At 64.4% G+C, this 65,450-nt stretch overlaps 5 protein-coding genes across 9 annotated transcripts in view; 4 read left to right on the forward strand and 1 right to left on the reverse strand.

Annotated features, from left to right (window-relative positions):
* Nucleotides 1-6,065, forward strand: part of ENTR1 (endosome associated trafficking regulator 1) — a 7,199-nt gene extending 1,134 nt beyond the window's left edge. For 2 of the 4 annotated variants that reach the window (XM_004460651.5, XM_004460653.5), the window contains 8 exons: nt 321-389; nt 1,193-1,308; nt 1,596-2,012; nt 2,618-2,691; nt 3,054-3,165; nt 3,982-4,044; nt 4,548-4,687; nt 5,132-6,065. In XM_004460651.5, the coding sequence (XP_004460708.2) occupies nt 321-389; nt 1,193-1,308; nt 1,596-2,012; nt 2,618-2,691; nt 3,054-3,165; nt 3,982-4,044; nt 4,548-4,687; nt 5,132-5,240 (1,100 nt within the window). In that variant the 3' untranslated portion in view covers nt 5,241-6,065. The remainder of the gene's footprint in view (nt 1-320; nt 390-1,192; nt 1,309-1,595; nt 2,013-2,617; nt 2,692-3,053; nt 3,166-3,981; nt 4,045-4,547; nt 4,688-5,131) is intronic. The other 2 variants (XM_071217117.1, XM_004460654.5) reach the window with 1 other exon arrangement.
* A 9,777-nt stretch (nt 6,066-15,842) lies between these two features.
* On the forward strand, nt 15,843-37,506 carry SNAPC4 (small nuclear RNA activating complex polypeptide 4). The gene is given in 29 exon segments (XM_071216545.1): nt 15,843-15,911; nt 18,001-18,142; nt 18,901-18,947; nt 19,977-20,144; nt 20,285-20,410; nt 20,887-20,965; nt 21,306-21,387; nt 23,187-23,291; nt 23,373-23,445; nt 23,818-23,982; nt 27,272-27,433; nt 27,536-27,559; nt 27,561-27,644; nt 27,801-27,895; nt 30,362-30,456; nt 31,396-31,475; nt 31,711-32,151; nt 32,398-32,616; nt 32,676-32,784; nt 32,866-32,907; nt 32,910-33,005; nt 33,393-33,463; nt 33,947-34,055; nt 34,922-35,457; nt 35,459-36,088; nt 36,090-36,215; nt 36,218-36,277; nt 36,279-36,521; nt 36,949-37,506. Coding segments are annotated over 28 exon segments (4,314 nt in total). The 5' UTR covers nt 15,843-15,911; nt 18,001-18,012; the 3' UTR covers nt 37,066-37,506.
* Nucleotides 36,989-47,051, forward strand: CARD9 (caspase recruitment domain family member 9). 2 transcript variants are annotated; one of them, XM_058302730.2, is made up of 15 exons: nt 36,989-37,069; nt 37,963-38,024; nt 38,944-39,262; nt 40,255-40,445; nt 40,737-40,874; nt 41,320-41,624; nt 41,866-42,045; nt 42,476-42,619; nt 42,809-42,934; nt 44,003-44,194; nt 44,659-44,700; nt 45,000-45,048; nt 46,055-46,131; nt 46,628-46,716; nt 46,800-47,051. In XM_058302730.2, exons 2-15 carry the CDS (start codon nt 38,009-38,011, stop codon nt 46,897-46,899), a joined length of 1,968 nt encoding a protein of 655 aa, XP_058158713.1. In that variant the 5' UTR covers nt 36,989-37,069; nt 37,963-38,008; the 3' UTR covers nt 46,900-47,051. The 2 variants fall into 2 exon arrangements, with proteins under 2 accessions (XP_058158713.1, XP_058158714.1); XM_058302731.2 differs by having other exon boundaries at nt 39,166-39,262.
* A 146-nt stretch (nt 47,052-47,197) lies between these two features.
* Nucleotides 47,198-49,836, forward strand: DNLZ (DNL-type zinc finger). Its single transcript, XM_004459598.5, has 3 exons — nt 47,198-47,560; nt 48,022-48,161; nt 49,562-49,836. The coding sequence occupies exons 1-3, from the start codon at nt 47,327-47,329 to the stop codon at nt 49,725-49,727; spliced, it is 540 nt and encodes a 179-aa protein (XP_004459655.1). The 5' UTR covers nt 47,198-47,326; the 3' UTR covers nt 49,728-49,836.
* A 4,025-nt stretch (nt 49,837-53,861) lies between these two features.
* GPSM1 (G protein signaling modulator 1) overlaps nt 53,862-65,450 on the reverse strand; it is a 22,711-nt gene continuing 11,122 nt past the window's right edge. The window contains exons 9-14 of the mRNA XM_058302732.2: nt 64,868-64,991; nt 59,982-60,052; nt 59,290-59,469; nt 56,796-56,955; nt 56,130-56,338; nt 53,862-55,075 (exon numbers count right to left, since the gene is read on the reverse strand). Coding sequence (XP_058158715.1) covers nt 54,872-55,075; nt 56,130-56,338; nt 56,796-56,955; nt 59,290-59,469; nt 59,982-60,052; nt 64,868-64,991 — 948 coding nt within the window. The 3' untranslated portion in view covers nt 53,862-54,871. The remainder of the gene's footprint in view (nt 55,076-56,129; nt 56,339-56,795; nt 56,956-59,289; nt 59,470-59,981; nt 60,053-64,867; nt 64,992-65,450) is intronic.

Below are 65,450 nucleotides of genomic sequence, written 5' to 3' on the forward strand. Positions count from 1 at the left end.
CATCCACTGGAGAACGTTTTTAAAATTAGGTGCCAGGAAGACAAGCAGACAACAGGCAGAAGAAGAGAACCATCTGGGCGAGAGGTGGGGGGTAAATTAAACAATAACTAAAATGTATTTTTAAAAAGTTAGATGCCAGGGCCCCCCGAGGCCAGTGGAGGTCAGAATCTGCAGGGCCAGGGCCCTGGGCTTCTGTTTTTAAAAAGCTCCCAGGGGGGTGAGAACACTGCAGAAGAGACTCCGCGTCAAGACGGCAAGATGTCCGTTCACGAGTGTGACGGGCCTGGCAGTCACAGTGGGGTGACAATGTCTCTTTGCAGATTGTGGCTATGGAAAGGGGAAATGGACTAAGCAAGGTCCATCAGGAGCTCACGAGACCCGTTTTGGAGGTAGAGTAGTTCGGTAATCCTTTCTTTTTCTCTCTGTCCAAGGCTAGTGTAAGCATATGCTAGGTGCAGGGTGTTGTCTTGATGTGAAATGGGTGGTGTACCAGGAGCCCAGAGGAGCAGGTGGGATCACCCGGAAGAGGCGGTCCTGGCCCCAGGATGGGGGAAAGGAGGAAGTGCAAGGGCAGGAAAATCTGCGGTTTGGGGGGCAGAAAGGAGCCCTGAATGTCAGGTAGGGTGGAGAGTGACGCCCAGGTGGCATGAGGGGACAGTGGGACCAGGGCCAAAGGCACTGGTATAACAGTGCTTGGCCCAAGGTTGATGCTCTGCTACAGTGCGGCTGGTCAGGCATGTGGGGGTGTGGGAGACACCTGGGAAGGCAAGGGAGCAGTGAGACAAGCAGCAGGCGTTACCTAGACAGGAAGGGTGACGGAGCAGTGATCCCCACACGTGGCGTGCCTGAGGCGCCTTTCAGCCGGCGCCCAGGTTGCACCCACGCCGATTAGCGTAGGCCAGGGGAGGCAGCGGCAGCATCCCCGTCCCCAGGTGGTGGAGCGTGCAGCCCGGTGGGCACCGAGGAGGTCGAGGGAGGGAAGGAGTGGAACTGAGGAGGCGGGATGGCGCTGCGGGATTGCCCGCCTGCTGCCCGGCCCCTCGTGTCTGGTGTCGCCTGCGTTACTGTGCGTGGGGCAGCGTGCTCCAGGTTCCAGGCGTGCTTGAGCTCCAGGAAGAGGCTAACAGGAAGGCCCCTTGAACCAACGGCACAGGCCAGACGATTGCTTTACCCCGCGTTTTCATCGTTTCAGATGATAAACTTGAAGATCTGGAAGAGGCAAACCCATTCTCCTTTAAAGAGTTTCTGAAAAGCAAGAATCTCCACTTGTCAAAAGAGGACACCAGCAACAACAGGGTTTATGCCAAGGTAGGTCTCGAGGTGTTTCCTGCCTGCAGACAGAAAAGGCCATCGGAGAACGCCTTTTTTCTGGCTGGCGGTGCCCTTTGGGGGAGGCGGTGCCCGTGTCAAGAGGCGCAGCCGAGGCGTTAGTGCCTGTAGGGTGCTGTGGCGCTGAGCAAAGCTGTCTGGTCCCTCCTGGGTTCCTCTTTCCAGTGGACAAGGCGAAGCCCTGATTTGTGTCTCGACGTTGAACACGTAAGCCGGTGCCGCCTTGCCACTTAGTGAGAGGCTCTGCATCCCCCCTTTTTCTTTAGGAAGCCACGAGGCACTCCCTGGGGCTCGAACACAGCTCCCCCGCCACCCAGACCGTGGGGTATGGCCTGGAGTACCCGCAGCCATTTTTCAAAGACCCAACAGGAGCCGGCGACCTCCTGGACGAGGATGAGGACGAGGACGATGGGTGGCACGGGGCCTACTTGCCCTCAGCCGTGGAGCAGACGCACTCCCTGCGGGCCGCAGCCAGCACCTCGCCCTGCAGCACGTACATGTCCTTCTTCTCCAGCCCGTCAGAGCTGGCGGGGCCCGAGTCCCTCCCTGCGTGGACTCTGAGCGACACCGAGGCACAGGCTTCTCCAGGGTCTCCAGCCAGCAGCCCCGACGCAGAGTCCACAGCCCACGGAGAGTCTGTGGGAGACAGGCACCTCCGGACGCTGCAGATAAGTTACGAAGCAGTAAGTGAGGGCAGGGTGTGTGTCGCCTCCTTGTAACTGCTCCCGATAAATGGCACGTGTCGGAGCAGCTCATCTCAGAGGAAGCACTTCCTAGACGGCCGAGGGTTTTGACAGGAAGGACAAGAGCATCTGTGGTCTTGAAGTCTCTTGTAGAATTTTCCTGCGGAGAGCTCGCCTCCCAGGTTGACTTCAGTTATACCCACGAACGTAACTGGGTGAAAAGTACTGGGCAGACTTCTTGGGTGTGGTGCTTCTCAGGCACGATGGGAGCAAAGTTGAGAGAAAGGGTCAGTAGAGCCATCTGCTCTGGGCCTTCTTAGGAAATGTTGAGTGGAAAAAAAAAAACAACTTTTAATTATAATCACCTGGAAAAGGAAACAAGTGACAGGGTGTGGGTATAAGTGGGGTCTGCGAGCACGGGCCCTCAGGACTCAGGCAGAGGCTGCTGTTTTCACAGCCCTTCCTGGGGAGCGTGCTGTAGGCTGTCTGCTCGTTGGCGCGGTGCCTTCCGTTTGTCACCCACAGGTGTAGAGCAGAACCAGCAATGCAGGCCCCTTCTGAGCGAGGCATTCCAAGTTTCTAATAAGGATTTTCTTTCTCTACAGCTGAAAGATGAAAATTCTAAGCTAAGAAGAAAGCTGAATGAGGTTCAGAGCTTCTCTGAAACTCAAACAGAAATGTATGTAAGACTTTAGTGAGGGATGCAGTTGGGAAAACCTGGCACTCGAAGGAGCTGGTCTCTAAACAGCGGTGGTGTAGCCCGAGCCCTGCCGAGTCAAGCCTCCGCAGCCAGCACCTTTCTCTGTTCTGGGTGAAAGTTCACGTCAAACTTAGACCCACATCACCCAGACTTTGCGTTAGTGCTAGAAAGCTGCGGGCAGCGTCCCCTTGTGCCCTACGTTGAGCGCGGCCGCCCCGCCTCTGTCTGTCACGTGCACTCGGCCGACGTCTAAGTAGCCACAGCGCTTTCTGGAAGTGCTCTCGGGCCTGGTTCTCAGGCCTGGTCCCCAGATCGCTCACCGCCGTTTCTCCTTTCCCGAGGGTGAGGACGCTGGAGCGGAAACTAGAAGCAAAGATGCTGAAGGAGGAGCGCGACTACCGGGACCTGGAGTCGGTGGTCCAGCAGGTGGAGCAGAACCTCGAGCTGATGACCGTACGAAGGGCGTTTTTTTTTGTTTTGTTTTGTTTTGTTTTTTAATTTTTTTTTTTTTAAGATTTCTTTATTTATTTAATTCCCCCCTCTCCCCCGGTAGTCTGTTCTCTGTATCTGTTTGCTGCGTCTTGTTTCTTTGTCCGCTTCTGATGTCGTCAGCGGCACAGAAGTGTGGGCAGCACCATTCCTGGGCAGGCTGCAATTTCTTTGGCGCTGGGCGGCTCTCCTTATGGGGTGCACTCCTTGCGCGTGGGGCTCCCCTACACGGGGGACACCCCTGCATGGCAGGGCACTTCTTGCACACATCAGCACTGCGCGTGGGCCAGCTCCACACGGTCAAGGAGGCCCGGGGTTTGAACCGCGGACCTCCCATGTGGTAGACGGACGCCCTAACCACTGGGCCAAGTCCGTTTCCCCGAAGGACGTTTTTATGTCTCATCAGAGCCATGGCGGCCTGAGGGAGTGGGGCTGGCAAGAAGCCCTCCGCCGGCCAGGTGGGGGCAGCCTGGCGCTGCTGTGGCACCTCAGTGCGCACTGCTCGAGCAAGGGCTGATGGCGGCCTGTCTGTGAGCTAGCCTATCACCGGGTGGGGTTTCCTCCCACTCCCGAGGTCTGGGGGGGTCCGAGAGTCCTCGTGCGCAGAGGGGCCAGAGCTCCTGCCTTTGGAGGGCGAGCAGCAGAGCCAGGGGAGGGAGAAGGGACCTGGGCAGGTGCAGAGCACCCGGGTCGTCTCCCTCTCCACAGCGTCATGGGAGTGTCCTGGGTTGATGTTACCCTGTCAGTGATCCTTCTTGGTTTTATTTTTTGGGGTAACAGAAACGGGCTGTGAAGGCGGAAAATCACGTCCTGAAACTGAAACAGGAAATAAGCTTGCTCCAGGTAATCCGCAGGAAAAGGTCTTCAGTGTTTTCCTTTGGCTTGTGTAGTCAGAAACGTGGCTAGAAGGGAGTCCGGGAAGAGCTGGGGGGAGCAAGCCGCAGCGGGCTGGCGGGTGTCCCGACCCCCCTAGCTCCTCGCAGGCGGGGCCCTCGAAGTCAGGACCGCGGGAGCGCTCCATGAGGAGCGGCTCGGCTTGTACGAGCTCCCGGGTTCGATCCCCAGAACCTCCTTTAAAAAGAAACCACCAAAGACCTTAGCCTGTTCCTTTTCCTTAACAAGTGGGGGGGTCGATGGCCTAGAGTGGGGTCCGCCTGCGGGGCTGCCCCGGCCTGCAGCTCCAGGTGCCGAGCCTGGCGAGCGTGGCGGAGCTCGGAAGGTGGAAGCGGGAGGCCCCCTCTCCTCGCTCCTCCCTTCCTCCCCCTCGCTCCCCTTCCATGAAAACGTGCACGCCGAGGCCAGGGGTGTCCCTGCTCTGACGGGCGCCCCCCCCCCGCCCTCCCCAGGCGCAGATCTCTAACGTCCAGCAAGAGAACGAGGCCCTGCGGTCGGGGCAGGGGGCCAGCCTGACGGTGGTGAGGCAGAACACAGACGCGGCCTTGCAGAACCTCCACGTCGTCATGAACAGCGCGCACGCGTCCATCAGGTGAGCTGCAGGGGAGCGGCAGGCGGCCCTCGGGCAGCTGGGGTGGGTGGCTGGGCTGCTGGTGCCAGGGCAGCGTCCCCCTCGGACCGCACTGGCCCTGGCTCTCCTGGGCAGTGTGCACACCAGCAGGCTTTCCTGCCCTCTGCTGGGGCCGTTATCCTTACCTGGGAGGTGTGGGCTTGAACGCGGGCAGATTCGAACCCCAACTCCGTACAAGACACCTAAGTTCTGAATTAAGAGGAACTGTGTTTCCTGTCTTGAAAAGCATGTTCTAGAAGGCAGTTAGTCCAGTGATGGGCACAGAAGGCGATGCCAGCCTCCGAGGGGCGGGCCCGCTCTGCCCTCGGGGCCCAGGAGCGCCCGTGGAGGGAGCCTGCACGCCCCTGGCGGCCTTGCTTGGCGCTCGTGCCTCTGCAGCTCCTAACATCTGTGTCTTCATTTCAGGCAGCTGGTTTCTGGAGCAGAAACGTTGAATCTCGTCGTTGAAATCCTCAAGTCTATAGACAGAATTTCTGAAATTAAAGAGGAGGAGGAGGAAGAGGAGGAGTCTTGAGATCCCTGAAATGCTCCAGCCTAAAACTGTTTACACCCTGGAAACACTACTTCCTTTGTTTGAAAACGCAGTTGTGTTTTTAAACACACGATCTTCCCCTGTAGTAAAGGTATTTATCATGAGATACTAATTTCATGACCCAAAACAGTATTGTTAGCCAGTTGCGACCTGGGGCAGCCACGTATGGGAGCTGCTATTTTATGGACTGTAATAAGCTCTTGAAAGAAATTTTATAAAGGCCAGTGATTTTTTAAAAATTACTGAACATGAAAATAGCAATTCCAAATAAGTGCTTTCCATTATTTTGATAAGTGGACACAAACAGTAAGTGAGCAGTAACCCAAAGAACCGGCCCACGCGGGGGATGCCTTTTCCCGCCCGCTTGGCGTCTCTGGCTGCCAGCCGCCTCCCGGCCTTCCAGGCGTGGCGCCCGCAGGCTGCAGCTCGGGGGGCTTGAGGCCCATGGCGTCTGCTGCTACCCTCTTCCCCGTGGGGGCCAGGTCACAAGGGATCCACGCTGTGAAGCTGCTTAAGCGTACCTCTGTAGAGGTTTTCATAGTCAAGAATCTTCTTTTGGCTGGGGAGGACTGATCAGGTCTTCAAGTGGCGTTTTGTGCAGTGACAGTTAGAACTTAGGAATTCAGCGTCAGCCCTTCCCGGTCAGCTCGAGGCCTGCGGGCACCTGTGCCTTTCTGAGCGCGCTGATGGCCTGGCAAGGCGGACCACGCGCTGCGCACCTTCACTGGTTCCACTGTGTCCCTACGCAACTGTCTGCTTCCTCCTGTTGAGTCAACAGTTGTCTTAATAAATTCTAACATTCATGTACACTGTCCCCTTTGTCTTTTCTTTGTGCTTGAGAACCGTGCTGCTGTCCTCAGGCGCCAGGGCGTGCCTCTTGCCACACCCGGGGCTTAGTGCTGGCCGCTGAGCCCCGTCCTGTGGGGTCAGGTGCAGGGTGGCCCCTGCCCGGGGCTGGGCCATGGCAGCCAGCACGCTGGGCAGCACGGCAGTTGCAGGTGCACGTTTTGGACTTGGGCAGGTTGAATTCTAGCCTGGGAGCCTTGTCTGACATGTTGCGTTTTTAATTTTTTTACTTTTTTTTTTTTAATTGAATTTGCATACTATGAAATTTACCATATAAAAGTACAAGTCAGTGGTATTTCATGGGTATTATGTGGTGTAATTGGCACCACTATCTAATTACAGATCTAATTTTTATCACCCCCAAAAGAAACCCTGCGTCCATTAAACAGCCATCCCCCACTGCCCCTCACCGCAGCCCCTGGCTGCTGCCAGTCTGCAGTGTCTCCGTAGATTCCCTATTCTAGACATTTCCTGGAAATGGAATCGTCCAATACGGAGCTCCTGTGTCTGGTTTCCTTCTTTTGGTGCAATGTTTTCAAGGTAGCAACTATCAGTCCTCGGCGCTTTCTATGACTGAACAGTATTCTGTTGTACGCACACGCCATGTCCATTCACCTGTTGATGGGCAGGTGGGTTGCTTCCACCTTGACTCATGAGAAGCACTGCTAGGAACATGGGTGTACACAAATCCGTCCAAGGCCCCACTCAACAGTTCTCTCGGTGCGTACCTACAAGTGGGAATGCAGGGTCATATGGTAGTCCTGTGTTAACTTTTCAGAGGAACAGCCAAACTCTCCCACTGGCTGCACCATTTTACATTCCAACCAACAATGTGCAAGGCTCCCTATCTCCCTGCATCCTTGCCGGCCCTGGTTATTTTCTGTTTTTCAGTAAAGGGATCTCGCTGTAGGTTTGGTTTGGTTTTGCTAAGGTCCTGGGGCCGGGCATTGAACCCGGGACCTCGTACGTGGGGAGCCAGCGCTCAGGCACTGAGCCCCAGCAGCTCCCAAGGTAGCTTTTCTCATTTGTTTCGTTTGCTTGTTTTTGGATTTTTCTTTGGCACGAGGAACCAGACCCAGGACCTCCCCTGTGGGGAGCCAGCGTTAACCACTTGAGCCACGTTGCTCCCCTCGTGGTTTTGAGCCGCGTGTCCAGTGAGTAACACGCCCAGCAGCTCTCCGGTGCTCTGGCCGTCTGCACATCTTGTTTGGAGAAACGTCTCTGCAGGTTCTTTGCCCAGTTTTTCATTGGGTTGTCTTTTTTGTTGAGCCGTAGATTTCTTTAGGTATTTTGGGTAGTAAACCTGTAGAAATATATTTGCAAACATTTTCTCCCATTCTGTGGATCATTTCTTCACTATTTTGATACTCTTTTGATATGCAAGTTTTTAGTTTCTATGAAATTTAATTAATTGTTTTCCTTTGGTTCCTGTGCTTTTGGCATTATACTTAAACCATTGCCAAGTCTGAGGTCATATAGGTATTCCTCTATTCTTCTGACAGTTGCACGGGTTTAGCCCTTATATTTAGGCATTGATCCATTTTTATTTAATTCTTTTTTTTTTTTTTTTTTAAAGATTTATTTATTTATTTAATTTCCCCCCCTCCCCTGGTTGTCTGTTCTTGGTGTCTATTTGCTGCGTCTTGTTTCTTTGTCCGCTTCTGTTGTCGTCAGCAGCACGGGAAGTGTGGGCGGCGCCATTCCTGGGCAGGCTGCACTTTCTTTTCACGCTGGGCGGCTTTCCTCACGGGCGCACTCCTTGCGCGTGGGGCTCCCCTACGCGGGGGACACCCCTGCGTGGCAGGGCACTCCTTGCGCGCATCAGCACTGCGCATGGCCAGCTCCACACGGGTCAAGGAGGCCCGGGGTTTGAACCGCGGACCTCCCATATGGTAGAGGGACGCCCTAACCACTGGGCCAAAGTCCGTTTCCCTTTATTTAATTCTTGTATGTCGTAAAAGATAAAGGTCCATCTTTGTTTTTTGCATGTGGATACCCAGTTGCCCAGGACCCTTTGTGGAAGACTTTCCCTATTGAATGGACTTTGCACACTAGTTTGAAATCAGTTCACCATTTTTGGGCTTTCTAGTTCAGCCCATTGGCCTATGTGTCTGTTCCTGTGCCAGTGCCACACTTTTTTTTTAAAGATTTATTTATTCATTCCCCGTCCCCGCCCCCCCTTGTTTGTACTTTCTGTGTGTTTGTCTTCCTTTTAGGAGGAACCAGGAACTGAACCTAGGACCTCCCATATGGGAGGGAGGTGCCTAAGCACTCGAGCCACCTCCACTCCCTGCTTTGTTGTATCTTTCCTTATGTTTTCTTCCTTGTGTCTCTTCTTGCGTCAGCTCACTGTGCCAGCCCATCACGTGAGCTCACTGTCTTGCTCATCTTCAGGAGGTGCCAGGCCAAACTGGAACCTCCTGGGTGGTATGCAGGAGCTCAGTCACGCGAGCCATACCCGCTTCCCAGCGCCACGCTCTTGATTACTGTAGCTTTATAGTGAGTTTCTGATGTCCAGGAAGTGTGAGTCCTTCAGCTCTGCTCTCTATCAAGATCACTGAGGCCGTACAGAGTCCCTTGAAATTCCATGTAAATCTGAGCACCTGCTTTTCCATTTCTAAAAACGGAAAAAAAGTCACTGGGATTTTGATAGGGATTGCATTGAATACATTTATCACTTTGAGTAGTGTTGTCATCTTAACAGTAAGTTTTCCCACCCATGAAAATATATGTCTTTCCATTTATTTAGGTCTAATTTTTTTCAGCAATATTTTGCAGTTTTCATTGTACAGATTTTTCATGTCCTTGGTTAAATTTGTTTCTAGATATTCTATTCTTTTGGATGCTATTGTAAATGGAATTGTTTTCTTAATTTCCTTTTCAGATTTTTCTTTGCCAATGTATAGAAATACAACTTATTTTTGCACGTTAATTTGGTATCCTACGACTTTGCTACGTTTATTTATTTGCCCTAACAGAGTTTTTTTGTGGAGTCTTAGGATTTTCTCCATATAAATTATGTCATCTGGAAACAGATAATTCTACTTCTTTTCCAATTTGGATGTTTTTTAAATTTCTTTTTCTTGCCTGATTGCTCTGACTAGAACTTCTATTACTGTGTGGAAGAGAAGTGACAGTGGCATCCTCGTCTCATTCCTGATCTTGTGGGAAAAGTTTTTGGTTTTCACCATTGTGTATGACGTTAGGTGTGGGTTTTTGATGTATACCACTTATTAAGGAAGTCCCCTTCTACTCTTAGTTTATTGAATGTTTTTATCATGAAAAGGGTGTTGCCCGGGGATGAGCCTCCCTGGCACCGAGGGATCACTACCACATACCAGCTGAAGAAGCAACTAGAAAATGACCTTGAATTAAAGATTCAATGCGGAACAGCAGAATATACCTGTCTACATATAATAACATGACTTCGGGAAGCGGTTTGACCTAATGTAAGGGGGAAATGGAAAGGAGAAATGAGATTATAAGGCTGTGAGTCTCTAAAAAAGAGTCTGGAGGTTGTCAGAAGGAATACCCCTATGTACAACTGAACAGAGTCTAAGAGACAGATAAGGTAGATACAACCCCAGGTATTGGTTCTTTTGAGGGATAAAGAGACCCACGGGTTCTATGGTCATGGCAGAAGGGGTTCACTGCCATGACAGATGGCCCTTCTTTGGAGCTGGTGTTTCTGCGTGATGGAAATGGACTCAGAGGGGATCTCTTTTCACAAGACTTGCATGCTACTTTATTGGAATTGTAGTTGGTGCTGAGTTTAAGATATATGTAGGGGATTTGAATCTCTGGACTGATAATATGACACCCAGGCCCAGAGCCTCAACAGACTTCAGCTCCTACACTTTGACTTATTGGACTTACTCCACTCAGCTAACATGGAGTTGAAGGTCAACCACCACAACATGGAGCCTAGAGTGTCTACAACTAGAAGCGGGAAGAGTGCATCCAGTACCCATGTGGAATCTAAGCCCTCACTTGACATAGGTGTGCAATGGACACAACCAATCCAATGTCCACAGAGGAAATGTGAAATGGGTGTGGGAACAGTAGCCATGGGGGCTGCTGGGTGTGGGGAACGGGAGGAAGAGATGAGATGTGGAGGCGTTTTCGGGACGTGGAGTTGTCCTGGATAGTGCTTCACGGACAATTACGGGACACTGTAGATCCCCCCAGGGCCCACTGGATGGAACGTGAGAGAGTCTGGGCTATGATGTGGACCATTGACTATGGGGTGCAGTGATGCTCAGAGATGAACTTACCAGGTGCAATGGATGTATCACGATGATGGGAGAGAGTGTTGCTGTGGGGGGAGTGGGGGGCGGGGGCGGTGGGGTTGAATGGGACCTCATATTTTTTTTTTAATGTAATTAAAAAATAATAATAAATATTTTTTTTAAAAAAAGGGTGTTGGATTTTTGTCAAACGCCTTTTCTGCATCAATTGAGATAATCATGTGTGGGCTTTTTTATTCTTTATTCTATTTATCTAGTGTAGTATGTTGATTGATTTTCAGTATGTTGAACCACCCTTGAATTCCAGGGATATTTCCTACTTGGTCATGGTGTATAATCCTTTCACCATGCTACTGACTTCAGTTTGTTACTATGCAGTTGTGGGTTTTTGCATCTATATTCAAAAGGGATACTGACTTGTAGTTTTTTCTTGTGGTATCTTTGTCCGACCTTGGTATCAGGGTAAAGCTTGCCTCATAGTATGAGTTTGGAAATAATCCCTCCTCTTCCGTGTTTTGAAGGAGTTTGAGAAGGACTAGTGTTGAGTCTTCTTAAATGTTTGGTGGAACTGAGCAGTGAAGCCATCTGGTCTTGGACTTCTCTTGGTTGAGAAGTTTTTGATGACTGGCTCACTCTCCTGGTTACAGGTCTGCGGTGATTCCCTGGTTACTTGAGTCAGTGTAGGTGGTTTGTGTGCTTCTAGGAGTTTGCCCATCTTTTAGTTTCCTAGGCTGCTCAAAGCACTTCCCTTGAAATGGGTCGGGTTGAACAGCAGGAACGTATTCGCTCATGGTTTTGAGGCTGGGAAAATGTACAGCTCCAGACGTCATCAGGGTAGTGCTTTCTTCCCCAAGACCAGCTGTCGGCAATCCTTAGCACCCGTCACGTGGTCAGGCACATGGGCGGCCGCACCTGCTGGCCTCTCGCTCCTCTTCTGGGTTTTGTTGATTTCTGCTTCTTGCTTCTGTGGCTTTCTCTCATTTGTCTGAATTTCGTTCCTTTATAAGGGAAGAGGACTCTTAATAGGATTCAGTCCCGTCCTGAATAAAGTACTATCATCAAAAGGCCCTACTTGCAGTACAGGGGGTCACACCCGCAGGGGTGGATTAGATTTCAGAACCTGTTTTTCTGGGGTGCGCACAGCTAGCTTCAGGCCACCACCCCTGCTCTGCCTGGTTACCCAGTGTGTTGGCAGACAATACACCATAGTAGGGTTTTGTTTTTTTTAATTTCTGTGAGGTTGGGAGTGATGCCCCCACTTATATTTCTGATTTTAGTGATTTGAGTCTCCTCTTTTTCTGTCGGTCTAGCTAAAAATTTGTCAATTTTGTTGATCTTTTCAGAGAATCAACTTTTATTTTTCTTGATTTTCTGTTCTCTTTCCTTTATCTCCATTCTGATTTTTCCTTCCCTCTGCCAGCTTTGGGTTTATTTGTTTTTCTTGATCCTGTAAGTATAAAGTTAGGTTATTGTTTAGAGATTTTTTTTCCTTTTTTTAAATTTTTTGAGATACTTTGATTACATAAATGTTACAGAAATATATAGGGGATTCCCATATGCCCCACTCCCCACACCTCCCACGTTTTCCCACATTAGCAACATCTTCCATCATTGCAGTAGGTAAACGCATTTGGGAGCATTGCAACTAAGCATGGATTATGGTTTACAGTGCAGTTTACACTCTCTCCCATTCGACTCTGTAGGTTATGGCCCGATATATAATGTCCTGTAATTGTCATTGTGGTGTCACTCAGGATGATTCCCAAGTCCTGAAAATGCCCCCCTATTATACCTGTTTTCCCTAACCCCAGAACATCCATGGATCACTGTCTCCACAAGGCTGTTTCTTCCTTTGCTGGAATCACAAGTCCGTGTTAGAATGCTAGCAAGTTTACTTCAGTCCATAGTTCATTTCCCAATCCTGAGGACTCTGGGATGGTGATGCCCACTGCACCATTAACTATCTTTTTTGAAAAAATGTCTATTCAAGTCCTTTGTCCAGTTTTGTGAAGTTGCTTATGTTTTTGTTGTTGAGCTGTAGGAGTTCTTTATATATCCTAGATATTAAATTCTTATCAGAGATAGGGTTTTCAAATTTTCTCCCATTCCATAGGATTTGTCACTTCCTTGATAACATTCTTAGAAGCATGGAAGTGTTTAATTGATGAAGTCCATTTTATCTATTTTTTTTCTTTTGTTGCTTATGCTGTTGGTGTAAAGTGTAAGAATCTATTTCCTAGTACAAGGTCCTGAAGATGTTTCCATTTTCTTGCAAAAGTTTTATAGTTTTAGCTCTTACAATTAGGTCATTGGTACATTTTTTAGTTAATTTTTGGTATATTGTGTGAGGTAGACCTCCACGTGCAGTCTCTAGCATGTGGAGCCAGTTTTCCCGGCACCGTCTGTTGAAGAAGTTGTTCTTTCCCAATTTAGTGGACTTGGCTTTCTTGAAAACTCATTTGGCCACTCGTTTGGGTTTATCTCTGCACTCTCAGTTCTATTCCATTGGTCTTTATGCTTGTCCTAGTGCCAGTACCACACAGGTTTGATTACTGTAGCTTTGTGTATTAGTCAGCCAAAGGGGTGCGGATGCAAAATACCGAAATTGGCTAGTTTTTATAAAGGGCATTTATTTGGGGTAGGCGCTTACAGATACCAGGCCATAAAGCATAAGTTACTTCCCTCCCCAAAGTCAATTGTCACGTGTTGGAGCAAGATGGCTGCCGAGATCTGCGAGGGTTCAGGCTTCCCGGGTTCCTCCCTTCTGGGGTCTTGCTTCTTTCTGGGCTCAGGGTTCCTCTCCCCAGGGTTCCAGCTTAAGGCTTCAGCATCAAACTCCAACATCAAAACTCCAACATTAAGAACCCTCCACTCTGTCTTTGCCCTGCCTTTTATCTGTGAGTCCCACCCACCAAGGGGTGGGGGCAACACTTTCCTGGTACAAAAGGTGTACGTGATTACTTAATTACGCAAACTGCTGAATCCAATAAAATCTAATAAACTCAGAGGAAAAGACCAGTTTGCAAACAATCCAGTATTTCTTTTTGGAATTCATCGATAATATGAAAACTACAAAGCCTAAGACTGGAGACCATCCAAATGGCCACCAAAAGAAGACTGGATAACGAAACCATGATCTCATCATGAAAACGAACCACAGCAGCACAACACGGGGAAATCTCGGGAACCCCATGACCGAAAACATCATATGTAGTAGAGAAAAAGCTCTACGATTTCATTAAAATAAATTTCAGAAACGTCATTTGAGAGACCACAACTTCCCACCCAACAGGATGGCAATTAAAGGGGGAAAAAAACTAGAAAATACCATGGGATTAGCACAGGACCCAGCAATTCCGCTCTGGGTAATAAACTCGGGGGTACTTGTGCACCATGTTCACCGTCCATTCTGGAACGGGTAACAAACAGGTGGACACAACCCACATGCCTTCGGCTGATGAGTGGAGAAACAGCGTGTGTACCATCCCTGCAGTGGAACATTATTTGGCCATAAAAAGGAATGCAGTTCCGGACAAACCTCGAAGACGCCATGTTGAGCGAAAGAAGCCAGACACAAAAGGGCAAAGCCTGCATGTGGCATTCCCACAGGTGCAGAGCAGGCAGAGCCATGGAGGCGCAAGGCAAATCAGTGTTGCCAGAGCTGGGGGCGGGGAGTGGCTGCTGTGTGGGTGCAGTTTCCATTTGGAGTGGTGGCAATGTTCAGGAATTAGACGGAGGTGGCAGCTGTGTGATACTGCCAATGTAGTAAAAGCTGCTGAATGGTAAACTTAAAAAAATAAAGGCAGACAAGCTACGCTGCTTTGTCAGAGGTCAGGACGGGACCCCTCGGGTGGATATGGCCTGAGGGGCAGGAGGGGCCTCCGGGGCTTCGGTCTGGGACTGACCACAGCACGTGCTGTGCGGTCACTGGTTTCTGTCCAATGACGAGCTGGCATTGGGAGTCAGGGACGTGGGGTGGGTCCAGGGGAAACAGGCGGGATGTGGGCTGGATAGAGGAAAGGTCACCCCGCTAGGCTGTACGCGGAAGCATTCCGCAGTAGGAAGCCTACAGGAGCAGTGCACGGGGATGATGTTTGTGTAACGTTAACAGAGCCTGTGCGTGAATCCAAAATTGTATCCAAGTGTACCTAGTCTCTAGAAACCCAAATAAGTAATATAGGCCCTTCAGGCTTTGAATGTTCAAAAAAGATGTAAGACTGAATGTATATTCAAAGTTGCATCCGGACAGAATGTGGAGGAGATTTTAATTCAAGCTCACCTGAAATGGGGGGGTACTTTAACTCAAAACCTATCTGGTACTCAGACAAACACTTAACAAGGAAAGTTGTTTTCTTTCAAAAAAGCACCATTTAACTCCCAACCCTTATATCTTTTCTGCATAAAAGGGAACCCAAAATTCAATTTGGGGCTCGGTTTTTATTAGGACAGGAGCCCACCGAGTCCGCCCGGTCAAAATAAATCAACTTCCTTCTCAGAGTTCTCCTGTCCTGGCCCTCGATACCACGCACACCTGACTTCTCTACTACCACATCTCTCTGCCTCTGGACTTCCAACCCCACGTTGGCAGTTCCGTGGCCAGGTGCTGGGGACAAGAACGCACTCCAAGAAGGGAGTGCCCTACGGTCCATCATTTCGCCATTCAGATCTCCCCAGAGCTCAGCCTCTCGCTGCGTTAGCTCTTTGCACCCAAAGCCCAGCTCCTCGGCTTGCTGGCGTGCCGGCCCCTCTCTGTTTTGCACGGTGGTCTCCCCACTATGGGCCTGGGAGGAGGGGTACGAGAAGGCTCTAGGGCCAGGCTGCCTGCACGGAACCGGCTCCCCACCTGTAAAATGGGATGAGGTTTGTGCTTCACAGGTTTGCCCCAAGGCTTGGACGGATCTGACAAAGGCACAGCGCTGGGAACCGCGGGCTAAACGGGCCTTAGCGCCGGTGACTCAGAATATTCCAGATCTCTTCCTCAGCTTCCACGAGAAGGCCCAAGCTTCACTGCAGCTGCCCTCCTCACCCACCACCCCTGTGGCTCTCAGAAGGCAGGAACTGTAGCGCGTGCCCGGCCCTCCGGAGTCAGCCCCCACGGGTGAATGCCCAATCAGGGCAGGGCCCTGGGGCAGCCGTCCAGGGTCCCGGGCTGGAGGCCCTCATAGGTGTGGCCAGGCAGGTGGTTCCGGGGGCCGCCTGCAAGGCTTCACTCGCAGCCTCGTCCGCGGTCCCTGGCTGCCCCGAGCGCCCGGGGGCAGGCGCCTGCGCGGGCTGCTCCCCCGAGACCCGAGGAGACCACCAGGGGCCCCAGAGAGCGCGGGCGGCGGGCCGGGAGGGGCGCTGACCACTGCGCGGCCCGGTCGCCCGAGAGGCAATCCCGCGGGCGGCCGTGCGGGGGCAGCACCGGCCGGATCGCCTGGCTCTGGCTTCCGCCCGGCCGCGGCCGTCCTTCCCGGCGTGCCCCGCGCAGGGGGCGGAACTTCCGGGCTCGGCGCTCGTGTGGCGCCGCCGGAAGTTCGGGTCTGGGTCGCCAGGGCGACGGCGGCGGCGGGCTAGGCCGGTGAGCGCGACCGGGCTGGGGAGCGCGACGGCGCGGGTGAGGGCGGCGGGGGCCCGGGAGGGCGGCGCGCGGGGTGCCCCGGCCGCGGGCGCTGTGCGGGCGAGGGCTCCTTGGGCTTCGCGGCCTGGCCCGGAGAGGAGGCGCGGGACGGACTCCCGGGAGCCGGGTGAGTGGGGCGCTCTGCCCGCCGTCCAGGGCCGCTTCTCTGCGGATGCTGCCCTTTGGGGGTGGCCCCTTTTGCTCCCCGCGCTCGGGGTTGGGGGGCAGGTTGGTGTGCGCAGGGCTGCCTGCGGCGTCGACCGGCAGGAGGGGCATCGCCGAGGGCAATCGCCTGTGATTTGTGACCAGGGAGCAGCCTTGACTCAGGACTTGAACTCGTGACTCTGACCTCTTTTCTGCTGTCGCGTGTCCACATGGTAGACGGTGGGGAGCAACGCTCTCTTCAAAACACAAGTTGCCTTTTCTCTTAAGAGCTGGCCTTCCAAAGGAAAGCCCCTCGTCTCTGTCCCTGGTGGAAAGGGCGTCTTTGAGCCTGCCAATAGTTTGTTGGTAGAGCTGCTGGTCTGGGTGACTGTGGGCTGAGATTGGTTTATAAACATTTCGAATATCAACAAAGCACCTCCGCTAAGAACGAGGAGCACTGTGACGCAGACTGCCCGGGTGTCCTAGTGCTGCTGTGACAGCAGCACAAACTCACTGCCTTAAAATCCCAGAAGCCAGGGCCTGGAGGGAGAACAACAAGCCTTCCCTGTCCAGCCTCTGGTAGTGGCCAGCAGTATTTGGTTCCTTAGCTTGTAAGTGCGTCACTCCTTTGCCACGCAGCTTTCTCCCCTACGGACACGGTCTGGTCTTCCCTTATAGGGACACCAGCTGTAATGGATTGGGGACCCCTACTCTGTCAGTCCTCCTCTTAGCTAATCTCTTCTGCAGCAACCCTATTTCCACATTTTAAGGCTGCATTCTGAGGTCCTGTACTTTAGCATGGGGAGACAGAGTTCCCATAGCACTGTTAGACCCGAAGGGTCCCTCTCAGCGGGTGCCTTTGTCTTGTTCGATGGGCAGCCCCCAGAGTGGCAGGAGTCTGGGAACAACCCCCGTGGGTTTAGGCACATCCCTGTCCCCTCCCCGAAGGCCCTGCGCTCAAGCCTCTGCTTGTAGCTTGCCGCCGCGCGCCGCGGGCCCTGGGTGGTATTCCCAGTGCCCCTTTTGCAGCCCTTGGCCTTGGGCAGCTGTAAGAGCCAGAGTCCAGAATGGAGCTGGGGGGCGGGGGGGGGGGGCTAGCATTTTGCTTTGATTTTTTTTAAGCTCCTGTGTTTCTTTGGAATTTTCCCTGCCAATATTTTATTCTCCTACCCTACTCCCTTCCCAGCTTCTCACCCCTTGGATTTCCAAGAGCAGTCTCTAAGAAAAAAAAAAAGGTTTCTATTCCTTCAACACCTATTTGTCTAATGTCAGCCACTGTCACGTGCCAAATGCTGGAGGGATAGCAGAGACAGACGGAAGCCCTGTCTGTCCACAGGGAGCACGATGCCATGCCATCAGCGCTTGTCAGCGGTCAGCCTGTATCTGGGGGTCCAGCTCTCCTGAGGGAGGGCAAGCTGGCCTGAGGCTGTGGTCAAAGCTTGGGTTTCCCACTGCCCATGGCCTCGTCCTTGTCTCTGGAGAATTTGCCACCCTCCTCTGTTTTTTATGCCCAGATGACCACTCACCAGTGGCTGGGTCATGGAAGGGCAGAGATCAGGACCATTTCGCGTCGGTCCCCTTCCCTGCCTGTACTGGGCGTGGCTCCGGAGCAGGCATACGGTCATGTGGCCACAGCCCCTCCCCCACCCCCACCCCCAGCAGGGCAAAGAGAGGCGCTTATGGCCATAGGAGAGCTTATGGCCATGGGAGAGCGTCAGGCAGCAGCCTGGGAGCTCCCCTGAGGGCCTGGGCCTCAAGCTCCGGGTCAGGAGCCCCAGGCCTGCCACCTGGTGGTGGGCTTGCGCCTTTGGGGTGGGCTTCCCAGTCTCCCCCAGGCACGTGCTGTCTCTGAAGGAGGATGGCATTCCCGCATGCTCTTTGTTTCCAACGTCTTGTGCTTTGGCAGCAGGTGGAAGCCATGAATGTAGATGCTGAGAGAGAGAAAATAGCAAAGGAGATCGAGGAGCTAGAAAGGATCTTGGATCCCAGCTCCTTGAGCATCAATGGGGAAGTGTCGGAATCAAGCCTCGAGTCGGATTCTGAAGCAGGTAAGTTCTCATGCCACACGAGCTCTGTAGATATGGGTAAGAACAGCTGGCGTCTGCCCTCGGGGCCCGTCCGGCCTTGCCGGGCTGCCACTGTGCTGCTGGGAGCAGGCCCACCTCCCGCCAGCCAGATCTCCCTGCCTTCCGCCTGCCCCTTCCTTGGCCTTGAGACCTGCCGGCTGGCAGCACAAGGGAAGCACTTGCCCTCCCGCTCCGCACTCCTCCCACACCACCTCCACGCTCCCCTGGCCCCAGGGGGCCGCCCCTGCCGCGATGGCTGGGCTTCACGGCCTGCCGACCCTCCTGCCTGCGGCCGACCCCGGCCTTGCCACCCACCTCGTCCAGGCCCAGAGCTTGTCCCTGAGGCCGAATCTCTCGGGTGCCCGCCCGCACCTGCACCTCTCCTCCTCCGCCCGTTCTCTTGGCCTCTCACTTGCCCGCCCCCCTCCCCTCTCCATGGGGCCTCCCCTCCTCGCGGCCGCTGCCTGCCCTGTGGACAGCTGGCATCGGATGACGTGACTCGCTATCCGTGCAGCCTGTCCCAGTGGTCCAGGGCGCGCGGCCCGTGCTATTGGGGGTGGGGCTTCCATGCGGTGCTCTGGCCCCTCAGAAGATGGTGGCCCCCACAGGCAGGCGCGTGCCCCCGAGTCCAGAGGCCTCTGGTCGGGCCTTCTCTGTGGCCACCCATGACCATAGCCGCTCGGTCCCCCTGGCATCTTTCTCCATCATCTGCCACTAACACTGTGCTCACCTTCCCACAGATTCGCTGCTTGACGAGGACTCTGACCCTCCTGGACCCCCAGCCTTGGTAACTAGGGCCCAGCCTGGCGGAGCCGCTGCCAGCTCTCCATCCCCGTCCCTCCAGGGCCTGGGCGGCCGGTCTGGGCCTCACCCCACAGTGGCTCCTCTTCATTATAAGCCATGCGGGTTTCCATTAAAGCCACAGGCATCACAGACATCCTCATCGAGGTGGACGCTTGCCCCAGAAACGAGCTCGTTCGTAGCTCGGCGGCCAAGCCTCCCAGTGTGCCCTGAGCATGCGCCCTACGCACATGTCTCTCATGTGTGACATTGCACTTGAAAGGCTGCCCGGGTCCCGCCCTCCTCTGCCTCAGTCGCCCAGTCTGCACAGTGGGGGCAATTTCTGCACCTCCCGGTAGGGCCACCATAACAAGATGCCGATGCAGGACCCCAGGTGGCACCTGGCAGAAGTGCATCGCCACGCTGGTCACTGGGAACCGCGTTTCTGTCTGTCCAGAGTTTTTTTTGAAAACCTGTAGCTGACTTTCACTTCCCCTCTGGGCAGCAGGTGTGGGGAGGCCTGCCCTGGCGTGCACCGGCGCGTAGCTTGCTTGGCTTTTCACCTCTGGCCATGCGTGAGGGTTATTCCCACGTTTGGTCTTTGTGGACGGCGCGGTGCTGCTAGTCCTCAGCCATGCATTCTCGTTCCCTGTCGTTCTGCCAGTGACGAGTGACGCATGCTCCTTGTGAACGCTCAGACGTAACGGGGTGTCTTCCGGGCCTGGGGAAGGCGACTGGCTCCTGCATAGCCTCCCCCACCCCAAGTGGTCTTGTGGGAGTCCCCTGGAAAGTGGTGGGGTCCACTCAGACCTCGCGCCCTCTGGCCCCTCCCTGGCGGGTCAGGTCTCGGCCCCGTTGGGGGGGGTGTAGTCTTGCTGGTACCTGCTGTGTTTCCCAAAGGCCTAGCAGGTGTCAGGCCCCTGGGCGGGCCGGGGAGGGGAGGCTTCCTGAAGGGTGCTCAGTGGTGCAGCCCGGCCTGGGGCCGCAGGCGGCGTGGCCATCCCCTCTGCTCACGTGGGCTTCTGGCTGTGACCAGGAAGGAGGAAGGTGGGGTGACGCCAGCAACGAAGAAGATGACACCAAGGACAGAAACCTCCCCGAGGACCCGGAGACCTGCCTGCAGCTGAACATGGTCTACCAGGAGGTGATCCGGGAGAAGATCGCGGAGGTCAGCGTGCTGTTGGCCCAGAACCGGGAGCAGCAGGTAGGGCAGGCGTCCCACCCCAAGAGGGCCCAGGCTCGCCTGACCAGGCCTCCCCGGGAGGGGCAGTGGCCGGGGTCCTGCGTCTCCGCAGTGTGGCCCACCTACAGCTGGCCAGAACGCTCCCTTTGTGTCTGTCCCAGGAGGAGATCACGTGGGACCTGGCTGGTGCCAAAGGCCCCAAGGCGAAGGGCGGCAAGGGCCTGCCTGCCAACGTGTACATAGGGCACTTCATGAAACCCTACTTCAAGGACAAGGTCACCGGAGTGGTGAGTGGGGGCCTATTTGCCACGGGAGGGTTTGGTCCCCCCAGCCTGCTGCCGGAGGTCGTGAATTTGTTTGGGTTCTGCAGAATAATATCTCACTTCCTTAAAACTCTCTTTCTCACCCCGTGGTGAAAGTCAAGGCTTCCCTCGAATGGGGCAGAGCTGCCTTCTGCTCTAGGGATGGCCTCCCTGGCACGTGCTTCCCTTGTGGAGTAGACAGGGAGGTAGGAAGGGTCCGCATTTGCTAAGGCAGCCCGTGCCTTCCTCTCGGGCCAACGTGGAGTTGGGCGCACCCTCAGCTGGGCTGGGCAGTGCTCAGAGCAGCCCCCGTGACGTGGCAGCGAGCCAGAGGGTTAGTGTCCGCCCTTGCCCGTGGACGCGTGTCCAGGGAGGCCAGGGGCCAGGGCTCTGCTCCCTAGCCTGGACCCCTGAGGTACGCACGCTTCTGTCCACGCCTTAATACCTGTGTTCTCTGGCAGGGGCCTCCCGCCAACGAGGACACCCGGGAGAAGGCGGCGCAGGGCATTAAGTCCTTTGAGCAGCTCCTGGTGACCAAATGTAAGAGCCCAGGCCGCAGCGTCTGCTGGGCCCCGGGGCCGTGCTCTTGCCCACTGCCCCTGCCCCTTCCCCAGGGAGGCTGCTCTCTCTCCTGTGGGCTCCTGTGAGCGTGGGACGGCCCGGGGGGATTGGCTTGGCCGGGGTGGAGGAGCAGCACGTGGCCAAGAGGCGCTGGTGGCAGAGCCACCTGCTCCTGTGGGCCTAGAGAAGTTGCTTAGCCCTCGGCTTCCTCCCCGGAAGCTGGAGCTAGCACTCCTGCCTGGGGACCGTGAGGCTGTGCCGTGGAACACGCCGCGTGGCCCCTGACCCCGACCGCGGCACGCCCGTTGTCTCTCATTAGGGAAGAACTGGGAGAAGACCTTGCTCCGGAAGTCGGTGATGAGCGACCGCCTGCAGCGCTTGCTGCAGCCCAAGCTCCTGAAGTAAGCTGACCATGAACAGCCAGCCTCCCCGGGCAGTGGGAAAAGCTTAGCCGGTTTGGGGGAGCGGGGGTTCTGTGGATCCTCCTCCCTTACCCGGCAGCGGGAGACCCGTCTCTGCACTTTCCCTTTTTCCGAGGAGGTGGAGTTTGCAGGTCCGCGGGAAAGTGCTGGGCCCGGTGGGGCAGCCATGGTGGAGCTGTGTGAGTTGGGTGGAGTCTTGTTACCTCTTGGCCTCAGTTGCCGCCTCTGAAAGCACGGGCAGTGAGGCCCACTTTCGGTGTTTGCTGATCGAGTCACATCACACATCCAGAGCCCCCTGCCTGCCACCGCCACCGCCACATCGTAAATGCTGGCTGGGGGCGTTGTGTCGATCCACTGTCCTTAGAGACCAAAGTCCCCGAGCCAGGGTGGCAGGGTCTCGCGGAGCCCTGGAGGGGCAGCAGCAGGGCTGGGGGTTGTGGCCCTGAGCGTCTGATTTGGGCCTGGCTACATGGTGCAATGACGCAGGCCCCTGTCCCCGACCTGGGTGTCCCCACCTGCTGCTGCCGCTGCGGGGGTGTCTAGAGGCAGAGGTGAGTGTTTCCCGGCCATCAGGACAGGAACAGCCGGGGAAGGTGGCCGTGTTCATCTGTTTACTTTATTTGAGGAATTACTCCTAAGGTACAGATTCAGCACTCACTTGGATCACGGTTTATTTTGGAGTTATCGTAATCAGTTTCGTAAGTTCCATGCGGAACTCGAACTTGTTGGTTGCAAAGCTTTTTCAAGGACAGTATTTAATTATGAATTTTCTCTGACACAACAAGCCTATCTGGGGGTAGATTTTAATTAATTTTTGCAGGTGCCTGGTTTGGGTTTGGCGGAAGCAGCAGTAGTGTATTCAGAACCAATGAAGTCCCGTGAGATACTTATTGCAAAGAAGCCTACTGAGTGCCAGGCTCTGAGTGGCAAGTGGGGGGCTCGCACGTGACAGATGCCAAGCAGGAGGAAAGCTTTCAGCTGGCTCAGTTGTCTGGGAGCGCAAGCTCGTTTTCCTGGGGGAGAAAGAAAGGGGTCCTTGGGGCTACCTGCTGCTTCGTAGCTTGAAGGGCATGATCAGGAGGTGCTTCTCTCAGGCCAGGGGATCTGGGGGCCCTGCGGGGATGTGGGGTTCTCAGGCTGGGGGAAAAGTTAGGGTTCGTGGTGTCATGGGGCTCCTCCTCCCTGGCTGGTGGCAGCCTGGGGACACTGGCGATGTGGGCTCCCTTTTCTTGAGTCGGGGGGAGCTAGGATCATACAGTGATTTTGGGCCCCTCCTCCCAAGCTGGGGTGCACCGTGGTGGTGTGGGGTCTCTTCTGGGCCAGCAAAGAGCTGGGTTTGCCCGCCGCCTATTCTGGGCAGCAGTTTCGCCGAAGGGACAGTGCAGCCGAAGGAGTGGTCTCTGGCCATGAGCTGGGCGCGGGAGGGCAGGAAGCCTGGAAACCGCCTCCGCCCGGAGTGGGCTGGGGCTGGGCCTGGTGGGTGAGGTGTGGCCGAGCCGGGGCGGGCACGCAGGGTTCGTCGTGTGTGTCAGCAGACAGTGCAGCCCTCACCATGCCAGGCGCGTCGGCCCGGGCAGGGCAGGCGGGTGCCGCGGGGGAGCCGAGACACCCAGGCTGAGGAGCTCGTCCGTGTGGGTCGTGGTCGGGCCTGGAGCGCACTGCCATGATCCCTGCTCCTGTGCGCAGTGCTGCGCAGAGCAGCCACCTGGTGCTGCCGCTGCCCCCGCCAGGGCCTGCCGTCCGTATCTGTGACCCACTGCACCTTCTCTGCCCTCCAGGCTCGAGTACCTACAGCAGAAACAGAGCAAGGCTGCCAGCGAGCCGGAGAGGCAGGCCCTGGAGAAGCAGATCCGGGAGGCAGGGAAGGACATCCAGGAGATCAAGTGAGGCAGCTGCGGGGGACGAGGCGGTGGGAGCAGAGGCCGAGCAGGGCCAGGCTGACGGTGCCCCATCCCTTCCCCCAGCCAGCTTCCGGAAGAAGCCTTGTTGGGGAACCGGCAGGACAGCCACGACTGGGAGAAGATCTCCAATGTCAACGTGAGCCGAGGGCAGGACAGGGAGTCCCGCCAGGCAGGGTCTTGGCCAGCAAGGTCATCTCTGGGTGGCCAGATGTGCTCTCCAGGGCTCCTGGAGCTGACATGACCCCTTCAGTCACACGTGTGTCTGGCAGTGGGGCCCGGGCCAGCTGCCTCTTGTGAAGTGGGTGGCCACGAAGGCTTTGCGTCGGGGCCACAGTGCATTTGGGCTGTGCAAAGCCTAGGGGCCAGACAGTGCCCCTCCCCTTCCTCACGTACCGACGTGCCGATAGCAGGCTGAGGGCAGTAGCTCCGCCTGCACCTGCGCCCGTTTTGGGCCCAGGGTGGGCCTGGGTCTCAGTCCCCAGAGGGCTGGGTGTCTTTCTTGGTGCAGTTCGAAGGTGGCCGCAGCGCAGAGGAGATCCGGAAGTTCTGGCAGAACTGTGAGCACCCCAGCATCAACAAGCAGGAGTGGAGCCGTGAGGAGATTGCACTGCTGAAGGAGGTCTCAGCCCGGCACGGCCACCTGGGGTGGCAGCAGACAGCGGAGGAGCTGGGGGTGAGGACCGCGCCGCGCCTGCCGGGAGATGGGCCGCGCCACGGGTTCCGCCCCACCGCTCCTCCCCCAGCGCAGAGGGGCTGCGGCCTCTGGCCAGGGCCGACCCCTCCACCAGCGGCCCGTGCCAGCCTCTTGCCACACTCTGCCTCTCCTCCCTCGTTCCTGGGTGCTCTCCTCCCGTCAGCGCCAGGAGCTTCTCCTGTGGCTGGTGCAGGAAAGCACTTCCCGTCTGCCCTGGGCATTGCCTTCCAAGACCAGGGCCGAGGGCCTGTGCTGGCCTCGGGGCCACTGAGGGAGCCGCTCCCAACCGGGCTTTTTCTGCCGCAGCTTTTGTGTTCCGGAATTTGGTGTGATTCTTTTTTTTCCCCAAATTTCTAGAGTATCTGTAATTTCAGTTTTGTTTGCCTCTTTGAATCCAAGTTTATTTAGGAACGTGTTTCTTCGTTTTTAATTTTAAGTAGGTGTCTTGGAACCCTTTCTGTTGTTTCTTTAGGTCTAATTTTACTGGATTGTGTGACTGGAGAACACAATCTATAGATGCTCTGTTTTTTAAATTATCACTTTTTTTAATGGTCAGGCACATGGTTGTAGCAAACGAGACCAAACTTGCCATTTCAAAAAAAAGATGCTCTTTCTGCTGGGTGTGGAGTCGGCATAAGCCTGATGAGCCCTGAACGGGGGTGCTTGGCTGTGGGTCGTACTAGTCTTGTTCTCTGCATGGGCCCAGTTCTGATAGTTATCTGGCTGGAACCTTGATATAATCTGACAGAACAACACTTAAAAATCTTTTCCTCTTTACAGCTTTAACAGCTTACTTTTTATGGTAATTGCTTCATAGTTTGTGATATATAATTTAAATTTTTGTCATCTTATGAAAAAAATCGCTTTAGCTCTTTATTCTTTGTATTTTTAAGTTGAAATTCTGTCTTATCTGATACAGATTCTGCAACTCCTCTTCTTGTTTTTTTAAGATTAATTTATTCCCCCCTTTCTGTTCTTTGTCCACTCCCTGTGTGTTCTTCTGTGTCTGCTTGCATTCTTGTCAGTGGCACTGGGAAACTGCGTCTCTCTTGTTGCATCATCTGCTCCATCAGTTTTCTGTGTGTGCAGCACCACTCTTGGGCAGACTGCGCTTTTCACACAGGGTGGCTCTCCTTGTGGGGCGCACTCCTTGTGCATGGGACATCCCTATGCGGGGACACCCCTGCGTGGCAGGGCACTCCTCGCACGCATCAGCACTGCACATGGGCCAGCTCCACTCGGGCCAGGAGCCTGGGTTTGACCCTGGACCTCCCATGTGGTAGGCGGGCGCTCTGTCAGTTGAGCCACGTCCGCTTCCCCCTGTTTTTATTATTTGCGTTTACCTGCCATTCTTTTACAGACCTTCTTTTTTGGGGGAGGAGGGGTGTACCGGGATTGATCCCAGGACCTCATACATGGACAGCAGGTGCTCAGCCACTGAGCCACATCTGCTCCCAATGAGTTGGTTTTTTTTGTTTGTTTTTAGGAGGTACTGGGGATCGAACCGAGACTTTGTACATGGGAAGCAGGTGTTCAACCTCTTGAGCTGCAGCTGCTAACCTGCCCATCCTTCCTGCCCCCACCCTGATAGGGCCCTTGTCTGTCTGCTTGCTTGTCTGCTCACTGTCTCTTCATCTTCTTTAGGAGGCACCAGGAACCAAACTCGGGACCTCCCATGTGGGAGGTGGGCACCCAACCACTTGAGCCACATCCTCTTCTGGCTCACTGCATCTGCTCGTTGTGTCTGCCCATCCTCTTTAGGAAGCACTGGGAACTGAACCCAGGACCTCCATGTGGGAGGTGGGCACCCAACTGTTTAAGCCATGTCTGCTCCCTGCCACCCCTTTTTTAATTGCCTTTTTCAGGTGTTTTCAGGAAAGCAGTGTGTGGCTGGCTTTTGTTTGCTAACCCGCTCTGCCAGGCTGGCTCTCAGTGGGCGGGTGTGGCCATCGGTGCTCAGTGGTGCTGTGGACGTTGTTGGCTGTCACCCTGTGGTTACTGCACGCTCCCTGGCGATCTTACTTCCCTCCTTCCTCTCTTTCCTTTCACTTCCCTTTGCTGTTTTGATCAAGTTCTGAGACCAGTTTTTATCCCGACTAACATGGGAAATCCAGCAGTACATTTCCTTTCCACCGGCAGTTGTATCTCTTTCCTAGAGCAAATAATTCAGCTGCATTTCTCTAATAATACTTGAAAAAAGGAGACCAGAGATTCCCCCCAGGACGTTTCTCCTTCCTTCCTAAGCATTGTTTTTAGTGCCTGTTGCAGCCAGTCCAGAGCCTTGCAGACTCCTCCAGCCTCTTGGAGAATCACTGCTCCCAGACAGCCCCGGGCGTCCTGAGGCTGCCTCCAAGCCCCTGTTGCAGCCACCCAGGGGCGTCCTGGGGCTGGTTTTTATCTCAGAGCGGTGCAGTCAGCTCTGCTGCGTGGTGGGGCTCCCCGGGTCTGGGCCCATGTGCAGAAAGCCTCGTGGTTTTTGCTGGCCCGGGAGATGCCCTCCCTCTGCCCTGGGGCGAGGAGAGCACAGGCTCCGTCAGCGTGGTGCTGGGCGTGCGAGCAGGAAACACCCCGCCGGCGAGCAGCCGTGTCGGCAGGTGCCTGAGTGAGGAGGGTCCGTCCTTGGCAGATGGCCGTTCAGAGGGCGGGGTTAGGACCACTCTGTGGGGCCCCGGGGGGCTCGGAGGATGCCCAGGAGCGGGCCCACGCGCGGCCGCCCCCGTGTTCTCTTCACCTCAAGCCCTGGCTTTGGGAAAATTCAGGCTCAAAGAACGTTCATCAGCCCTTGGGAGACTCTTTCCGTAAGATGAGTTGGCAGAGCTGGGGGGCCCAGGTCTGTTGGCTGAAGCGCTGTGGGTCTGGGCCAGGAAGCCCCTTGGGAACCCTCTGTTCTGAGGACAGTGCCCAAGATGTGGACACTAGCCCAGCAGCCGCCCAGCACCGCCCTGGACAGGCCTGGGAGGTTCCTGGGAGCTCGAACCCAGCAAGAGGACGGGCAGGCACCGAGTTCAGAGGGCTGGGGCGTTCTGGGCGCTGCTCTCCCATCGGCTTGCCAGCTGAGTGTCCAGCAGATGACTGTGCCTGCGGTCAGGGGAGGTCCTGTGGCTGGGACCTGGCATGTCCCCCAGGCGGTGCGCTCCAGCACCCTGCGGGCGGCTCAGGAGCGGGCGGCAGAGGCGCGGGGCTCGCGGCGCAGTATGTCTGCCCCAAGGCCTCGCGGGCGGGGCGGCTGCATGGTGACCCTGTCGTCTTGTCTGGGCCTTTCGAGAAGACCGGTCGCAGCGCCTTCCAGTGCCTGCAGAAGTTCCAGCAGCACAACAAGGGCCTGAAGCGCAGGGAGTGGACGGAGGAGGAGGACCGCTTGCTCTCCCAGCTTGTGCAGGAGATGCGCGTGGGGAGCCACATCCCTTACCGGAGAAGTAAGCAGAGGCCTGTCCGGCCGTGGGCGCCGGGAGGGAGGCCAGGCCCTCTCCTTGGGGATCAGCGGGGCTGCTCTGTCGGCTTCTCGCCGTCCCATGAGGCCCTGTGCCCCCAGGTTGTCTACTACATGGAGGGGAGAGGACTCCATGCAGCTCATCTACCGCTGGACCAAGAGCCTGGACCCCAGCCTGAAGAAGGGCTGCTGGGCCCCCGAGGAAGACGCTGTAAGTTCCTGCAGGGCAGGGCCTCGTCCTCTTGTCTGCGGCTGCTCCCTCCCCCGGGCCCTCCCGATGCTCCCTCCCAAGGCTGGCTGGCTGGGGGTGGGCACGTGGCGACCGTCCTGCCCCAGGGGAGCCGTGGGGCCGCTGTCCTTCCTGCAGAAGTTACTTCAAGCCGTGGCCAAGTATGGGGAGCACGACTGGTTTAAGATCCGGGCAGAGGTGCCAGGTAGGAGTGATGCCCAGTGCCGAGACCGGTGAGTCGGACAGCGCTTGAGCCGGGGGCCGCGCCGCAGCGAGGGAGGGGGCAGCGGCGGGGGGGCAGGGGGCAGGCTCTCGCTGGGTTGGCCTGGTCACGCAGCGCCGTGCCATGGTTTCCAAGGCAGTCGTCACGAGGCTTGTCCTCCAGGAGCGCGCCTCACTGCTGCTGGCACTGTCCTGGTGCACGCAGCCTCGTGCCTCCTTCCTACAGGTGGCTTGGGTCTTTTTTGGGACCTTATTGAGGCATAAGTCACTCCTGTACCGCTCACTTCAGCATAAAATTCAGTGGCTTTTCGTTTACTCAGAGGTGTGTGATCGTTACCCTAACGAACTTTAGGACATTCTGTTACCCCCAAAAAGAAGCCCTGTGTGTATTAGCATCGCTCATCCACCCCCTTGCCCCCCTCCGCTTTCTGGGGAAGCCCCACACTGTTTTCCAGAGTGGCTGCACCGTTTTTCGTCCCCTGCGACATGCAACTCCAGTGTCCCACGTCCGCGTCTGCACGTCGTCGTCTGACGTGGTGTGAAGGGGGTCTCGCCGTGGTTAGACTGGCATCTCCCTCGTGGCTAATGATGTGAGGGTTTCCCATGTGCCCGTTGGCCAGTTGTACGTCCCTCCTTGGAGAAACGTCTGTTCAGCTCCCGCCCGTTTGTGGGCCAGGTTGTCTTTATTTTACAGAGTGGCGAGAGCTCTCTGTCTGATCTGGATCAAGTCCCCTTAGCAGATAGAAGACCCACGAGGATCTTCTCCTGGTTTGTGGTCGTCTTCTCAACTTCCTTGGCGGTAGCCTTTGAAGCCCAGATGTTTTCAGCTCTGATGAAGTCCAGCTTCTCTTGGTTCCTTTTTTTTTTTTTAAAGGAGCTTCCAGGCCTTGAACCCAGGGCCCCATATGTGGGGTGTGGGTGCTCGACCACCGAGCCCCACCCGCTCCCCCTTTTGCTGTCTTCTGTTGCTTTTGCCTCTGTGCCGCACCTGAGAGGACTGACCCCCCACCCCAGCCCGGGGCAGGAAGGTACCCTGTGCTGCGTCCCAGGATCCGTGTCTCAGCCCTCGGGCTTAGGTCCTGGGGGGAGGCGGGGTCCACCCTCAGCCCTTGGCACGTGGATTTCCCACAGCCCGAGCGCCACTTGTCGAGACTGTTGTTGCCATCGGGGGGCTCGGCGCCGGTGTTGGACGCCCACTGCGGTCAGCAGGGCCTCGCTTCCTTCCTGTCGGTCTCTGCGTTTGGTCCTTGTGCTGGACCACGGCGACCTGACGGCTCGCTGGGCAGCGCGTCTGGAGGGGGAAGTGCTTGGGTGGCCCCTCCTTGCCGGGCCGGGTTCCTGGCCGCTCCGCAGCGCACCTGACTGCAGGGTGCGCCATTGCCCTCCTGAGCTGATGCCACACAAGCAGCACTGAGCGCCGTGGTCGGTCATTTCCCTTTGCCCAGTACCCCAGCTGGTGGCCCACCTGGCCAGGTCTGGGGGGGCGGTCCGGCTAAGGAGCCGTCTTCGTGGGTCACCCCATTCCTTGGTTCCTGTGCTCTCGGGGTCCCGAGAGGCACCCTGGCTTTCGTGCCTGGGGCTGCTTCTCAGGCCGGCTCTTCCTGCTCCGAGAACATGAGCAGCGCTGACTGGTGGGCTCTGAGGGCCGCAGCACCCAGTCCCCCTCTCCTGCTGCCCGGAGGTCCCCACGCAGTACCTGAGGCCTTTGGCTGGGACTCGCTCTGCTCTGAGCCTCGTTCCCCTCGGGACCAGGGCCATGCCCCCGCTGCACCTGGGCCTCGCGTCGCTGTCGGCGCTGGCGCTCCTTTCCCCGTGGGTTGGAGTGGCAGAGCAGACTGTGGGATGGTCTAGGTAGAAGGACTGGGTCACCTTGAAGGCCGTTGAGGGGGACACCACCCAGACACTGTGCAGCATGCTCCTCTCAACTCCCTAACACGCTGGGGCGCGCAGCGCCAGCCGGGCCTGGGTGGACTCAGTCCTGCTCACCAGGACCTTTGGCTCGGGCCCTGCTGCTGTCCTCCATCACTGTGCGGCGGCAGCTCAGACGGGCACCTGAGCGCTGTACTTGGTGGGGAGTCCAGTTCCTGATGGGTGTGAGCGCACAGGCCCTGCTCGCATGGGTCGTTTCTCTCTGCAGCTGTTTCTTGGGTTCCGAGCAGGGTGAGCGGCTGTGGAGGGGAGTGGGTGGCTGAGCACAGGAGTCCTGTGCAGGCCGGCGGGGCTACTCGCCCTTGTGTGTCTCCTGGCGGCGGTTAGCCCATCCGTCCCTTCTGGAATGCGGCACTGTGGTAGTGAGAGCGCACGCTCAGTGCCTCAGGCTGTGTCGTCCTTGAACGCTGCAGCCTGGGAGGTCATTCCCCAAGTGGTCCCCACCAGGGAGCCCAGGCCCCCAGGACCCCGGCCCCACTGCGGCTGGTGCAGGGACAGCAGTGGGCGGCCAGCCCAGTGGCTAAAACATGCGTTTGTTTCATCTTCAGGTATGTCAGAAGGTTACATTTCAGCTTAAAAAAGGGGCGATGGAATTCAAAAGAAGAAGAAAAGTTAATCGAATTAATAGAAAAACACGGCGTTGGTAAGCTCTGGTTGGCGTGTGCTGCTTGTTTGTAGCTGCTGCGAGTTCATTAAGGTTTGCAGAAGCCGCTGGCGGAGTGCGGGCCTCACCTGCCTGCGCCTCGGCCTGCATCCTGCCACTCACCATCTCGGCAGGAGCGACGGACCGCCTTATCACAGACTAACAGACCTTTGCCAGAAAGTTTACCTATAATGGAGGGTACCGAAAAAATAAGGTTGACGCGATTAACTTTATCGCTTGGCGATAACCACTGCTGGCGGGTGTGCGGCTGAGTGTCCTTTTTGAGGAACGTGCTGATGGTTTTCCCCTCAGCCTGTTGGAGCCGCTGCTTGCCCCTTGTCCTGCTGACTCCTGAGCGTCCTGGGCTGTGTCTTCTCCCCGGCTGTTGGTACTAGCCTGGTCAGGCCACCCCTCTGCTGGGGGGCCGCTCTGGCCCCTGGCGAAGCGAGCGGAGCTTTCACTTCTCTGTGGTCTCTCCTCGGAACAGGCCCCAACTGTCCTGGAGGGCTTGCGCAGCTTGCGCTGCCAGTGAGGCCCCCGCCACGTGCCAACAAGTTGCCTGTGGGAACGGTGTGCCAGTCTGCGCTCGTGCCTGTGCGCCATGGAAAAAGTCCATCTAAGAGCCTGATGTCTGGCTCAGGGCACCTGGCGTGGCAGACTCGGGGGGCCACATTCACGTAAACGTGGGGCACGCTGGTGTTTCTTCCCTCTCGGTCGTGCGTTGCCCGTCCTCGCTGTGGCTGACGGTCCACCCAGCCTCTGAGGCTGCTGCAGCAGCGCAGGCGCAGCCCCCGTTGGCCCCCAGCAGCTCTGAGCCTCTCGGATAGGCAGAGGGCAGGAGGGTGGGTTCTCAGAGACCCCGCTGTGTTCCGGGGGACACTGACTCCTTGAGTTGTCAGCCTTGGCGTGAAGGGGTTTCTGTCTTGTCTGGTTTCGCAGGTCACTGGGCGAAAATAGCTTCTGAGCTGCCGCATCGGACGGGCTCCCAGTGTCTGAGCAAGTGGAAGGTCCTGGCGGGGGTGAGGCTGCTGCACCCGCCCTCGGCCCATCACTGGGGGTGTCGGGGGGGGGGCAGGTGGGGAGGCCAGGACCGTGCATGGTCGGTTGCCGCTCACCTCGGAGCGGTCGCAGGGCCACCCCTGCCTCTTGGGAGGCCTTCCTGGGGGCCTCCCCCGGTGCCTGGCCGCCTGCCCGTGGCCCTTACAGTGGACCCCAGGGGAGTGGGGCCTCTCAGCCGCCCTTTCCTCTCTGCAGAAGAGGCAGAGTCAGCAGCGCAGGCGGCGGAGGCCCCAGCGGAGCGCCCGCTGGAGTTCCAGCAGCAGCAGCGGCGGCAGCGGGGGCAGCGGCGGCAGCGGGGAGAGCAGCAGCAGCAGCAGCAGCGAGGACTCGGGGGCAGAGCTGGAGGAAGGCCCTGGGGTCCCGGGGCAGGGCGGGGCGCTGCCGCCGGCCGCCTACGTGGTGCCCAGCATGGACCTGTGGGTCCCTGCCAGGCAGGGCGCCCGTGAGCTGTGGGTGGGACGCTCTGCCAGCTCTGCCCTCCCTCCCAAGGCAGCTCCTGGCTCCGCTCTGGCCCCCGGGGAGGACGCAGGCCTGGCACAGGCCCCCTCCAGGGCCTGCAGCGCCGTCCTCAGGGGCCCCCGGGACCCACGCTCCCCGGATGTGCACCCCGCTCGCTCAGAGGAGCTGGAGGACGAGGTGGGTACGGGCCCAGCTCATCCCCGGGAGGTCCACGGGGAGGAGGAGCCCCTGCCTGGGGACACCAGGCTTTAGAGCGGTTCCCACGGGCGTGGGGCTGTGTAGCCCCTCCCAGGTAGCTGGTGGGGGGTGGGGAAAGCACCCTGAGTGCTCGAGGCAGCAGCCCACGGTCAGAGGGCATCAGGTCAGGGGGGTCAGGTCAGGGGTGTTGGACGCGCCTCCAGCCTTGCCCGTTCTTTCTGTCAGGATGGGAGGCGCCCCGCCGGAGGTGCCGCTGGAGACGGTGCTGCAGGTGCTCAGGACCAACACGGCCGCCTGGCGCGGAGGCTGGTGAGGGCCAGGGCCGGGCCAGGTACCCAGACGCGCTGTCGCCGCCCCGCCCCCAGCAGCCCCCGTCAGCCACTGCCTTCTCATCCGAGTGCTTTCTCCCTGCCCTGGTGCAGTGGACAGAGGCGCTGGCGGGCATGAGGGCGATGTGGTGGACCCCTTCCTGCCTGCTCCTGTGCCCGTCTCCCTGCTGGCAGCGGTCACGACCAGGCCAGGTCCACCCCCAGAGGAGACGAGCCCTGGCCGAGAGCCCCAAGGGCCCGTTCTACCTGCAGAAGGAGAAGCTGAGGCCGTCTCACCTGCCCAGCGCGGCCCTGGCTTCCGGGTGCAGATGGCAGCTCGGCCGGGCCCCACCTGCTGCGCTCGCGGGCCCCCCCGGATCCTAAGAAGGCATCGGCGCCAGAGGACACGCCCTGCGGCGGAGGCTGCTGGACGCAGGCTGCTGATGGCCATGAGCCCGTGGGTGGGCGACGTCAGCCTGCCCCAGGCGCCGGCCTCCAGGAGGACCGCCATGGCACAGACTCGGGGTACAGCCCTGGGGGCGGGGGCAGGAAGGCGGGCCTGGGAAGGGGAGCAGGAGGGACGGTTCATGGGCCGTCGGACCCCAGAGTGGCACCTGCCTGCGGGAGCACCTGGGGCCCGCTGCTTCTGTCCCGCTTGGCACGCGTGGCCAGGAAGGTGGGCTGCCACGCTGGGCCTGGGGCCTCTCCTGGGACTCTCCACGTGTGCCTGCACACGCGGGTGCTTTGGGGAGCTGGGGGAGAACGTTAGAAACTCTTCTCCCAGAAGGTTCCGGCGAGGGGCCAGATAAGGGCCGGTGTCCCCTCGTGTACGGGGGCAGCTGCGTTTGGGGCCCTTCGCGGGGGGAGAAGAGCCCGAGGCCTGTCGTGCCAGCCCTGCCCCTTTGTCCGCAGCCGACAGCATCAGGACGCAGCTGCAGGGCGCACGCCTGGCCAGCACCCCGGCCTTCGCGCTCTTCACACAGGTGAGGGCCTGGTCTCCGGCGGCGTCCTGAAGGCGGCGGTGGGCGCGTCTCAGCCTGCCCTCGAAGGCTTTCGATCCTTCAAAGTGACCTTTCTTTGGTCTCCCGCCTTGATGGGCAGCACGGGGAGGGGCAGCAGGTGGTCAGCGCTCACTGAGCCGTCACAGCCAGGCTGCGCCGCGGGGTGGGAGGAGCCTCGGCGCCTAATAGCAAACGAGGGAGAGGCGCGGAGCAGGGCGCGGGGCAGGGCGCGGTGGGCTCAGCGTGGGGGCCAGGCGGCCAGTCAGGGAGGCGCTCCTGAGGCAGGTCGCAGCCTCACCAGAGACCCCCTGCTTCTTGCAGGCAGGACAGGCCTGCGCTCACCCCAGAGCCCGCACGCCCGCCCGCCTGCCTCTGTCGGGAGGTGCTGGCCAGCAGCGTCTCTGGGGTCTTGGGGGTGGGGGGGCAGCGGCCGGGCAGGGCTGTCACCCACCCCCGGGGCCTTAGCTGTTCCAGATCGACACGGAAGGCTGCATGGAGGTCATTCGAGAGAGGAGGGCCCAGCCCCCCGCGGCGCTCCAGGCGGGCTGCAGGGGACCCAGCGCTGCCTCTTCAGGTAGCCGGCACACGGGCCCCCAACTCCTGTCACCGCCCCCTCCCCATCCCCAAGCATGGCTTCCACGGAGTGCAGGGGAGCTCCTGAGAGCAGCGTGCAGCCCCCCTCGGGGGTGCCAAGGGTGCATTGGAGTGCCCACCGTGTTTCCAACTTCCAGGGAGCCTAGCCTGTATTGCAGGGCGTGCAGACAAGGGGCTGGGGAGCACTGGGGAGGGCTTGGCGTGGGGCATTCGGGATTGCGGGCCTAGCCCGTCCTGCCCCTCTGTGGCACCCAGTCCCTTGCTGAGGCCAGTGGTCCCCAGTGCACGTGCCAGGTGGCGGTGACAAGGTGGGGACAGCTGAGGGCTCTGGCCTGCAGGGACCCCCACAGGTGCCAGCTGCTCTCCTCCTCTTCCAGGTGCCCTCAAGTGCCCAGCACACCCCAGGTACTGCCCAACGCCCCGTGCTGCTGCCCTCTTCTTGGCTGTTTTGTCTAGCGGGAAAAGGCCGTCGGTGTTCATTTTCTGGGTACCCGGCCCACGGCCATGGGGTGGGGGTCTCCTTCAACCCCAGCAGGAGTGGGGCCTGGGCACTCGGAGCCCCTTGGTCCTCCCCTTCTAGGCAGACGTGGCCCCAAGGCGCCCCCAGTGTGGACGGCCCGGCTCCAGGCAGACAGGACTCCCTCTCCGGGCCCCTCGAGGGGCCTCCCGCGCAGCCAGCAGGCAGAGCGAGGACGGGGGGTCCCAGGACACGAGGCTCTTTGTGGGAGTGGGGGGAGTGGGAGGCCTGGCAGTCTGTCTTGAAGCTGCCTGGGGGTTAGGGGTGAGGGGGCCTCTGAGTCCAGGGCCCAGCTACATGCAGACCTTCTCGTCGTCTCATCCCTGCAGGTTGTGTCCTGAGGGTGCCAGCCCGAGAGGCCGCAAAGAAGGGCGCCAGCCGCAAAGGGGGCGGGGGGCTGGGCCCTGCCGCCGAGGCAGCGCCCAGGGCCCCCCTGACGGCTCCCGCTGGGCCCCGGCCCAAGCCCAAGACCGTGTCGGAGCTGCTGCGGGAGAAGCGGCTGCGGGAGGCCCGGGCCAGGAAGGCCGCCGCAGGCGCGTGTGGTCCTGGCCCCCCCCGGTGCTGCTCTCCTCCCCGCTGATCCTGCCGGCTCCGCTGCTGGCGGCACCGCAAGGCCCCCCAGCCACGGGGGCTCCCCGGACCTGGGTCCCCCACCCCAGCCCACCCCAGCTCTGCCAGCTCCTCGCAGGAGGCCGAGACCCCTGCCAAGGAAGGGAGCCCCCCTGCCCCACCAGCACTGGCTCCCACCAAGGCCTCGGCCCCGAGCACCTCCAGAGACACGGCTGTGGGCCCCGAGAGCCGTGGGCCGGACCGCACGGGACATTGTCAGGCCCCCACCGCGCCCCGGAAGCAGGGCCTGCCCGAAGGCACCGGCGTTGCTGCCGGCAGCCCCCAGCCCCCGCCAGCTGCCTGTGCAGCCCCTCCGTCTGGTGCAGGCGTTGGGCCAGCACAGGGGCGCGGCCCTCGTCACGGCCCCTGCCCCCCTGCCCGTCACGTGGGTGCTGACGGCCCAGGGCCTGCTCCCCGTATCGGGGCCGGCCATAGGGGGCCCTCCCAGACCAGAGCAGCCGGCTGGGGCCCCCAGGGTGGGCCCGAGTGCCTGTGCCCGCACACCGTGCCCTCGGGAGCCCCCTGCAGACTTGGTGCCAGTACCGCCCTCCAAGACAGACCCCGCCGACAGCCCTACAGAGGTGGACCGTGACGCGGCCTCTGCCCCTGGGGGGCCCTCCCCCCCCAGAGAGGCCACCGCGCCCCCTCCCCAGCCCAGCACGCCCTCCCAGGCCCGGCCCCCCGATGGCCGTCCTGTAGAGCCTCCTCTCCACAGCGGAGCTGGCCCAGGCGGGGCCCCTGGCCCCCTCGCAGGGGCAGGACAGCCGGGGGGGCCCCTCGTCCTGGGGAGCCCCCCCAAGCCTGGGCCCGAGAGGCGTGCCCCGGACCTGAGCCTCATCTCGCCAGAGAGCGCGGCGGCCGCCCAGGAGTGGCTGAGGGGGCGGCGGGGGGGCGTGTGTGCCCCCCCTGGGGAGCAGGCTGCCCTACCAGCCCCCCACCCTGGGCAGCCTGAGGACCCTGGCCGGCCTCCTTTTGCTCAAGAAGGACCTGGAGCTCCAGGCCGCGGCCCTGGCCGGGCCCCGGGGGAGGCGGCCAGCCCCGAGGGGGCGCTGCAGGCCGCACTCGGCCTGGTGCGGGGGGCGCCTGCGGGACAGCACGGCCTACCTGCTGCTCCAGGCACGCTTCCTGGCCGCCTTCACGCTCCCCGCGCTGCTGGCCACCCTGCCCCCACGCGGCGTCCCCACCACCCTGTCGGCCGCCAGCGGGGATCCTGGCAGTGAGGACGAGGACTCTCCCGGGGAGCTGGAGGCCCCCAACGGGGCCGCCCGCCAGCGCGGGCCGCCTAGCGGCGCAGGGAGCCCTGCCCTCCCGGGAGTGCAGGTGAGGCCACCGGGCAGGGCTGGTGTAGGAGACCCCCAAGAGGGTGCGCCTCCGCAGCAGGCCCTTCCATGGGGGCCGAGGCGGGGCCGGCCGGGGGGGGGGCGAGGGGTCTGCCCGGGCTGCTGTGCCGCACTCGGTCCCGCCCGCGCAGCTGCCCTTTTGCGGCTCCAGCCGGTGGCACCGCCGTCCTCGTCCCTGCCCTGGGGGTGCCGGGGGGGGGGGGCGAGGCACATACATTTGTCCTGGGGGAGCGGTGGTAGGGTCAGCGGGGACTGGGTCCCGCCTGCATCTCTCACCCAGTCGGGGTGTCCCCGGGAGGCTTGGCCTTGGGGGCGCCCCTTGCCCACCTGAGGAGCAGCGCAGCCAGGCCCCGGCCCGCTCACCTAGGCCTGAGTGACCCATTCCTCCCCTGCCCGGGCGGTTTCAGGGGGCCCTGGATGCTGGTGCGGGCTTCGCCGCCACCTGCCTGGAAGCTTCCGACGACCTGGACGTGCTCCAAACCAGGCGCTCCCGGCACGCCCGCAAGCGGAGGCGGCTGGAGTGAGCGGGTGCGCCGCGGGGGTGCAGCACTGCGCGACTGGGGTTTGTTTTCTGTCCCTGCGCCTTCGTGCGGCGCCTCCTGTGTGGACCCTTGGGTGGGCAGTGGCCAAGCTGGCGAGCAGTGAGCCGCGCCCTGCAGCGCACGTTGCCTCCGGAGCTGAGGGCCTCTCCCTGCCGCCAGGTGCCCCTGGAGGAGCCTCCTGGCCTGAAGCATCCGCTGCTGCTCAGGGAGGCAGGACCACCCTGAGAGGCCCCCGACCCCGGGGCCCTGAGAGGCCCCCGACCCCCGGGAGGACATGGATCCCACGACTCACGCCCCCAGCACCCTCGGCCCAGGCCTCTGCCGGGATGCGTGTCCCCAGGACTCGCCCTTCCCCGGGCACAGAAGGAACACTTGAAGGAATAAGACGAATGTTCTATTTTCTTAATTAAAAAGCAAACCCCAGGCTCTTGTGCTTTCTTGTGCGGGGACCCCTGCGCCGGGCCAGATGCTTCCTCAGTGGCCCCAGGCACCTCGGCTCCTCAGCTCCGGGGTGGCCGGGGCTGGGCAGGCCTGGTGGCAGACAGAGCCAGCCGCTCCGGACAGGCAGCCCAGCACCCAGGCCCCGCCTTCCGTGGCCCACGTGGCCCCGTTAGTGCCATCTGGCATCCTGACTTGCCCTAGTGGAAAGTCCAGAGAGAGCGCAGGCCTTGGCCCCCACTGCCCCAGCAGTGGCCACGGAGGCCCCAGCCCGGGCTCCACGTGGCTCTGTGCCCGTTGGCCCAGTGCCCAAAGCTTACGTGTGCGCGTGCATGCGCGTGTGTTCTCGCTTTGTGCCCGGGCCCCGCTGGGTGATTTTTGGTTTTCTCCTGGTTTCTTCTCGTCTTCGTGTCATCTGGGGGTTTGTTGTTTGGTTTTCAGGCAGGGCTCGTCCAGGTGTCGCCGTCCTGTTTTCTGTTTAATTCTGATGCGACCAAGAGCAGGTCAGTCCACCATGGGTGTCTTCCCACACGCCCAGCCGTAGCCTTGCCTTCCAGGGCAGGAGGTGTCACCCACCCAGCCCGAGGCAGGGCCCCCTAGTGCTCGGCCACCTGCCCCAGGCCGCAAGGCCAGGCACGGGCACATGTCCCCAGGAGGCCCCAACTGGACGGCCCGGGCACACGAAACCCGGGCCCAGGGTGATGGCAGATCCAGAGGGGGCGAGGGGAGCTCGCCTCCAAGGAGGGGGCCACTGCCCAGGCTCGGCCCTCCCTGGACACAGCCCTACTCGGCAGCTGTTGTGTCCTGCTGGCCAGCAGCGCTCGGTTAGACCAGCTCTGCTGGTGAGAGGGGGGGTCCTGGGAGGGCGCGGCCGGGAGAGGCCTCCGGCTCCCCGAGATCCAGGCCCAGCTGCTCCCCCAGGATGTGGCTCTGTCCCCAGGGCCCCAGCCAGGCCCACTTCTGCCCATCCTCCACAGTCGCCGGCCCATGTGTCCAGCTGGAGGGAGCTGCCCTCTGGGGCTGGGGCCCGGGGAGGAGGTCAGGGGTGGACAGGCTGGGAAGCGAGGCCCAGCCTGGCTCTGGGCAGCCCCTTGAACGTGGCTGGCTGCCATGACCCCGTGCGACCTGGGGTGGCCGGGCTGCCGGCTCCTACGTGACCAGAGGCCCCAGCTTCCCTGGTGGCATGTGCGGGCCTGGCAGTGCAGGTGCTGCCCACTGGGCAGCCAGAGCCAGGCTGAGGTCTCTCAGGGTCCCTGCCGCACCCTGACCCTGACCCTGACCCCCGGACCGCCGGGGAAGGGGAAGGCGCTGGGTGCGGAGCCCCCGCCCGCCGGGGAAGTGTGCGTCCAGCCCAGAGCAGGCTGGACAGCGATTGGCCTCGTGCCACCTCAGCAGGGCCTCCTCTCCCGCTTCCACCGCCAGGCCAGGCCAGGCAGGGGGCCCGGGCGCCTTCTTCCCCAGCTTTCCTCGGCAAGGACGACGACTTCCACTTCCCCCTGCCCCGCCCCCAGGCCGGGCTGGCTGGGCGAATCAGACGGGTCACAGGGGAACTGGCCTGGCGCGAGGCCCCCAGCCACCGTGGACCCAACCAGAACCACCCAGGAAGCGCGGCAGCTCCCGCCCTCCCACCCCACCCTCCCGCAGGCCGCCAGGCTGCCGGCAGCATCTCCGCTGCCCAGAGGCAAAGACGGCTGGCGCACCGCAGCGGGGACCGCGTCCTGCAGCCGTGCGGTGACCCAAGGTATGTGGCTGGGCGCCCCTTCCCCAGGGTGCTGGGGAGACGCGCTGTCCACCCCTGGCCAGAGACAGGGTCCTGAGCAGACAGCCCGCGGCACTGAGCTTCTGGGAGGCGCCAGCCGCCTCCCCTGCCCTCGGGCTCCCGGGGGCCTGGGCCCTCGCCCGTCCACGTCCTCACATCCACAGCGGGGAGTTGGGCACGATTGGGGGGATGCAAAGCCAGGAAATGAGCCAGGGGCCCACACAGCCGCCACGAGTGCGGAACAGGACAGCGTGGGGCCTGCCGGCCTCCACCATCCACCCAGCGCTCCAGACCTGCGGGGGGCTCCGACCTGCTGCCAGGCTGGCAGGAGGTGCTCTGGCCTCGCCGTCCAGTGACCTGCCGGGTGGGAGAGGGGCCCGGAGATGGCCGAGCCTCGCACCCAGGGCCGGGGGGCATCATGGCCGGCCTCTTCCCGCCGGCTGGGCCCTGGCGGGGCCAGGGGTGACGGAGCCACGCGCGCCCGGGCACGGGTGAGCCCCGGGGGCTGCTGGATTCCATTGCATCACCCGCACCAGACGGAAGGAGAGAGGGAGAGGGAGGGAAGGGCAGGGACGGGCGTGCGCGGGCGCCCACCGGGAACGAGGAAGTGCCCGCTCGGCCCGGCCCCACCCCCACCCTGCCCCACGGCCCCCGCCCGGGCCCCCCTGCCAGGCCGCCGCCCCCGCCCTCACCTGCGGGGCAGCACAGGCGCCTCTCCCCCTGCCCGCGGCTGCTGCGGCTGCTCCCGGCGCCTGTGGTGTCTGCGGGGCCCCCTGGGGTAGCGGAGAGTGTTGTCCCCTTGGCACGTGCCCGGGCGACGGGGAGGGAGAGCCTGCGGCGGGCAGAGGGAGGGCGCCCGCACTCGGGGAAGGCGGGCAGGGGCCGCCCTGCGGGGTCAGCGGGTGCCCCCAGGCAGGGGGCCTGGGGGAGGGGGGCAGGGGGCAGGGGCGACTGAGCGCCCCCGGCCCCACCAGCCCCACCATGTCTGACTACGAGAACGAGGACGAGTGCTGGAGCGCCCTGGAGGGCTTCCGGGTCAAGCTCATCTCCATCATCGACCCCTCGCGCATCACGCCGTACCTGCGGCAGTGCAAGGTTCTGCACCCCGACGACGAGGAGCAGGTGCTCAGCGACCCCAGCCTGGTCCTCCGCAGGCGCAAAGTCGGTCAGTGCTGCCCAATGCCCCGGCCTGGCACCACCCACCGGGCGCCCGGCCCCAGCCCAGCAGCCGCTGCCCAGCGCCCCCGCCAGGCACCCCCCGCCTGGTGCCCCCGGCCCCAGCCCAGCAGCCCCAGCCCGGCACCCCCCACCTCCCCGGCCCGGCGCCCCCCCGGCCCGGCGCCCGCCACCCAGAGCCCTGGCCCCAGCCCAGCAGCCGCCGCCCAGCGCCCCAGCCCGGCGCTCCCCGCCCCGCGACCTGGTCCGGCCCCCGGCCCCAGCCCCCCTCTGGCCGCAGGTGTGCTCCTGGACATCCTGCAGCGCACGGGCCACAAGGGCTACGTGGCCTTCCTCGAGAGCTTGGAGCTCTACTACCCGCAGCTCTACAGGAAGGTCACGGGCAAGGAGCCCACGCGGGTCTTCTCCATGATCATAGGTGGGCGGGGGCCGGGGGGACAGCGTGGAGGAAACACAGGGGCGCGAGCCGCCCCCAGGGCAGGGAGGGGCAGAGGCGGCAGGAAGGGGCGCCATCCTGGGGGGCAGCAGGAGGAGCGGGTGGGGGCCCTGGGGTGCGCCGGCCTCTCCCGCAGCCAGGGGGTGGGGCAGGGTGGGCCTGGCCTCTCTGCTCCCTGCCGCGGCGACCGCGGACGCCCGTGCCAAGCCGAGCTCGCCTCAGCCTGGAGAAGCTGCAAAAGGGAACTGAAAGGCCAGGGGCCCCCACGAGGCCCCGCTTGGCCATCAGGACGCTCAGGGCTGGAGCCAGCATGGAGCCAGCTCATCCCAGGACCGCCCTGTGGGCAGACGGCGGGGGCAGGGCCAGGGGTGGGCGGGGCGGGTGGAGGGGGCAGCACCCTTGGGGCCCTGACCCCGGCCCACCACAGATGCCTCGGGGGAGTCGGGCCTGACGCAGCTGCTGATGGCGGAGGTGACGAAGCTGCAGAAGAAGGTGCAGGACCTGACAGCGCTGCTGAGCTCCAAGGAGGACCTCATCAAGGAGCTGCGCGTGAAGGACAGCCTGCTGCGCAAGCAGCAGGAGCGCGGGCAGCGCCTCAAGGAGGAGGCCGAGGCTGGCGCGCGTGAGCTGAAGCGCTGCAAGGACGAGAACTACGAGCTGGCGCTGCGCCTGGCGCGCCTGAGCGAGGACAAGGGCGCTGCGCTCATGCGCAACCGCGACCTGCAGTTGGAGGTGCCTGCGCCCCGCCCCCACCTGCCGCCCCTGTGGGGGGGGGCCACGCCCTGGCCCCTCCTGCCGGGCGGCGTCCATCCCTGAGCCTCCCAGATGGCGACAGGGGTTCCCTGCTCCTCCTGCCAGGGGGAGGCCTGGGTCCCCGGGGGAGCTGCCGAGCCCCCGCGCCGCAGCCGGCCTCCGGGAGTGTCCAGGCGGTGGGGGTCCGGGGTGGGGGGCCCGGCTGACAGTGCGTCCGCAGATCGACCGGCTGAAGCACAGCCTCATGAAGGCCGAGGACGACTGCAAGGTGGAGCGCAAGCACACGCTGAAGCTCAGGCACGCCATGGAGCAGCGGCCCAGCCAGGAGCTGCTGTGGGAGCTGCAGCAGGAGAAGGCGCTGCTGCAGGCGCGCGTGCAGGAGCTGGAGGCCTCCATCCAGGTGGGGCAGGCGGGGCAGGCCGGGCGGGTGCAGGGCTGGAGGCTGCATCCAGGTGGGGCAGGCAGGGCAGGTGCAGGGCTGGAGGCCTCAGTCCAGGTGGGGCAGGCGGGGTAGGTGCAGGGCTGGAGGCCCCATCCAGGTGGGGCAGGCGGGGCGGGTGCGGGGCTGGAGGCCTCCGTCCAGGTGGGGCAGGTGGGGCAGGCCGGGAGGGTGCAGGGCTGGAGGCCTCGGTCCAGGTGGGGCAGGCGGGGTGGGTGCAGGGCTGGAGGCCTCGGTCCAGGTGGGGCAGGCGGGGCGGGTGCAGGGCTGGAGGCCCCATCCAGGTGGGGCAGGCGGGGCGGGTGCAGGGCTGGAGGCCTCCGTCCAGGTGGGGCCTTGTATCCAGGTGGGGCCTCGTAGCCAGGCACTCCTCTCCCCGTGCTGCTTGCAGGTGGGGAAGCGAGACAAGAACAGCCCCTACATCCAGGTGCTGGAGGAGGACTGGCGGCGGGCGCTGCGGGAGCACCAGGAGCAGGCCAGTGCCATCTTCTCCCTGCGCAAAGACCTGCGCCTGGGCGAGGCCCTGCGTGCCCGGGTAAGCGGGCTCAGGTAGGGGCTGGGTGGGCACCGGGCCCGGGAGGGGAGGTGCTTGGCCCTCAGTGCGGCATCCCCCCTTCACCCCTCCCTGGAGGCACAGGGGCCCGGCCCTCCAGCTCCCCCAGAACCAGCAATGGGGGCCCATGCCCGAGGGGCCGGTGGGGCTGCTGAGCGGCCGTCCCCACAGTGCCTGGAGGAGAAGGAGCTGTTCGAGCTGCAGTGCCTGGCGCTGCGCAAAGACTCCAAGATGTACAAGGAGCGCACAGAGACCATCCTGCAGCAGATGGAGGAGGTGGCCCTCGAGCGGGACCAGGTAGGGCCTCGCGCTTTCCCAGGGCCCCGCAGGGCAGGGACGCCAGGGGAGGCTTCCCCACCCGCCTGGGCACACAGGGGCCTTGCAGGGGCTTTTCAAATGGCACTCAGGCCACGTGCTCGTTTAGGGACCATAAACCAACGCACAGTGGCATATGAAAAGCCGGCGCTCGGCCACTCCTGTCCCGCCCCATCCACGGCCAGGGGGCCCCCGGTCCACCTCCCAGCTGCCCTTCAGACTTCCTTTTCAAAGTATTACTTTTGGCTTGTTCTGCAAACACGGGACCTGCCTATCTGTCTTGTCTGGAAGTAGCTTTGGTGATTTTAGATCTGGGCCCCCCCATGGGGCACCTCTCCTGCACCGTTACCCTGACATGGTTGTGGGGGCTCGTCTGACTTCTCCCCGCTACAGACGAAACTCGGCAGGGTAATTTGGCCTGACATTGTAGACCCTTTGCAAACCAGCAGAGCCACTGCTAGAAACCTGCTGTGTGGACGTAAGCAGTGGTGCAAAGAAAGTGTGGTCTGGGCGTGTCAACTGCAAGGTCACGTTCGAGACCGCAAGCTGGAAACTGCACCAGCGAACTCCAGGGGGGCGAGCCTAGTGAAGCGTGCTGTGCTCACTTTCAGGGCCATCGCACAGCCCTAAACAAGCACGAGCTCCATGTAGAACTAGGTCCAGAATTTCTAAAACACGGACCTGTGGCACAAGCACACAAGGGTCCACGTGGGGAGGTCAGGGGGAAGTCAGGGGCTGGCACGGGCTCTTTCTGTGGCCGAGACCCTGGCGACTTCCCCTTCTTCATTTTTCTCTGCACGTTGTTCACTTTCTGTTACACGCCTCGGTGGCTTTTGCAGTCCCCCAGACACTCAGCAATGCCCGCTAGATCAAGGGGTCTGTCCCGGGTGTGCCCCGCCTGCCCCGCGGCCCTGCCCGTTGCTAGAAGTTGAGCAGGGAACTTTGCTAGAAGGCCGAGGAGCCTGCCGTGAAGTGAGAGGGCAGGAGAGAGAAATGAAAGCGTTGCCTGGCGCCCGGGGATGCTCAGCTCTGCCCTGCCCATCCCTGCAGGCCATCGCGACGCGGGAGGAGCTGCACGTGCAGTGCGCCCGGGGCCTGCAGGAGAAGGACGGGCTTCGAAAGCAGGTCCGGGAGCTGGGCGAGAAGGCGGATGAGCTGCAGCTGCAGCTGTTCCAGCGCGAGGGCCAGCTCCTGGCGGCGGAGGGCAGGCTCAAGCGGCAGCAGCTGGAGACGCTCGTCCTGGTGGGCGCGGGGGCCGGGGTGCGGGGACCCTGGGGCAGGCTAAGCTCAGACCCTTGGGGGCCAGTGCTGCGCTGGGGGCTCTGCAGGACTCAGGGGCCCCAGGGACTGCTCCCCAGAGGCCAGAGCCCAAGGGAGGAGGGAGAGGCTGGGAGGGGGGCCTGGGAGTCCCCGGCTCTTGTGAGCCCCCTCCTAGCACAGGGCCCACGGGCTGGAAGTGGGGCCGCTGGACAGGGGCCACGACGAAGGTGACACCCGTCCAGCGGGCCCCAGCCGTCTGCTTCGGAAGCAGCGAGGATGCTGCAGGGCCGTTCCAGGGCAGGGGACAGGGCCGGACCTGGCCGAGGACGCTCATGCTCTCTGAGGATGGCGGCCTGGGCCCCCTCCCCTCACCCTAGCCCACGCCATCCTGGGGGCAGCTCGGAGCCCCCCCAGCCTGCTGACCAGCCCCCTTCTTATGACCCCAGAGCTCCGACCTGGAGGACAGCTCGCCCAGGAACTCCCAGGAGGTGAGCGTTAGCCCAGGGTGGCACGGGGCCAGCCTCCCCGCAACCTGGGCCCCCATACCCCTCGCCAAGGCCAGAGGCCGCCATGTGCCCAGGGGCACAACGTGGCACGGACAGCGCCCACCGCCTGGCCTCCCTGTGGCGTGGGCCTTCCTGCCGGGCCCCCACCCTGCCCCCAGCCCAGCTGAGCAGCAGAAGACCCGGGAAGCTCTGTGGAAGGGGCAGTGCCGCCTGCACAGCTGGGGGCTCGGTAGGGGCACGGCGGGGGCACAGGTGCCAGCGGGATGGTCTGTCTCTGCTAGCTCTCGCTCCCGAGGGGCCTGGAGGAGGACGCCCAGCTCTTGGACAAAGGTGAGGAGGCGAGCCTGGGGTGTGGGCGTGGGGGTGGCCGGGGCCCGCGACCTGGGCCCACGCCTCGTCCCACCCGGTGGGCAGACAGGGGCTCAGAGCAGCCGGGCAGCCACCCAGCCTCCGCCAGCAGATGAGGCTCGAGCCTGGGGGCCTGGGGGCCAGGACATGAGCAGCAGGTGTGCCATGCTGGGGTGCGAGGACAAGAAGCGGGGGAGGAAGGGGGCAACGGGGCTGCTGGGGGCCAGCGGGGGCCTCCATCTGACTTGCGGTTTAAAGGTCCCCCGCCGTGGGTGGAGCTGGGGGCAGAGTTGGGTGGAGGCAGCCACCGTGTCCCCAGGAGAGGGGCCGCGTGAGGAGCGGGGCACTGGGTAGTAGGGCTGGGGAGGGGTCCAGGCGACTTCCTCAGCGCCCGACCCCGACTTCTAAAGGGAAAGGACGGCAGCGAAATGGAGAAGTGGAGGTGGCGTGGGGGTGGGGTGGGTCAGGCACGAACTGGAGGCCGTGGAGCCCCTGCGGGGGACAGGGGGCCTTCAGCTCTGGCAGGTCCCAACCCAGGGTGCCGTGGGGGTCAGAGGGCAAGGGGAGGGGCTGTCACAGCCCCTTTGGGGATCCAGGCACATCAGCCCACCCCCAGGCCCCCTGGCCCTGGCCCGTCATAGGCTTCCTACAGCCTGGACTGTTCTGCTCCTGACTCCTGCTCAGCCACCCCCGAGGCCACCCCCAGCCCCCCGCTAATGCTACCCTGAGGTGCCGCCCAGAAGCTGCCCTCGGTCCCCGGTGGCAGTCGGCTTGGAGCAGCTGGCGTCCACAGCAGGGCCTTCCAGCAGCCTCTGCCCTGCCCGGGGCCTCCCCAGGGAGCGAGGAGTGGGCCTCGGTTTCCACGCCGGTGAAGTGGGATGTCGTCACTGGGTCTGTGGGAGGGTCCCACGAGGCCTTGTAAGATGGCCCTGTGACATCGGGCGCGGGGCAGGCAGGCAGGGCTGGTGGGCACAATCCTTCCTTGCAGGAGGTGCGGCTGAAGGCGCGAGCCTGGAGCAGCCCTGCGTGGCCCCGCAGCAGGACCGGCCCGGCCTGGCCCCCAACGTAAGGCTGGAGCAGGTCCCTCCACCCTGGCTCGCCGGCCCCGGGTTGTGGGAGGTTGATTCCTTGGGCCGGGTTCACCCTGTGGCCCTGGACGGCTCTGCGTGGTGACTGCAAAAGTCTGTGCACAGCCCCTGGGGGGCCAGAGGAGGACATGCCCCGCGGGAGGCGCCTGCTCCTGGGCCCGGAGCCAGGCGGTTTCAGGGGCCTGTGAGGGCAGGAGAGGAGCCTGTTGGGAACCTCACCTGCTGTCCCGTGCCAGGTCGGCCCAGCCCACGAGCCCCCCTCTGCCACCACGTTGCAGCCCAGCCCAAACTGGCTACCAGGGCTTGGAGAGGCCCTTGACCTCCTGGCCTCTGTCCTGTCCACGGGAGGCAGCAGCACAGCCCCGCTGGCTCACGGGGCGCATGGCACAACCCAGGGCCCAGATGGGGGCTTCCGTCCCGCCGCCCCCCCCCCCCCCCCGCAGCCCCAGGAGCTCGATTCCCTCCTCCTCCAGGACGCAGGCCTGGGCAGCCGGGATCCCGCGGAGAAGGAGAAGGAGAAAGAGCGGAGGCGCCTCAAGGAGAGCTTTGAGAACTACCGCAGGTGCGGGCGGCGGCGGCCCCCAGGCTCCCGCGGTGTCGGCCAGGGGGCGGCCGCCGGGTCCCTGCAACGTGTGCCCCCCACAGGAAACGGGCGCTCAGGAAGGTGCAGGCCAGCGCGCGGCAGGGGGAGGTGGACTGGGAGAACACGACGGGCAGCGACAACACGGACACCGAGGGCCCCTAGCCGCCGCCGCCGCGCCCCTCCGGCGCCCCGACTGCGCGGACCTCGCCCCTGGCACGAGCGTGCCCCGTCCCCGAGGGCCCCGCGTGCTTCCAGCGGAGCCGTTCCCCTCTGTCCGCGACATCGGTGTCAGTAAAAAGGCTTCTCCTGGTTTCCTACGTCATCCACATTCACTGGGACAAATGCCAACGGGGTCCCCCGGGGGCTCCGGGGCTCGGGGGTCATAGCGCGCGCTCCCGCGAGTCCTTCCGCGCGCCACTAGCGCGCCCCGCCGCGGCCGCCAGAGGGCAGCAGAGCGCAGGCCCGCCCCCGCTCGGCGCCGGCAGCCGCGGGCGTCACTTCCGTCCCCACTTGCCCGCTCCCAAGATGGCGGCGGCGGGGCCTCAGCGGCGGAGGGCGGGCTCGGGGGCGGGGCGAGGGTGACAGCAGGATGCTGCGGGCCGCGCTAGGGCGCACGCCGGTGCTGCTGAGCCGCGCGCGGCCCCGGGGACCCGGCCTGAGGTGGCTGTGGGGGCGCGGGGCCCCTCCGGAGGCTGCGGCGAGGCGGCGGGCCTGGGCCTGGGGCTGGCGGCGCTGGAGCTCGGAGCTGGGACCGGAGCCGGGGCCCGGGGCGGTGCTGGGGCGCGTGGAGGCGGCGCACTACCAGCTGGTCTACACCTGCAAGGTGGGCGCGCGGCGGCGGGCGCGGCTAGGCCTGGGGATGGCGGGTGTTCTGCGAGGGGGCGGGCTCTCACCTAGGAGGGGCGTGGCTTTTCTGGGGGCGTGGCTATCACTTGAGAAGATGGCGCTAATCCGGAAGGACGCGCCTTCTGGGCGGGGCTAAGGCGGACAGGGGCACTTCTTAGGGGGCGGGACTAAACCGTGGACGGGATTTCCTGGGTGGGCGTGGCTAAGCCTGGAGGGGGTGGACCTCCTGGGAGGGGCGGCCTCTTAGGGTGAGGCTAAGCCTGGGGTGGGACTTCTGGGTGGGCGGGGCTAAGCCGGGAGGGGCGGGTCTCTTAGGGGCGGGTCTAAGCCTGGGGTGGGACTTCTGGGTGGGCGGGGCTAAGCCGGGAGGGGCGGGACTCCCGGGAGGGGGCGGACCTGCACAGCCTCCATCACGCGGCTCCTTGACCCCGTGCCCAGGTCTGCGGGACTCGGTCCTCCAAGCGCATCTCCAAGCTGGCCTATCACCAGGGCGTGGTCATCGTGACCTGCCCCGGCTGCGGCAACCACCACATCATGGCCGACAACCTGGGCTGGTTCTCGGACCTGGACGGGAAGAGGTGAGGCTGCCCGGCAGGACGCCCGGGCCTCTTCCCCTGCTGTGGACGTGGCTCAGCCCCACCGCTCCAGCCCTGGTCCGACTAGGGTGTTCTGGTTTCAAACAGCAGGAGGGCAGAGGTCCTGTCTGAGTTTGCTAAAAGCCGCTGGAAACCGAAATAAGCTGGGTTTTACCAAGGGGATTTGCTAGGTTACAAGCTTACAGTTCTCAGGCAGTGACAGTGTCTAAGTGAAGGCATCAGGCGAAGACCTGTCCCCAGAGGTCGGCTGCTGGCCATCCTGGACTCCTGCCACGTGGCAAGGCACAATGGCAGTCTCCACCTTCTCCAGGCGCACCTGCCTGAGCTCGGCTGTGGCACAGGGCTCGCCTCTCCCCTCGCCTCTTGGAACCTCTTTCCATGACTCTGAGAAACTCTGATTCTAGTCTCCAGCCTCTGGTCTCTCAGCCTCTCAGGGTTTCTCCGTTTCTGCATCTTCTTTTTTGTGTCTATAGGTTTTTTGTCCTTTTTTTTATAAAGGACTCCAGTAAGGTGATTAAAAGAGTCTCGCCATCTTTTAATTATAAAAGATCCCTAAACTAATGAAAAGGTCCTGTCTGCGGTGGATTCACAGGTACAGGGATGGGTTCAGTTTAGGAACAGGATTTTCTGGGGGCCACAAAAGACTCAAATCAGCACAGTGCCCAAGGTGAGGTGTTTTCACTTGCTAAACCTTGCCACCCTAAATATCTCACACTCGCACTCGGACAGAGCGAGGCGACGTGACAGCCATGGCAGGCCCTGCCTCCCACCGAGCCCCGGGTCCTCCTGCGAGGGGGCTGGGCCTGGGGCACCACACAGCCGCCTCCTTTAGCTTCAGGCTTCTCCTTGACCCCTGCCCAGTGACCCCCCCTGGCCTGGCCTTGGTGCTGGCGGAAGGAGCAGGTGTCTACCCCAGGGCCCCTCCCCGGGCAGTGAGGGGCTAGTGTGGCTCGGCCACAGTGCTTTCTCTTCCACTGCCTACCGGGGGTGCTTCCGATCTGGGGGGGGGGGGCGTGCGTGAGGCGGTGTGCGCGGGACCCTGGCCTCAAAGCGTGGCCCCACACGCTCTCTGGGGAGGCGGTGGGGGTGGCCGGGTCTGCTGGCACCTGACCTCGGCCGACCACCTGCGAGCGGGGCAGTGCAGTGCTGAGCCCCTCCCGGCTCCCCGGGCTTCTCCTTCCGGCACGTCCCAGTGGGGCAGAAACCATCCCCTTCCTGTTTTGTGCTTCCAGAGGCAGCTCTTAGCGACAGGCAGGCTGGGGCAGGCGGGGGTGTCCGAGTCCTGGCGGGAGGGAGCCCGAGGCCGCATGCTGCTGGGACAGGCTGCCGGCGCGGCCCCTGGTGCCCTGGGCTGGAGCTAACGCTGGTTCCTTGTCTCTCAGGAACATCGAAGAGATCCTGGCGGCCAGAGGGGAGCGGGTGCGCCGAGTGACTGGGGAGGGGGCCCTGCAGTTGGTTTTGGAGGCGGCGGCGGCCCCCCCGTCCTCTGCTGCACCGGACGCCGGTGAGGACCAGGACCCCGGCCCCCCTGGCAAGGCGCCCAGCTGACCACCGCCCTCCCTTGTGCTGGGGACCTGCCGGCTCCCTCCTGCCCCCGAGGGAGGTGCCTAGCCCTTGGCCCGGACGGCCCGTCCTGGAAATAAACAGCTCGGCCACGCGCTGGGGCTCCCGCCCCCTGCCGGTTTCTCTTTCTGGAGTCCGAACCCCTCACTCAGATCCCCGGCTCCACTAGAGAGGAGTCCCTGCTGCTGGGGCACGTGGCCCGCAGCGCCCCCCACCCACAGAGCGCCCCAGCCGGGAGCACGCAGCGCAGAAGCTCCTCTGGGCTCTCGCCCTTCTGCAGGGAAGGGTGCTGCGATGCCCTGTTATTGGGTCTCAGGGGGGGAGCAGAGGTACCTGACGGGCCTTGCGGGGTGGGGGCTGAGCAGCGCCCCCTGCTCGCCCCTCCCCCGCCGCCTGCCCTGGCAGCTCCACAGATCCTCCTCCCAGGCCACCCACTGTCCCTGCTGGGAGCATCGGGGGTCCCCTGTGGGGCCAGGCAGGCCAGCCCTGACCTTGACCGCCGGCCGTTGGGGAGACCCAGTGAAATCCCAGCCCATCCACCGTGGCTGCGGGGGGGTGGGGGGTGGGCAAGGCCTCAGCTCAGAGCACCCAGAAGAAAAGGCCCCCAATGTGGGACCCCCACCCCTGGCCGTGCTTGCGTTCCCAGGATTCCCTGTGCTCAGGGGAGGCTGAGCTGGGAGCATTTCCCCGCAGGCCAGAAAGCAGGGTGGAAGGCTGAGCTGGGAGCGTTTCCCCGCAGGCCAGAAAGCAGGGTGGAAGGCTGAGCTGGGAGCGTTTCCCCGCAGGCCAGAGTGCAGGGGGGGGGTGGTGGGCCCAGCGGGGGAGGGAGTGGGCGCAGCTGCCCGTCACGCCCGCAGCCCCTGGGCCGCTTTGTTCCCTGCCTTGCGGGGAGCCGCGGCTGCTGCTGCTGCTGCTGCGACTCGATTACCCCGTCCTTCCCCTGGCAAACAACCCTCTATTATGCCCGCCCAGAGCCTGTGCACGGTGCTGGGGCGGGTGTCCTTGAAGCTGAGGCGCCCTGAGGCCGCCGCCCCCGGGCAGGCCCCAAGGCCGGGCTGGCTGCCCGTGTCCTCCCTCGGGGGCCTGGGAAGGCCTCCCCGCTCCAGGGTGCTTTGGGACCAGCCCACCCGTTGGGCCAGCTCTCGGGGCACGGGGGCACATGGGGCACTGGGGAGGCCCGCCAGTGCTGGCCCCACACACGCCAGGAGGTCCCTAGAGCCCCTGGCTGGAGTCCTGGCCCGAGGCAGCCCAGAGCCTCTCTGGGAACGGCTGCGCCTGGCACGCCCTGCGTCTGGCTCGTCCCTTCTCGAACTTTCTTCTCCCTGGCCAGCCAGAGACCCCCGAGTGTGGCCAGACCCACCCTTGGGTGAGATTCAGGCCTTGGGGTCCGGACCAGGCGCCCTGTGGGTCTGGGGCCTGCACTTCCTCCGCAGGGTTCTTGGGAGATGCAAAGGCGCTCACTGAAGAAGCCGAGGCCGGGGTGGGCGGGAGCGCAGGGCTGTGCGCACAGACCCCTGTGCCCGGCGCAGGGCTGCTAGGCGCCCACCCGCCCCGCGCCTCCAAGGGGCCCCGGACTTCTCCACTGCAGGGCCCTCGTCGCCAGCATCCCCGCGTTGATGAGCGTTTTGAGGGGTCTCCCGGAGGGCCCAGCCCCCTCACGTGCACCCCCAGGCCCGGGCGGCCCCTCTTCCCCAGCCCAGGAGGAGGCGGCCTCCGCGGCCCGCATGCCCTGTCCGGTCAGACACCTCCTTCCTTCAGGCGTTCCCCACCTAGACCCACTCCCTCAGCCCCTCTCCCCACATCAGGCTCCTTTCATAAAAACTTCCAGAAAAGGCTCCTCGCCCCTGTGCAGCCCAGCTGGCCCTCCCTGTCCTGAGCCGCTCGGGTGTCACCCGTTGCCCCTTGTCCCCACTCCAGCAGCTGAGACTGTTCAGGAGTGTGGTGGAGCCCGGAGACCCCAGAGTGTGCGTCCGCGCCTCCCGGGGCCCCTGGCAGGGTGCTGCCCCGTGCCAGGGCTCTGGGGAGCAGCCACCGGCCACCCGGTGGCAGATGCGGGGACCAGCAGGCACGGCCCTCCCTGTCCTCCTCGTGCGGAGGCTGCTGGGGGGCCGGCGCAGTGGTCTTGGCATGGCCCGGGCCCCCAGGTGCTACCCTGGCAGAGCTGCCTGTGCGGGGCCACTGTGCCCTGAGGCTGGGGTCGGTGTGGGGGTCTGTCCCACCCTGGAGCAGGGCCCCTGCTCGCAACCACCGTCTCCAGCTGGCTCCCCTGACCCCCAGCGCGGCTCGTGCCCGTCCCTGCTGCTGCCGCATTCTGTGTCGGGGCTTGGCCCCTGCCCGCTGCTGGGGGCTCTGGGCGCGGTGGCCGGCCCCCCTGGATGAGTCTGCTTCAGCTCCCCAGCCCCTAGCGGGGACCACACAGGGGGCGGCGTCAAGGGACTGATGGCCCACGTCACGAGGCTGACGCCGAGGCGGGCCGCCCTTCCTCTGCTTGCAGGACTCCTAGCCTCGTCCTGCCTGGCCCCTCAGCGGGCGGCCACATCACACGTCCTGCCCACACCGGGCTCGCACCCAGGACCAGGGCTCGGGACTCGGTCCCCGACAGTGTCAGCAGCCCCTGCTGGGTCCCCTACGTCACCTCCCACCGCATGGTCAGGGTGGGCGCTGGCAGCGGCCACAGCTCAACGGGCCTCGGTGAACGGGAGCCCGGGGCCAGCGCCAGGATGGTTCACGGCAGAGGCCGTGTCCCGTGGCTGCCTCTGTGTCCCCCCGGTGGGCGCTGAGTGGGCCTGACCCTGCTGCGCTGAGAGCTCCACGCCCAGGCCCCCTCCCTTCCGCCTGCCTCATCCCCAAACCGCCTGGCCCGGCGGCCAAGCCACGCTGGGGAAGAGCCCGGCGAGCAGCACAGGGGACGTGGCCTGGGCCTGCCCTGGATGCCCCAGCTGCGCCTCTGGCCTGCGTGCGGGCTTCCCACAGCCTGCACGCGCCCAGCCCTGCAAGGCCACGGCTGCCCTCGTTGGGGACAGCTTCTTGGTAGCGCCCCCCATGGCCTGCTCGGGGCCAGAGTGGCTGGGCATGTGGGCTGGCCCCACGGGCCCCCCGCCCCCCCTCACGGGCCCCCCCTGCCCCCACGGGTCCCCCGCCCGCCCTCAGGGGCCCCCCGCCCATCCCCACGGGCCCCCCGCCCGCCCTCACGGGCCCCCGCCTGCCCTGGGTCACTGCGTTGCCTTCAGCGCTGTTCAGTCAGTGCGTGCTCCCACTGTCCTCAGCCCGCCTCGGCTGTGCTTCTCTCGGGTGGCCCTCGGGGCCCCTGACCGGAGCCCGCACCTGCCTGGGCCCCCTCGTCTTCGGGGCCTCGACCCCCATGCCCTGCCCCCAGGGCCGCCAGCAGCCAAGCACAAGGGGCGCGCCCAGCTGTGTCCGTGGCGGCCTGCCCCGAGCAGGGACCCCAGGGGACTGAAGGACCAGATGGCACCATTGTCCCCTCCCCAGGGAAAGGGCTCATGTCTGCCCGGCCCGAGCCCCAGGGGTGCCGAGGAGCGCCCAGGGATGGTGTACATGGGCTGGACGGTCTTGGGGCGTCAGGACCCCAAGTCGGGGCCAGAGGGTCAGCTCCCTGGGGGGTGGGAGATGTGCCGGCAAAGGCTGGCCCTGATGGCCGCCCCACCTGCCCTTGAGCGGAGACCCTGCCCTGCGCTGGGGCAGGGCGCTGCAGGCGCGTAGGGCCTAGCCGCTCTCCGTGTCCCCAGCCCCCACTGCCCCCAGCATCCTGGGGAATCCTCCTGGGACAAAGCCTCCCCGCGGGGTGAGGGCTAAGGGGTGGGTGGTCCAGAGGCTTCCTGGCTCTGGGCCCTGCCACCTACCCACCGTGGAAAGTGTGGGCATGAGGTGGGCGGTGAGGCTTGGGGGTCAGAGGCATGGCTTTCAGGGTGACCTCACTGGGAAGCAGGGGCGCTGAGGCTCTAACAGGTCAGCAGGTGCAGGTGGACGCCCAGTGGAGTCGGTGGGCCTGGCTCAGCCAGGGGGGCCACGTGGCGGCCGAAGCTCCCAGAGCCGGCACAGGCCACGACCTCCGCCCGCGGGACCGCCTGCCCAGCCCCTCAGGCGCCTCAGCAAACGGCATCCATTTGGCAGACTTTATTTTTTCGGGAAAAACATAAAAACAAATGTACCTCTTGGGTTGGACCCACCGACAGAACACACAGGAACGAGACAGGCTGTGCGCCCAGGTGTGGCTGTCCCCCACCCACATCCTCCGACCTGGGGGGGTGTCCCCATGCCTCCCCCGCGTGCAGGGGGCCAGAGCCGGACTCCAGGCCACCTCCTGCCACCGAGAGCAGGACGCTGGGGCCAGCTAGGGGCCAGGGGGCCATGGGCCTCCAAAGAGCAGGCTGTGAAGAACACCCCAGGGGGGCCCGCTCGAGGCTCCGGCAGGGTCCTGTGCAGACCCCCGGGGACCGGCCTCCTCGCCTGGGGGAGGGCAGCGACGCCGTCTCCTCCAGCTGGCGAGGGTGAGGGGCACCGCTCCCGTGGGGAGCCTGGAGGTGAGCGAGCCGAGCCCCGCGCAGCTCAGGCTGACCCCGGCCCGGCGCCCTGCATACCTGGTGAGTGGGGGGCTAAAGTGCCAGCGCTCGGCCTCTGCTGCCTTCCTCCAACTCCTCCAGCTCGGAGGGGCTGGGGCGGCGAGGCTGGGGGGACCCTACCTGGGGGTGAGGCCGGGGTGCAGCGGGTGCAGCTGCCCCGGTCCAGGGGCCGTGTGGGAGCTGCGTCCCGCCTGGGGGAAAAGTGCCTGGGAGGGGCCTTGGGGGCACTGTGGGGAGGGCTGGAGAGGGGGCACGGCAGGTTTTCACATTTGGCAGGGCAGAGTGGAGCCTGGAAGGGGAGGCAGGGGGCACCGGGTTTAGGGCTGACATGCTGAAGGCCCGGCCTGGGGCAGGGCAGGCGAGGGTGGGGCAGGGCGGGCACCACGGCAGCCCCTGGCCACGCCCACCCACCTCCTGACTGCGTGCCGGGCATCCGGCTCAGGGCGCCCCCTCAGCCGCGGCCTCGGGGGGTGGGCGTCCGAGGGCCTGGGAGACCCCGGAGTTCAGGGGTGGGGGCAGGGTGGGCCTGGCACAGGGCCAGGGGAGGCCTTAGCTGGCACCGGGCTGGCACTGCTCCCGGGGCCCTGGCCCGCCCGCCTCCTGCTCGGGGCTCGAGGCGAGGTCCACCCGCTGCTCGTCCATCCGCTTGGCCTGGACCCGCTGGATGAGGCTGAAGAAGTCCTCGTCGGGCACGGTGGGGCCGTGCGGCGGCAGGGCGGGCGGCGGGCAGCGCTGCTCGTCGATCCTGGAGGACTGGGCACACACGGCACAGGTCGGCCCCCGGCCCATGGCCGCCCCCGTGCCCAGGCCGCCTGCCGGCTCTCGGGGGTCTCCCCTGGGGCCCGGGCCACCTGCTGGCTCTTGGGGGCCTGGGCTGGCCCACTCGGTGAGGGCGGGTAACCACTGGGCGCGGGACAGGGGGAGGGTGTGCAGTCCCACTCCCAGGCCCCCGGGGCCAGGGCAGGGTGTGGCCACCTCTGGGTGTTGCCTGTGCCCCCTGGGCTGGCCACGGGCCCACGCCCGGCACAGGCAGCCGGCCCTGGGGAGCCGGCTCCTGCAGGCCGCAGCGGGGAGGCCCTGGGGGCGCGCAGCCCTGTCCGTGGGGCCTGGAGGGGCCCCTGCGCCTGGGGCCGTCCCTGGGGCAGGCGGCTGACCCCGCAGCGGGGGGTGGCGGGGGCTGAGCAGGCGTGGCGGCCTCGCCGCAGGGCCCGGAGCAGAAGGTGCGGGAGCCGGAGCAGCTGCAGGCGTGTGTGTGCGTGCGGAGGGGGGGCTCTGGGCTTCTCCGCCGGGGCGGGGCTCGGGCCGGCTGCCCCCGGGCCTCGCAGAGGGCGGGGGTCTGCTCTGCTCTGCGGGAAGGAGAACCCACCGGGGACCTCGGGGCTTTCTCACGAGCAGGCCCAGCCACCGCCCCCCTCACTCGCACCCTGGGACAGAAGTTTGCTGACCTGGAGCCCCCCATCCCTCTGCCCTGCCCTGGCTGGCAGGGGGCTGGACCCCACAGCGACGAGGCCCTGGGGTGCCGGTGGCTCGGCTCCACTGCTCGCCCAGTGCTTTCCCTGGCCCCGGCGGGGCTACCAGGACCCCCCACCTCCCTCACGCCAGCCGCTGGCAGCACCAGGGGTCCCCGGCCTGCCCCATGCAGGGGCTCCTCTGGCCCTGGGCTCCTCCTGCCCAGCTGTGGTCCCCAGGGCTGTGGCCTTAGGAACGGGGCCCCCAGCTCCGAGCTCCTGCTCCCCCGGGGGCTCCGGGGAGGGCTCGGCTCTGCAGTCCCCCGGGGAGCAGAGGGTGGCCCCCGCCGCGGGCCCACCTGGCACTTGATGAGCATGTTGAAGAACTCGTCTCCGGGCTCCTGGGGGTCCCCGTCCCCACGCAGGTGGCCCCGGTTGTGAGGCGTGATGCGCAGGCCGGGCAGGCAGTTGGCGCTGGCCCGCTGGTCGTCCAGCCGGCGGCTCTGCGAGCTGGCGATGAGGTCAAAGAGCTCCTCCGTCTGCGGCGAGGCGGTCAGCGAGGACTGGGCTGGGGGCCGGGGGGCAGCGGTCAGGCCCACCCAGCCCCCTGTGCCCGGAGCGCCCCGGCCAGGGGAACGCCCACTGCCCCGCGCAGCCCTGCCGCGGCCCCCACCTCCCCCCCCGGGGGGTGACAGGGGAGCCGGGGCCGCCCCCGCCTGCTGATGCGCCTGACACGGCGCGTTCCGGGGGGCGGGGATAATTACACGCCTGCCAGGAGGCAGCTTGGCGCAGGCTGGGGGCGGCGCCGGTGACAGGGGGCACTTTGCCGAGGACGGGCCCGGCCCCTCAGGGAGCAGCTGCCGGCTTGCGCGGCCGAAGGCTGCTCGGCGGGCGTGCGCCCCGGGGATGCCCTGGAATGCCCGGCAGCGGGTGCGGGGCCGTGAGGCCCTGGGCTGTGGGGAGCCCCGAGCCCCTGACCCGTGCCCCTCGAGGCCAAGGGCAGCCTGAGGGGGGGCGGGCCTCACCGAGACGCTCCTCCAGGGTGGGGGCGGCTGTGGCCTCGGCGGCGGCGGCCGCCTGACCCTCATCCAGGGGGCAGCGCTGGTCGTCCATGCGGCTGCTCTGGAACTTGCTGAGCAGGTCAAAGAAGCACTCCTCGTCGGAGGACGGGGCCCGCGGGATGCGCTGGGGGCACGAGGGCCGGTCAGAAGTGTGGACGGCCGGGCCCCAGCGGGGCACAGGTGAGGGACCGGGCAGCGATGACGGGCTGGGGCTGGCCAGGTCGGGTCCCATCACCAAAGGCAAGGAGCCCGCGTAGAGGAGGGGAGGGCTGGTCCACCCCTGGCCAGGTTTGAGCAACGCGGTTCTGAGCAGGCCGGGGGCGGGGGGCTGCGCTGGCCTGGAGAGGGAGGGCTGGAGACCCAGTGCCCCCCCCAGGTAAAGGGCTTGGAGCCCACAGATGGGAAAACTCCTTGAAATGGGGACTGCCCCTGGCCTTGGAGGGGTCCTGGCCTGAGGCGTCCCTGCCGCCCCACGGGCCCTCTTGGCAGCCCTTCCCTGCGCCCCCCCCCCCCAGGGAGCTGCCAACACCAGCCGTGGACCAAGTGCCCGGGAGGGAGCAGGTGGGCCACTGGGGGGTGCTTGGTCAGGAGCAGAGCCTGGGCAGGTGGGAGGGGTGGCCCTCAGGGTCTGCCGTTCCTGGGTGGGCCTGGAGACGACCGAGGCTGTGGCCCCCTCATGGGTCCCCAAGGATGTGGGGGTGGCCCTGTGCCCCAAGTCCTGTCTTCTTCCCCGAGTTAGAGTTCTTCCTTAAGTCTGACCTGCATCTCACCCGCTTTAGCTCGACCCACTTCCTCCCACGGAGAGAGGACAGCCCTTGGGCTGTGGACCTTCCCGCTCGGGCCCTTCAGCTGGTCCCCGGGGCGGCAGCTGCCCCAGGACTCGCCACCTGGCTGGCCGCACCGCTGCCCGCCTGCCCCGGCCCTCCCGCCGCGGGGCGCGGGGCCCCAGGAGGAGGGCTCCGCCTGCCCCGGGCCCCACTCACGGCTGGCTCTGCGGCTTCTCCGGCAGCAGCACCCGGGGGGCTGAGCCCCGAGCGGCGGGCGGGGAGCCTGCGAGGGGCCGCTGCCCGCGGCGCTGAGCACCCGCCTCCTCGGGGACCCGCGCACCCCGCGCGCCGCGGTCTTAAATAGGACCCCGGAGCACTCGGCCCTCCCAGTCCCGCCCGCGCGGTCTGTGTCACACACACGCGGCTCCTCCACAGCCCGGGAGACAGGCCCCTCCCACGCCGGGCCCGGCCCTCGCGCGGGGGGCGCCGGGGGGACGGCGCGACTCCGGCTCCCACGGGCCCTGCTTCTCGGCCGAGCCCTGCCGGGACGCGCCCGGGGTGGCGTGGCTGCCGCCGTCGGGCCTGAAGCCGCCCCGGGGCCGGCGGGGAGCTTGCGGCGTGGACGCGGACCCCGAGGCCCACCCGGCTGTTGCTGGAGCCCGTCTGTGTGGGGGCGCCTGGGCCACCCGGGCTCCGCCTTCTCACGTCCTGCCTCGGGCACCCCCCCCTCACCTAAGACCCCGAGACCCCTGGAGGTCACGGGCAGCTCCCGGGCCGGGGGCCGGCCGTCACCGCTAACGCGCCAAGACAGACGCCTGCACGTTGGAGGCCTTTTGGGGAGACGTTAAAAATAGCCTCCTGGGGGGAGGGTGGGCGGTTTAGGGGTGCCATGAGTCACGGGAAGACAAAACCCTGCCTCTCGGCCCCCCCAGGGGGCGGGGGCCTCGCAGCCGGGGGCGCAGGCCTGGCCCCCCCCCCGCCTGCTCGGCGGTCCTCCAGCCGCGGTGGGCACGCCCCTTTGCGCCCCCCCCCTCGGGGGCTCCCCGGCACCCAGGCTTGCAAGGCCCTCCCCGCCTCAGCTGGCCTGCACCCCCTCCTGCTCCCCCAGGACGGTGCGTGGCGCCTGCCTCTCCGAGAGGGCCCTGGCCAGCGCGCTCCCGGCCAGCCTGGCGTTGGCCTACGGCGGGGGGCCGCCGGGCCAGCAGGTCTGGTACCCCAGCCCCAGGAGCAGGGAGGGCACAGGCTATTTCCAGGGAGCACACCTCCCTGTCAGGTGGGCATGGGGGTCCCGGTGAGGCAGCGGGGGTGGGGGACACAAGGCCACAGCAAGACTGGGAAGAGCCAGGCCCGGCAGGTGGCAAAGACGGGAAACCGAGGCCCGTGGCAGGGCCTTCGCAGGGCCGGGCACAGCCGGCGGCCCCATGAGCGCTGACCCCCCGGGGGCTGTTCCAGGGCCTGTGGACGGCAAGGGCCAGGAAGGCAAGGGTCCAGGCAGCCCCCGGGGACTCCTGCCCTCTGCAGTGGCCGCCTGCTCTGCCCCCCTGGACAGGTGCCCTCGCCAGCTCTGCTCTCCTGGATGGGTGCCCCTGGGGCTCCTGCCCCCCTAGACGGCTGCCCCCGCTGGCCACCCTCCAGCCTGGCCTCTGCCCCTGGGCCCCGGCTCCCCCACCAGCACCCGCAGGGCCACCTACCGCGCGCTGCACCTGGACCTGGACGTCGGCGCTGTCCAGCGGCGAGTGGCCGCCCTCCCGCGGCCTCCTGTCGGCGGGCTCCGGCCCCTCCTGGTACTTCCTGCTCCTTACGGGGAGCGGGAGGGCGTCCCTGCCCGGCCCCCGCCAGTCTACCATATGGTGGCTATCTCCATTCTGCTCCTGGGGAGGGGGGCAGGCGTGGGCGGGCGCTAGCAACACCCCCGGCCCGGGACCCTGCGGGCGGCCTCCCACGTCCCCCTCCCACGCTGAGCAGCGGCGGGGGCGGCCGTGCCCCGGGGCCACCCTGCACCCACGGGCAGGGCTAACGGCAGCCCCCCCGGGGTTTGCTGTTTGTTCAAGGCTCCTGCCAGCAGCCTCGTGCCCTCTGCCCGCCACGGTCACGAGTCCAGGTGGGCAGGAGGCAGAGGGGAGGGGCGCCCCCCCCAGGGACCCCCCAGGAGCCAGAGGGCTGGGAGGGCAGGGGTCTGCATGCCAGGCCCACGCCTGGGCCCCAGGGAACAGCTGGTGAGGCCGGCGGGGACGTGGGGGGGCCGGGGAGGGTGGCAGATGGCCTGTCCTGGGGGCCCAGGCCGCAGCGTGCTCATCTCCCGGCTACGGCGGCCGGGCCGATGCCACCCCGCCTCGCTGCCTGCCGCCGCCGCGCCTCCGGGGGTCCCGGCCCGCCCGCTCACCCGCTCCAGGGGCAGCCTCAGCAGGTCCCAGGTCTCCGCGCTCAGCCTCTGGGTCCGCTTGGGCCGCGCCCCTGGAAGACGCCGCCCGGTCAGCCCAGGCCTCGAGCCCGCCGGCCGGCCCCGGGGTGGGGGGCAGCTGCGCCCCGAGTGCTGGGGGCGAGCCCCCCCCACCGCTCTGCCCCCACAGCCACCCGTGCTGTGTCCAGGGCCCCGTGGGTCGCCCCTGACCACAGGCGCCGGACAGGCAGGCCAGGAGGGCATGGGGACGGGGTCTGGCGAGGGCCTGGCTCGGCAGCTCACCCCAACAGGGGCCTGTCCCCAGTCCCTGAGCCCTCGCCCCTGCCGCTCCTGGGCCCCCTTCACTTGCACCGTTCCCCCCGCCCGGGTGGCCCTTCCCACTGTTCACACAGCCCGTGCCTCATGCTCAGCTCTGTTGCCACCACCTCCAGGAAGCCACCGGGACTTCTCCCAGTCCCCATGGCCTCTGGAGGCTTGTACACGCCCTTCCTGGGGGCAGCTGGGTGGGCTCGTTGGACCCCTACAGTCCAGGCTGGGGGAGGGGTACGGGTTGAGAGGCCCCAGAGGAGACCAGGCCCGGGGGCAGTGTGGCACCAAAGCTCGCCGAGCTCCCGGCACCCCTCACTGCCCACAGGAGACGGCCGGGCGCAGGGCCCACGGGCACGTGGCAGGCATGGGCGGGTGGGCAGCGCTTGGCTGGACACACGGCCATGGAACCCCGCCTCCTGAGTGGCCGGGAGAGGCCGCCCGGCCCCAAGCCCCAGCCCTGAACCGCTCGAGCCCCGGCGGGTCCTGCAGGCCGGGGTTCCCCAACACAGGGGCATGTCTGAGCAGGAACAGGGGCCCTGGCCTCGACCCCTGGGTGGAGCAGAGACCAGCCCAGGTGAGGAGGCTGGGACAGGGGACCTGTGCTGCCACGAGCACTGAGGACCCCCGGGGCCCAGGGAGGAGGGGGCCGACCGGTGGGGGTCCAGGGCGGCCCCCCAAGGTGCCACGGGGCTGCAGATAGAGGGTGCCCACCACCCCAGCCCCTGGGCTCCGGCCAGGTCCTCCTGGGGGCTGAGTGTCCATGTCCTCAGGGGCTGCTGGGCAGGGCCCCAACTGTGGTTGGGGCAGAGGGGACAGGAGTGGGGGCGCTGGGGCTAAGGGCCCCACCCCTCCGCCATCCAGCCCCCAGCGCGGCTCGGGTCTTGGGAGCGCAGCGGGTGACTTGCCCGCCGGGCAGGGTGGAGGGGGACAGAGCCCACTGCCCGGCTCCGAGGCCCCCGCTCCCACGAGCACTAGCAGGCTGTGCACCCGGACGGGGCATCCACGGCCCCTCGGCCCCGGCCCCGGCCCCTGCAGCCCCTCCTGCCCCAGCACACGCCCGCGGCCTGGCGACTTCTTCAGCCGAACTCTCTCCAGCTAGGGCCAGGCCTGGGTCAGAACAGGCGGGGGCCCGGGCGGGCGGCGGGGAGGGGGCCCAGGTGGGGCCTTCCGGCCCCAGGAGCCCACCCCGACCCCGGATCAAAAAGGCAACTCGGATATGTGGACGGCGAGCAAGAAATAATGGGGTCGTTCCTGAAAAAATGGGGATGGGTCCCCGCCGCCCCGTCGATGGCAGTGGGGGTGATGGGGAGGTCTCCGTCTCACTAGCAGGACCAGGGGCCTTAGGCCCAGGCTGTACTCACCGCACCCTGTGAAAATCCCGCTCCTCAGCCCACCCTGCGCCGGCCAGGTGCCTCCCTCTCGGCAGACCCCGGGTGCCTGACTCGGTTTCCCCACCCTGCCGGCCGGGCCCAGGGCCCCCGCCGCCTGCTTCTGGCCCGCCGGTTCCTCCACCATGCCACGGCCCGGCGGGCCCCCGGCCGCAGCGGCGCGGCTGAAAGGCCCTTCTGAGGCGCAGCTGGCGCCGGGCGCGGGGCGGGCCCCTTCCCGGCCGTGCGGACGCGGCGGAGGGGCCGGGCCGGCTAAATGCGGCCTCTGTCTGGGGCCCGTCGGGGCCTTCTGAGGCCAGCGGCCCCGCCAGGCCTGCCCCGCCCCGCACCGGGCTCCCCCTCCCGCGTGGCCGGGCCTGGCTGCCCCCCCGCACCGCCGCGCCCGTGGCCGGGCGCCTCCAGGCGTGCGTGTCCAGCAGCCCGCTCGACCAGGCGCCGCATCCTGAACACACGCGCCGCATCCTGAACACACGCACCGCCAGCCCGCTCCGCCCCCCGCACTCCCGCTGCGTCCCCATCGCCCTCCTTCCCCTTCCCAATCCAGCCCGTCCCCAGGTGCTGTGGCTCCGCCTTCAAGCAGACCCTTCCTCGCTGCCCCGTCCCACCGAGGCGCCTCCGTGCAGCAGCCAGGGGACACAGCCGGGCCTGGGCCAGACCCTTCTCTCCCCCGGGGGCAAGCACCCCATCCCCACCCCAGCCTGCTCGGCCCCCGCCCTCCCTCCCACCAGCCGGCTCGCTCCTGCCCCAGGGCCTTTGCACTGACCACCCACCTGGACCGCTGCTCCCCAGTCGAGCCCATGGCTCCCCCTCCCCTCAAGTCTTGGCTCAGTGGTCACCCGGGGGCTCGGGGCAGTACTTAATGCCACGGCCTGCCCCGGCTCCACCCCGCATTTCCTTTCTTCCCGCAGCACCTCTGACGTAACTGACCCATCACCACGGGTTTGTTTCTCACTGCCCGCTGGAACCCGGCTTGCCTATGCATCCCAAATGCTTGAACGTTGCCTGGCACGCAGTAGGAGCCTACTCAGTGTTGGGGAATACGTGAGAGGCTGGCATTGGCTGGGAGCCCCCGCGCATCCCTGTGTGAAGTTCCCACGCGCTGTCTCCTCGAGGCAGAGGTCAAGTTGTCGAGGGTCGAGGGTCGGGAGCAGGGCTCCACCCACAGGGGTGGCTGCCCCGGGAATCCACCTCCCTCGGGGCCCAGGGAGACATGAGGGAGGGGGGCGGCTGCGGGGTGGAGCCCGGCTCCGGGCGGGGACCGCCACCCGGGCACGGCCGTGGCCCTCCCCGCCCTGGAGGCGGGGACCCCAGAGCAGGTGGGCCGGGGCCGGCTGGACCTGCCCGTCCGACGTAAGGCCTCCCACACCCCTGACCCGGCGCGGGGCCCCCGAGGCGGCCTCGCATTCCCTGCGGGACCCCCGGGTGGGCCGCAGGCCCAGGTGGCAAGGAGCCGTGGAGGGCAGTGGACGTGCAGCCGAGGCGCGGGGCAGTCGCTGGCCGCCTCTCCTACCGACGCGGGGCTGCAGCAGGACCCCCACCCGGCCGGCTCCTGTCCATCCCTCGCCCCTGAGGTCGGGTCCCAGCTGACACGGAGGGGCCAGCAAAGGGACGCGAGGCCACCTCGGGCAGAACCGCCGTCCCTGCAGCCGCGTCCCGTGCCCTCGTTCCTACCGAGACCGCCTCGGCCACAGGGACGGCGCCCGCGTCCCGGACACCCTGCCGCACCCCCGGGCCCTGCCCCTGCTGCGCCTCTGCCCGGGAGGCGCCCCCTCCCCGGGGCTGACTCCCCCTCACCGCCTCGCCCTGGGCTGGCGCCGCTCTCGGGGACTCCGTCCCGTCTTAGTTTCTGGAAGGCCGGGATCCACGTGGCCTGGACGGGCCAGGGCTGGCCGCGCCCCTCCTTGGAGAATGGGCCCCCCAAGTGTACCACCCCAGGGTCCCTGGCCAGAAGGGCCAGGCAGAGAGCCGGCGAGGGAGGACAGTGGCTGCTTTGTCCCCGGCACGGCCTGGGACAGTCACCCCCGGCGCACTGCCCCTCCCTTGGCGCGGGGAAGGCGGCGGACGCCAGGGCGGGTGCGGTCCCGGAGGGTGGCCGGGCCGGGCCGGGTGCCAGGTGCTCTTGGCAGAGCTGCCACCCAGAAAAGCGCGGCCTGGGCACCCACGGTGGGGAGGGGCCTGAGCGGCACCCGCCCAGAAGCCTCGCTGTCTGCCTCTGCTCTGGGGTGCACGGGCTGCTTCCTGCACGGGCTCCCGTGCGTGCGGCTGGCCACGCGGGGGCAACGGCAGCCCCCCACCCCGCGGTCACGGTTCCACCAGATGCAGAGCCCTTGACCCGCACCGGCCGGCTTCCCGTGTCCCTCTGGGGAGCCCTGGGGGCTAGGACGGGGAGCCCTAGCAGCACGGCCGCGGCCACGACACGCTCGAGAGCCACCGCCTGGGGACCCGGGGGGGCACTGGCTCCTGCCCAGGCCCCACCCCCGCCCACCAAGCTCCTTCCGGAAGTCACCGCCCCTGGCCTCCCGGGCCGCTCATCTCTTTGTCCCGGGGGGCCGTGCTGTGGGCAGTGCCGCGGTCTGGACAGGTGGAGGTAGCCGGCACGAGGCCGGCACGGTGCCCACGTCACTGTCCAGGGTGTCCCTCGGCGCACGGCGCCTGCTCCCCCCGCCGACTCTCTGGCTGACTCGGCAGACCCCACTTGGCCTGACGATGGACACGCCCCCCCAGGCCCGGTCCTGCCCGGAGGTGAGGTCCTCGGCCAGGAGAGAACGGGGCTGCCAGCTGCTGGTGCCCCTCAGCCACCCTCGGGGGGATGGGTGAAAAACCTGGGGGCAGGGGGCAGGGCGGCGGGCCTGCTGCCAGGGGACGGTGAGGAGCGGCCTCCACAGCCCGCACCTGCCCCCCCGAGTGCCCGCCCTGCACCCACCCACCATCACAGCCTCCTCTCACTCCTCACACGAGCCCCCGGGGCCGGGCCAGGGCCCAGCACGAGGCCCAGGCAGGGCTGGGGCTGGCGGGCTGGCTCCCCGGGGGGCCTCCGGGTGCGCCCACTGAGCCCCGATGGGGATTCTCCTCTGCTGGGAGCAAGACCCCCACTTGTCCTCGGCCCAGCGAGCGCCAACACCCCTCCCCCAGGGCGCCCGAGGGACATGGGCCCCTGCACCCAGGACCCACCTTGGGCCTCGTAGCCGGCCAGGTCGGGCTTCTCGGCGGCCGCCGGGCTGGTCAGCCGCCCCAAGGCCAGCTGCAGCTGCGCGACGTTCATGCGGGCGGTCAGCTCCCCGCTGCGGTCGCCGATCTGTGGTGGAGCAGGCGGGTGAGCAGGCAGGCGGGGACGGGGGGGGGCTCTGCGGGGACAGGGCCAGGGGCTTGGGCCAGCCACCCCACCGAGCCCGGGCCCCGACGCAGGGAGCCGGGCCTTGCGGTCCCCGGGTTGCGGTCGGTGTCTGTCCCGGCAGGGTGGTCCGTGCAGCCCCCCCCCCCCCCAGCCCTGCTCAGATCCAGGCCCGTCTGCCTGGACCCCCAGCTGGCTGCGCTGTCCTGCCCCCAAGCCTCGGGCCCGGCCTGAGCCCCGCTCCCCGCACAGCGCGCGGCCTGGCCCTGGCGGGGCGCGAGGACCCCGACGTGGTCTGCACGGCCCTGCGCTGGGCGGTTGCTCAGGCCCAAGCAAGGCCATGGACGGAGGCACTCGGACTCGGGGCTGGCTGAGCTGAGGGGCCGTCACGCGCGGCCGGCCTGGCACCCCAGATCCAGAGCT

The sequence above is a fragment of the Dasypus novemcinctus genome, chromosome 8 (genome assembly GCF_030445035.2).
Source record: "Dasypus novemcinctus isolate mDasNov1 chromosome 8, mDasNov1.1.hap2, whole genome shotgun sequence".
Classification (NCBI taxonomy): Eukaryota; Metazoa; Chordata; class Mammalia; order Cingulata; family Dasypodidae; genus Dasypus; species Dasypus novemcinctus.

Excerpts from the sequence above, each read along its gene's own strand:
- CARD9 (XM_058302730.2), top strand. Across the intron at positions 44,195-44,658 it reads AGCTGGAGACGCTCGTCCTG|AGCTCCGACCTGGAGGACAG; the intron begins GTGGGCGCGGGG and ends TTATGACCCCAG. Across the intron at positions 46,717-46,799 it reads AGCTTTGAGAACTACCGCAG|GAAACGGGCGCTCAGGAAGG; the intron begins GTGCGGGCGGCG and ends TGCCCCCCACAG.
- DNLZ (XM_004459598.5), top strand. The coding sequence starts at position 47,327 with ATGCTGCGGGCCGCGCTAGGGCGCACGCCGGTGCTGCTGAGCCGCGCG. Across the intron at positions 47,561-48,021 it reads AGCTGGTCTACACCTGCAAG|GTCTGCGGGACTCGGTCCTC; the intron begins GTGGGCGCGCGG and ends CCCCGTGCCCAG. Across the intron at positions 48,162-49,561 it reads TCGGACCTGGACGGGAAGAG|GAACATCGAAGAGATCCTGG; the intron begins GTGAGGCTGCCC and ends CTTGTCTCTCAG.